Source organism: Sciurus vulgaris (genome assembly GCF_902686455.1).
Source record: "Sciurus vulgaris genome assembly, chromosome: 7".
In the NCBI taxonomy this organism is placed as follows: Eukaryota; Metazoa; Chordata; class Mammalia; order Rodentia; family Sciuridae; genus Sciurus; species Sciurus vulgaris.
This window is the reverse complement of record NC_136467.1, coordinates 45,911,800-45,983,888: the sequence shown is the minus strand read 5'-3', so window position 1 is coordinate 45,983,888 and position 72,089 is coordinate 45,911,800. Positions and strand designations below refer to the sequence as shown.

Genomic DNA, 72,089 nt, shown 5'->3' with positions numbered 1-72,089 from the left:
CGACCTTATTAAATCTAAGTCATCTCCCAAAGGCCCCACCTCTAAATATAGTAGTCCATTATTTTTCTACCCTCTTTATATCTCCTAATGGGAACTAAATTCCAACATAAGTTTCAGAGGGAAAAAAATACCCACATTCAAACCCTAGCTCCTTGATAAGATTTTATTCAACATTTTTTTTTTCATAATAATGGATGTATTTCTCATCAGTAGTAAACTAGGTCAGTCGTGGAATACAGGGACAAAATGGGAATTTCTTCTTTCACAGGAAAAAAAAATAAAGATCTGTATTTCTGAAATAATTGTTTTAGTGAATTTAAGTTTAAATTGGTAAGGTTTAGGCATAAATTAAAGTTTTTAAATAAAATATTTTGGTCGAGATGAATTTTGGTTGATGGGTAAACTTGCTAATGACTGTCGACTGAAGTTTTCCTCAATTATTTTTATTTGTTCTTATATAAGATGTCAGAGAAACAAGGCTTCCTACTTTTCTCTTGTAAAGAGGATTTACTTTGGAAAGTGTTTTCTCAAATTAACTGCTTGAACAGTAAGATTTCTCAAACATATGAATAGAACATAAAGCCCGAGCCATAATTTTTGTTGGGGTGCACATGTTTGAAGGTGGAATGGAAATAAAACCTTGTGTTCACCAAGCAAAATTTTAAAGAAGATGCTTTGAGGTAAACCTCCAGTGGCGACCTTTGTTCTCAGGTCTGAATCACTAAAGGGTTAGAATAGAAGTTTTTCTTTCTTCTATTTTTTTTTTTTTTTCTGTGTTCTAGGTCACCTAAAGTTGTAAGTTCACGTACAATAAATGGGAAAAAAAAAAAGAAGATGACTTGTAGAAAATAACCAATGTATGAGTGACCTCTGATTCACCTTGTTTTTGCACATGGCCTTGATAGGTGATCCTTGGGTCTTTGTGCAGAACTGGGTTAACAGACAAGTAAGAGAGAGGAGCAGAAGTTACATACACTTGCCTGATTTAAACTGGATAGAGCAAAATGTTTCTTCAGGATGAGAAAGACCAGATCCAGGAAAAGAAGGAAGTAGAGAGAGAAGAGATTAGGCAAGAGCTATGTTTGGGGGAAGTATTTTTAGGGATTTGTGGAGCAGAGATGAAAAGGAGAGCTCTTTCATGGTGTGAATCATTGAGAGAAGGATGCAGTAAGGGGTACCTTGGAGTTTGGCAGTACATTGTGAATGTGATGACTCGATCATTTTTGAAAGATCATAGTAAAGAATTTAATTACTTTTGCTTTATTTTTAGATGTTGGATTGGGGAACTTTTTAAATGGGATACTGTGGGACAACTATTCCTGAAGCGGGTGAGCTGACAAATGCCCCGGTCTTAGTCCAGTTAGCATTACTGACTGTCCCTAAGTGTGTTTGATACTTCCACCTTCAAAAAAGTTGTTAAGTACATCGGATTATGCCAATAAACCCAAATTTAACAGGACTGAGGTGGGAGTGTAGGGGAAGCACAAAGAGAAGGTGAAAGAAGGCATCTTTAGTTTTCTGTCTTTCCTTATACCTGAATCTGTTGTCTTTAACATATCCTTGATTCCTGAGTACAGCAAAAAGGCAAGAGGATAATATATTTCTGCCTAATTAACACATGACTGATGAGATATTTCTACTGTCAGGAAAACAGATTCAGCTGAGAAGAGCGCAGCTGTATAAGTGGCAGAACTGAGAAGTGACTGGGAGTGGGAAGCAATTCAGACTGTTGTCTTCTGTTTTTACCTCTGTCTGACTCTGAGGCTGGTTAGGCACTAAGGCAAAAATAGAAAAGATGGTGATGTCGTAGAGGCTGGTCGTCAGTGCCTTCAGGGGTAAGCACTCCTATGTTTCATTCCTTCCCCTAGTATTCTTCTTTTCCTCCCCTTGTTTATCCGAGTCTGTCCTGCTCACACTTTCTACCAAGTGGCTGCATTCATTGCTTCCCCAACACTGCACACACACGCACACACACACACTGTCTCTCTCTCTCTCTCTCTCCCTTCCCTTTCTTTATCATTCTCTCCTTATCACCTCCCTATGATCCCTAAATGCCACCAACATCATAAACACCTCATGGTGTTTATCAGGTTGATATTTACCAAGAATTGGTGTGCACCATTTGAAAATGGAGAACACAGAATGGATAGTTCCATTTCTTCACTTTTGCTTTTAGCACAGCTAAGGGTCCGTACTAGTTGTTCCTTACTGAGATAAGAGTTTGCCATATTCTATGGGACAAAAGGACATGGTGCTAAGTCCCAACCCAGTCATTGGCACTGCTGAGGAATATTATTACAGGGAATTCCTCGCCATTTGTCTGACAGCATTTGTACGAAGGATTGATCTGAAGGCACCATCCATAGGACGGTCAGTGACCTTGAGTGGACCTGGCAAGAGAACTCCATGCAACAGGAACACTGCTCTGGATGGTGTCTGACAGACTAAGCAGTGTCACTTGAGAGTTTGAATGTAGAGGGATTTGAAGAGGTAGAAGCCATGAGGCAGTGTAGCGGGTAGACATGGAGGGAGAAAGTAGCAGATCTCAGGGCGAAAGGCTGTGGAAGCAGAGGCAGAGCGAAGCTGGTAGAGTCACAGAAGTTTCCAGAAGATGAGCATGGTTGCTTCCTTCTGAGGGTTCAGCTGCTTTTCTATCTGGGAGGCCTGGCACTGTTCATGGTTTAATACTCTACTATTACCATGGTGAACTTCCTTTTCCTTTTCTCCATTTTCTACCAGTTATGTAGCCAATCCTGTTCCTCAATTTGCTTCAGAATTTCCTGGTGTACCTATTTATTTCATATTCCTACCCTATTAGAGCCTCTATAGTTCAAACCCGAGTCAGCATTGTAATAAATACCCAATTAATTCTTTTGCAAAGTTTGCAAAACTTGAGATCCAGTGGGAGAGAGAGTTAACTTATTGGATTCTTGGACATCTTTCTTTAATGACAGGTTTAAAATAGAATGTTTTTCATTTTAAGTGTGTGCATAAGGGGAAGAAACATCCATGATTAAAACTATTTTATGTGAAATGTATTAGTTACTTTTTTTTCTTATTGTCAAAATAAATATTTGGAAATGTGCCTAAATTCTTAACCAGAGAATCATCACATTGTTTGTTAATTTTAGTATTATCTACTTATATTTACATTGATCAATTTACCATTGTCAAGAAAATGCTTCCCTTATTTATTAACTAATTAGACCTGTTCAAAGGAGTAATATTTTTCTGAAAAAAGTCAAATTTCCTCCAATCCCTTCCATACCATAAAAAAAATCAGAAAAGATGGAATCTGCTTATATTACTTTAGGCTTTTAAGAAGAACTTTCTGATGGTCTTGCAGGCATATATAGTTTATCAGTTTTTATTCCAAACTAGTTCCAAGACAGGAACAGGGTCAGCTTCCAGGTTCTGACTTCATTGACAGATGTTAGTTTGGTTCTACAAGGCAAGACACTATGAATTGAAGGCACCTGGGGATCTTTTGGGGGATTGAGAACATGAAGGTAATTAGTATTAGTTGCTGTAAGATTGTAGCATTAAATATTTAATCTGGGCTAAATTACCACAGAGCCATTGGAAGGACACAGCTTTTTGATATAGCTGTGTCCTACAGAGGGATAAAAAAGTCCACCTGATACTAGAAAGTCCCTCTGGTAGCAGCACTTTTTGATGTCTGTATCCTTCTTTCTGACCACATTATATTTAATCTGTGACCACTGAGTATTTTTTAAACCTGCGTTTTAAGGCACTTGTTGGTCAATAGACTGTTTAGAAAGATTTTCTGATTCATTTTGTATATACCTAAAAAACAATATTTATGTTATTACTTCTTATGAAAATAATTGAAATTTTGTAACAGAAAATTTAGAAAAATATATCTTAGTAATGTCCGAAAAATATTTTAAGGCCTTTTGAAATTTCATTTTACTGAATTCATTTTGCTAAGCATCTAGAATCGTTTATAATAGTGTTTCATGGTTGCTAGGCAAGCACTCTACTATGGAGTTACATCCTTAACCCCTTAATCTGAATTTTTTACTGTTTTTTGATAAGGAAATAATTTTTTTGATGAATGCACTTTTAAAGAGAAAAGTAATAAGAAAATACCACACAAGTCAGACCCTGAATATAACATAAATAATTGCCTGAGAGCACCTTCTCATCTTTCTGTTTCTCTCCTAATTCTTTTTGCTTCCAAGATACTGGGGTGGTGGGCCAGTCTCAGTTCTGCTGCTAATAATTAGCCCTTTACATGAATTTCATCTCAACTTCTTCCAGAATGGCCTCTGTTTTGGTGTAACACCTTGAACTGTACAATTGCCTTGACTGCTAAAGCAAGTCAGACAACTACAAAGGGGCCTTAAAAGATATGAACAAACAAAACTTTACCAATTTCCAAGATGTATTTTTTGTTTGTTCGTTTTTTATGTCATTGACTAGTTGAGCAGTTAAAATGGTTTGTACATGTAATCATTCCTAATTTTGTTTAGAGTCATTTCTTTATAAAGGTCTGATTATTAAAGAATAAATACTGGGTTAGGGATTTAGCTCAGTGGTAGAGCACTTGCCTACCATGGGAAAGCCCCTCAGCCCAATCCCCAACGGAAAAAAAGAATAAATCCAACATTCTGTGTAAGCAGATTTTGTGTAGTTTATAGTTATTTGACCAAAGAAAGATAAATACTAACAGAATCTTGAAGAGATATTTGCAAACTCATGTTCACTGAAGATAGAATAGCCAAGAAGAGCAAGTACCCTAAATAGCCATCCATGAATAAATGGATAAAGAAAATGAAATGTATATGCAATAGAATATTATTCAGCTTTAAAAAGGAAGAGAATCCTGTCATATGCTCCAATGTGGATAAATCAAAGGATGCAACTAACATGAGGCACCTAAAGTAGTCAAACAAGAAGTGGAATGTTGGTTCCCAGGAGCCAGGGGAGTGGGAAATGAGAAGTGGTCAATAGTTTTAGAGATGTAGTTTTGCAGGATCAGAAGGTTCCAGAGAGCTGTTGCATACAATGTAAAAATATTTAATGCTTTTGAACTATACACCTAAAAATGGTTAAGATGGTAAATTTTATGTTTACACTTTTTAATACAATTCGTCAGTAACAAAATAAATATTATATAATGCCTACTTAGTTCAATTAGTTAGAGCAAGCAATAAAGGTTAATCCTAACTTTAAATTTAATTTTAATTTAAAACCAAATGTCAGTTGTCTTTTTTTGAGTCAGTTAGTTATCCCTCTGTCGTATGTTCTGCTATAGTAAGCAGTTAGGTTGGCTGTTTTCTGAATGTTTGCTACTGATACTGTGCTGAAAGTTTGAATTGCCTGTCTTTATAATAAACAGCTGTATAGATATTAAGGATAGTGCATTTGCTATATACTCTACAATTAGTGTTTTATAACATTATGAAAGCACAACTATTTAATCGTTTTAAGTGTAAAGACTGAGAAAAGAAAAACATACAAATAAATCCTCCATTCCCCTTTCATTAAAAAAAAATTGAAATGATTTTTTACAATAAAAAGGGTATTATATTTATAAACACTGAAGCTGGTGGATTAAAATGGAATTTTAGTTGTAATTAAATATTTCACTTAAACAGTGTATTAGTGTTTAATGGGGAAAGTTCATCAACAGATTGACCATTTTACAATTACACATCCATTTTCTCTTATCAGGCACTGCCCTGTAATTAAGAGATTAAGTGTGTAGGCTTTTCGTTCACAAATCTAGTATAGTTCTTGGAAACAGGAGAGAGAGATATTGGGTTAAATGTTTAAAAACTTTTGCCAATGACTAATTCATGGCTGATGTGAAATAAAAAAGGTTTTAATTCAAGTTTGAAAGGGTCTAGTTACAGAACTGCTTTGGAGGGAGAGTACCAAATTCAAGGTAGCGTATCTAATGGCCAGCTTTACTGGCATAGCTATTTTATTTTGTACCAGTATTACTCTGATTGACTGATCTTTTGTCCTTTACATAAATGAAACAGATTTTAAAAAATGTATTGAGCAAATTTATTACGTAGAGAAATGTCCAGCTCAATTTCTATAGGTGACATTAATTTACAGTTCATTGCATTATATTCTCAATGGATTATTGGGAGACTTGCACCAAAAGTTTTTGCTCAGATTTAGATCATTCTCTTAGCTTAGGGATCTGACTCCATAGAAATTCAACAATTCAGGTTTCCCCCCACCCTTAAAATCTTACTCATGTAGTGTATTTCTTCAATTAACTCAGTTGTATATCACCTATCTTCAATCCAGGCTAAATTACTGCTGTTTCTAAATCATTGTGTCATTAATTTTATTCTACTATTCGCTTTGGATAATCAAAATGCACTTAAAGTAGAATTAAGCAAAATGAAAGGTTAAGAGAAAAAAATTGCAAGTGGAAGTCTATTATAATATAGCTCTTTGTTAAGGATTTGGGTACACTGTGGTCATATTGTATTACTCTCAATGTAAAAACTGATTTTACAGGTTTCCTATTTATATAGGCTCACACCTGTCTCCCAACTCTAGTATTTTCAAGGAATTCCACAGTCTTGAAAAATAATAGTTTTATAGTAAAGGCAAACATAAAGTAAATATATTGGGACAATACTTTGCTTTTTACTTTCTTTTTCTTCTTTCTTCCCTTCCTTTCTTCCTTTTCTGTTCATTTGTGGTACTGGGGATTGAACCCAGGGCCCAGAACATGCTAGGAAAAGGCTCTACCACTAAGTACATCTCCAGCCCTTTTTTGTATTTTATTTAGAGACAGGGTCTCAGGAGTTGCTTAGTGCTTCACTTTTGCTGAGGCTGGCTTTGAACTCTCCATCCTTCTGCCTCAGCCACCTGAGCCTCTGGGATTACAGATGTGCACCACTGCATTCAGCAATAAATTCTTATATTTGTTTCGATTTGCCTAATAGAAAATTTGTTGCTGACTGTGTAGAATCTCCTTATCGTGCTGGTGCCACTTACTGGCAGAGAACAAGGATTCAAATGAAATTAAGATACAAAAGTTAGGGAGTGAAAATAGTCACAAGAGGTAAACTCTTATTTTGAGAAACATTTTTATTTGTGAAAATAGTTTTTCCAATAAGCTATTTACCAGTAAGCAAACAAGCACACCCATATATTGAACTATTTAGGCCTTGACACTCCTTCCTTCAGCCAGATGGCTCGCAATGGATGACTTTTCTTATCTCCCAAGTTGCAGAGAGGATCAATCTATCAGGAGGCAAGTTTCTTAACTTCCTATTTCCTCCTCCACCCCTTTTCTACTAATGTGGCTTTATTGAGACCAGGGCACGGCTTACTTCATCCATTTTAGAGAAATTGTTTTTCTCACTGTCAGGAGTTTACTCCTCCTTTGCTCTCTTGACTGTATTCTTCTCTGTGTCTTTGAGTATTCTGTACCACTAGTCCCTCTCTCCTGCACCTTTGTCTTCTCAAAATTCCCTCTTCAGTATGTAGACATGCTGAAGACTCTATTAAGCCAAACCAAGGTGAAAACACATTCACAAAACCACATTCCTACAGAAACCTCCATGAACTCTACAGCCCTTTGTACCTACTAGTTCATTTTTCTAATTCATTTATAACTGAAATCCTCCCAAGAAGACAATTCCTATCTCTACCTCTTTATCCCTTTTTTGTAACTAAACTCAACTGCAGTCCACTCCTATCATTTAACTTGTTGGATTAAAAATTGCAGAAAGTTGTTTTGAACTGGGATCCTGCACTGAATCCCACAGACCAGACTAAAAATTAAAAAGGAATCATTCCTGCTAAAGTTCACCAAGCTTCTTAGTTGACCTTCTGAGAAATCAATAGTCAAATTTTAATAACAGCCCAACAGATCAGTTTTAATTGTTATGATAACGTACCCTCTGCTTTAATCTTCACACAAAATAGGGCAAGCTGATGTTAACCAACCAGCTTAGAAGGAAGCCATCTTTGGAAGGACCAATTGATTTTTTTGTGGTGCTGGAGATTGAACCCAGGGCCTTGGGCTTACAAGGCAAGCACTCTACGAATTGAGCCATATCTCCAACCCAGGCCAACCCAGTTTTAAATTTTATTTCTACTTTCTTCAAGCCCTTATCTGTCCAGAGTAACATTAGAGTACTCATTCTATGGAAGAAACTATTTTCAAGAATAAAAAATAAAGTCAATTAAGATCTTTAAGTTGTATAAGTACTGCACTCTAACCAATTGTGCCACTGGAGCACCTAATAAGCAAGCGCTCTGCACACTGAGCTATTTGCCCAGCTAAAGCAATCCTTAGCAGGAAGAGTGAAGCAGGGGATATCGCAATACCAGATCTTCAACTCTACTACAAAGCAATAGTAACAAAAACAGCATGGTATTGGCACCAAAATAGACAGGTAGATCTATGGTACAGAATAGAGGACATGAACACAAACCCAAATAAATACAATTTTCTCATACTAGACAAAGGTGCCAAAAATATGCAATGAAGAAAAGATAGCCTCCTCTTCAACAAATGGTGCTGGGAAAACTGGAAATCCATATGCAACAGAATGAAACTAAACCCCTATCTCTCACCCTGCACAAAAATCAACTCACAATGGATCAAGGACCCTGCATCTTATAGAAAAAAAGTAGGTCCAAATCTTCAACATGTCAGCTTAGGATCAGACTTCCTTAACAGGACTCCCATAGCCAAAAAATAAAAGCAAGAATCAATAACTGGGATAGAGTCAAACTAAATAGCTTTCTCTCAGCGAAGGAAACTATCAGCAGTGCAAAGACAGAACCTATAGAGTGGGAGAAAATCTTTGCCTCTCATAATTCAGACAGAGCACTAATTTCCAGAATCTATAAAGAACTCAAAAAACTCTACACCAAGAATACAAATAATCCAATCAACAAATGGGCTAAGGAAATGAACAGACACTTCACAGAAGAAGATGTACAAGCAATCAACAGATATATGAAAAAATGTTCAACATCTCTAGTAATAAGAGAAATGCAAATCAAAACTACCCTAAAATTCTATCTCACCCCAATTAGAATAGCGATTATCAAGAATACTAGCAACAATAGGTGTTGGCGAGGATGTGGAGAAAAAGGTACACTCATACATTGCTGGTGGGGCTGCAAATTAGTGCAGCCACTCTGGAAAGCAGTGTGGGGATTCCTCAGAAAACTTGGAATGGAACCACCATTTGACCCAGCTATCCCACTCCTTGGCCTATACCCAAAGGTCTTAAAATCAGCATACTACAGAGATACAGCCACAACAATGTTCATAGCTGCTCAATTCACAATAGCCAGATTGTGGAACCAACCTAGATATCCTTCAATTGATGAATGGATAATGAAACTATTGTATATATATACAATGGAATATTACTCAGCCATAAAGAAGAATAAAATTATGGCATTTGCAGGCAAATGGATGAAATTGGAGACTATCATGCTAAGTGAGATAAGCCAATCTCAAAAAACCAAAGGACAAATGATCTCACTGATAAATGGATGATGATACATAATGGGGGTTGGAGGGGGGCAAGAATGGAGGAAGGAGGGACTGTATAGAGGGATAAGAGGGGTGGGAGGGGTGGGGGGAAGAAAAGAAACAATGAATCAAAAACTTACCCTAGGTAAATGTATGATTACACAAATGGTATGCCTCTACTTCATGTACAAACAGAGTAACAAGATGTATCCCATTTGTTTACAATAAAAATGAATCAAAAAAATTATCTAGAGAGAAAAAATCTTTAAGTCGTAATAATTTTGTCCTTTGGCACACTACGATTTCTCTTTTCTAATCACCAAGGTCCTCTTTGCTAAAGCTGATACCTTCCAGCCTTTTTCTAATTGCACCTTTCTCCGTGTTCAGCATCATTGGTTGTTCAGTCTGATGGAACAATTCTCACCACTTCTTTTCCATTGCATTGGTTTTCCTTGGTTTCAAGGTTATCTCTTTGGGTTCCTTCATCCTTCATCCTTTTCCTTTCTTTTGACATTGGTACTCTCTGGTGGTCTAGTAGGTGCTCAAACCTCTTTTTTGGAATCTGCCATTTGCTGTGAAAGGTCTGATCTATTTGATCACTTCGACTATGACTTGCCTGTCAGTGAGACTCAGACCCACATTTATGTCCTGAATGTATCTCCTGGACTTTTATCCTTGGCTATGTCACAGACACCTCAAACTCAGCTTGTTCAAGATTGGATCCTCTGCTCCATCTGATCTTCTGCATGATCCCTTGTTCAGTGGACCAGCAGATAGCCTCTTATTCAAGACAAACTGGGACACAGTTTTGGTGTCCATTCTCCCTTTCACGTATGTCTAATTAGTTGCAAAGTCCTGTCAATTTTATATATTTAATAACTTCTGAATTCATCCCCTTCTCTCATCACTGGCTGAATTTAGAAATGGACACCCTACTACTCTTTCTAAATCCAGGCCTGATCGCATACATCCACGTTGCACCTTAAAAAATAGTAACTTTTATAAAACACAATTTAGATTATGTCATTCAGTCTCCAGTTTGACACTTATAGTAGCTTTTCATCTTTAGGAAAAAAAGTTCTAATTCATTAGCATGGTTGAGAAGGTTCTAATTTGGTCCCTACCTGACTCACCAAATTCATCTCTTCCTACACTCTGCCATTTATTTTTTGACGCCTTCACTCAAATTGTGTTAATTCACTCTCAGTCTGTGGAAAGGACCAAGTGCTCTCCTGCCTCTGTATCTTGGTAAATCCTATTACTGCTCTTTGGTACGTTTTTCCTGTTCCTTTCACATCTGTGCATCTTTCAAAACTCAGCCTGGGCACCGGCTCCTCAGAGAAGTCTAACAGTTTGATTTTGTTGCCTGTCTTGTGAGTTTATTTTAGATCCTGTGCTTAGATCACAGTGTTTTTTCATTTATATTGAAATCATTTCCCTCCTTGAGCTCCTGAAGGGCAGGAAACGTTATCTCTGATTTCTCAGTGACTGGAAACATAGTAACTGATAGTGAGTTAGTTCTCAATAAATGGAAAAAGAATGAATGAAGATGGACAGAAAATTAGCTGGTGGGTGAGAGGCAAAGAACTGACATCTTGTTTTATTTCACATTTAGATTTTGGAAAACCTCTCAATTTTGTTATCTAGACAATAGAATAAATTGTATGATGATTTCTGTTTTTCCTTCTGACAGTAAATATATATCTGAAGTATAGGATTTTGGGATCAGAATATACTTTGGAAATTAAGGCTGTGTCTACTAGCCACACATATTTTGGATTTATAATATATAAGTATATCAACATTATTAAAAGAGAAGGTGCAAGATCCTCTGATAATTGCTCTTCAAACAATATTGCTTATTAAAGTATTTTCAGTGGTATAATGTATATAAAAGGTGATCCATTGTAATGCACCTTTTACTAAGATATTCTCCTGGAGAAATTAACATTTTCCTGGCTTTACTGTAATCTGTATTGTTTTTCAAATTATACTATTCTATCAATTCTGAATTATCAAAGAGCAAATTAAGAACTGCTACAACTCCATAATTACAAAATCCAAAGGAAGAAAGTATTATCCTTTTGTTTTCTGACATTATTTACCAAGTTTATCAACCATAGACAAATGCATTTCTGTTGTATTTTTTAAAAATTCAAATCAAAACTACTCTAAGATTTCATCTCACTCCAATCAGAATGGTAATTATCAATACAAGCAACAATAAATGTTGGCAAGGATGTGAGGAAAAAGGTACACTCATACATTACTGGTGGGAATGCAAATATGTGCAACCATTATGGAAAGCAGTATGGAGATTCCTCAGAAAACTTGGAGTGGAACCACCATTTGACCCAGCTATCCCAAGTCCTCAGTTTATACTCAAAGGACTTAAAATGAGCATGCTACAGTGTCACAATTTTAAATTTGTTCTAATTAGTTATACATGACAGTGAATACATTTTGACACATGTATATATATCCACATATATCCATATATGTGTCAAAATGTATATATATATATGGAGTATATATATATGGAGTATATATATATATATATATATATATATATATGGAGTATAACTTCTCATTCTTCTCATTGTACATGATGTAGAATCACACCTGTAGTATAGTCATATATACACATAGGGTAATAATGTCCAATGCATTTTACTATCCTTCCTACCCCTGTATCCCCTCCTGTCCCTTCACTCTCCTCTGCCTAATTCAGAGGATCTTTATTCTTCCCTGCCCACCCCCTTATTGTGAATTAGCATTTGAATATCAGGGAAAACATTAGGTCTTTGATTTTTGGGGATTGCTTATTTTGCTTAGCATGATATTCTCCAGCTCCATTCATTTACCTGCAAATTCCACAATTTCATTCTTAAGGCTGAGTAATATTCCATTGCATATATATATATATACCATATTTTCTTTATCTATTCATCGTTTAAGGGGCATTTAGGTTGTTTCTGTAGTGTGGTTATTGTGAATTGAGTTGCTATAAATATTGATGTGACTGCTTCATTGTAGTATGCTGATTTTAAGTCCTTAGCTGGTTCAAAGGGTGGTTCCATTCCAAGTTTTCTGAGGAATCTCCATACTGTTTTCCATAATGGTTGCACCAATTTGCAGTCCCACCAGCAATGTATGGGTGTGCCTTTTTCTCCACATCCTTGCTATCTGTTGCAATTTTAATGTCATTCCTACCTTGTCAAAAGTAAACTATTTTAGTCACTAAAATGTTTTGTCTATTGACTGTGACATGAACTTGACTTTTGCCTCTGTTACTTGTAATCATGCATAAAGCAGTCAGTTATTTTGATAACCTGAAATTATTAGGGGCCTAAACATGTATTGGGTGCTCCAAGTGTATGCATTCACATAACAGTTCTGCAGACATTTTTGGACCTCTGTGGATTAGTAAAACAAAACAAAAAAAATTCTTATAATTCAAAGTGAACTTGAAAACCAGTTAAATGGTGTTTAACAACACTTTCATTTTAAAAAGTCAAAAGGAAACAAGTAACAAAAATATAAACAAAAATATAAGCAAACCAAAAAATCAAAGACCTAATGTTTTCCCTGATATTCAAATTTAAAAATATAAACTGCAAGACCAGCAAGTCCTCTAAAGTCTAACCCAAGCACTCCTCTTGTGTTTGAGAATTTCCACCTGCAATCTGGTTCATTGGCTCTTGTCTTACCTGCTTAGTCTGAATTCTAGCATCTTATAAGTTCCCTCTTGCCAAGAATTTCTTGATAACCTGAAATTATTAGGGGCCTAAACATGTATTGGGTGCTCCAAGTGTATGCATTCACATAACAGTTCTGCAGACATTTTTGGACCTCTGTGGATTAGTAAAACAAAACAAAAAAAATTCTTATAATTCAAAGTGAACTTGAAAACCAGTTAAATGGTGTTTAACAACACTTTCATTTTAAAAAGTCAAAAGGAAACAAGTAACAAAAATATAAACAAAAATATAAGCAAACCAAAAAATCAAAGACCTAATGTTTTCCCTGATATTCAAATGCTAATTCACAATAAGGGAATAGGCAGGAAAGAATAAAGATACTTTGAATTAGGCAGAGGACAGTGAAGGGACAGGAGGGATTATAGGGGTAGGAAGGATAGTAAAATGAATTGGACATTATTACCCTATGTGTATATATGACTACACTACAGGTGTGATTCTACATCATGTACAATGAGAAGAATGAGAAGTTATACTCCATAAATATATATGATGTGTCAAAATGTATTCACTGTCATGTGTAACTAATTAGAACAAATTTAAAAATATAAACTGCAAGACCAGCAAGTCCTCTAAAGTCTAACCCAAGCACTCCTCTTGTGGTTGAGAATTTCCACCTGCAATCTGGTTCATTGGCTCTTGTCTTACCTGCTTAGTCTGAATTCTAGCATCTTATAAGTTCCCTCTTGCCAAGAATTTCTAGAAGTCCTCACAGGCGTTCACATAAAAGTGAGTTTCATCAGTTGCTGAGTGGCCTCGCTCTCTCTCCTATCTCCTCCCCTGTCCCATTTTCTCCTCCTACTTCACCTGTACTTCCAGGATATGTTTTCTCTGAGCCCATCTGGGGAAATACTCTCTCTTGATTTTGGTTGTGAGAAAGTTGCCAAAGTACACGGTTTTGTGTTCTAATGTTTTATGTGATTTTAGGGCAACTAGTTCTTAAACCATTTTAGATTGGGCTAGGAACAAATCTGTACTGTTCATTTTAACTATTACCAACTAAAATGCAAGACTTTCAGTGCATCAATAAATTCTTGCATGGAGAAATCACATCTGACATGGGTGTGGATTTATACAGTTAGTGTTTAAGGCAAAATCAGTATTACTTCTGAATATGCTTTAACTTATCTAAAAAGGATAGTGTATGTTGTTTTGAGGATATACTCTGCTGAATATTCCACTCTGTTCTTTAGACTCCAAATATTCATATAATTTGATCTGTGGTCATGAAAATAAAATGAGATGATAATGCATGAATGTATTTATCTCAGGCCCCACTCATAAAGATGATGCTCAAAACATATCTGCTTGACTCAGGCTAAATCTTGCTTGGTCAGATAAATGTACTCACTGTTTCTGAAAATGGACCACCTGCTTCCTGTTTTCCCATGCTCTTTTCCTCTTTGAGCAGCTGCTACTTTCATGGCCACTGAAGTGAGGCACAACTTCCTCAAGGGTTAAGATGTTCTGTTGGCCTGTCAGGTAAGTGTGGATGTGATGAGCTGGCCGGACTCAGCCCAGCCCACACTCCTCTGTATGTTTCTCCTCCAACTCAACCTTCTAGCTCATTCTCACTCCTGCTCTGGGCTCTGAACCGCCTCTCTTGAGTAATAAGCTCTCCAGAAATCTTAACCTTTCCTCTGACTCTTCTCCAGTTCTTTTCCTCACCTTACACTTATGTATAAGGATTTTTTTTTTTAAATTTGATATAGTTTTTTTGTTTGTGTCTTTGCTTCACAGTCCATGTTCTTCAGGTGGGGTGAGTATCCTGGCTTCTCAGAGTCACACCCACATCATTGCTCCTCATAGCTACAGTGAACATGTGTTGAGCACTCCTATTGAGCCAGGCAGTGTGCCAATCATTTTGAATAGACTGCTTCACTGAGAACTCGTGAAAACCACATGAGGTAGGAGCTAACATTATTATATCTTTGTGAGGTTTACAGAGGCCAAAATACTTTTGTCATCTATATCATGTGAATAGAAAAATGCCTAACTAGTTGAATTGTCGTGAGGTATAAATGTAGGGAAAGTGCTCACTACTACCATCCAAGGCGTTTCCACTATTGTTGCCAAAGGGCCCCTGTGAGAAGATAGGGAACCTGGGATTTAAACCCTGGCAGTCTGACTTTAGAATACACATCTTTCATCATTATGCCTGACCAGGTGACACTCTTCTGACCTCTCATTCAGGAACGTATCCCTAGGTGCACAGCCTTTGTATTTTTTAGTATTAGGCTCTTCCTTGGTCTTATTTCTTTTGCTTTGTCTGCTGCAACTTCTTTCTTCTCTCTTGTTCACTTCTTTGTCACAACACACCCTGTGTCTCTCACTTCCTCTGAAATCTGACTCATCCATTTCTCTCTCCCACTGCAGCCCTGTAACCTGACGCCATTACCCTCCCTAAGATCCAGCTCTATGAAAGCACAATTCCATTATCTATCACCTATCCTTCCCTTTTTGCCCAGCTTAGATTTTTATGATTCAAATATAATTTTGTCCTTGTGAATGGGCTCACTTCTCTTAGTCACCTCCCTGACACTCACTTTCACCTGGAAGAACTTGAGCGCTGTTTAAGCTCCATTCTCTGTCTTCTTTGCGCCTACATCTGAACAATTGTGTATGGCTAGAGAAAAATCAATACCCAGACTGCCTGATTGTTACATTAAATGAATTCATCATCCTATTTAAGTTCCTTAAATAGGCCTTGGCACTGCCTGACAGTGTTTCCCTAGGAAACTTAGCCATTCTCAAGAGAACTATTGTATACTTTCATTCTTCCCTTCCCATCTTGCATACTCTCTGACAACCTCATTTCTCACGTCATTAAAAGAATGATAGTGTGGTCCTGAGATGGGAACTCCTTCAACTTTTGATTGTTGGGCTGGTAAAGTCACCTCTGCATTAGGTCCCTTCTGTCTTAGCTTTCTGTTTGGGAAGAGGAAGTGTCCTTGTCAACAACCAGCCCTTCCATGTGTGCTCTGGATATGAGTCCTCACTGACTTTGCAAGGATTTTTCTGAAAGTGGGATCCTTCCTTTGGCTTTCAGCAGTGTTGCAGGATGGTGTATGCTAACAGTCTCCCACACCTGCATACACTTTATTACTTTCCAGACATCTCAGTTCTGCAGTGATCAGCTATCCCAATCTCCATCGCCTCTTCCTCACCCCACATTCACTTTATTCCCACCTTATCAGCCTATTCTCATTTGGCATCTACCCCACTCCTCTACTGAATGTGTGTTTGCTGAGGTTACCAGGGAGCTCCATGCGGTCAAACCCAATGGATGCTATCCAGTCTTCAGTGAACTTGCTCACAGGATGGCTGCAGCTTTTCACTCAGAATCACATTTCTTCAGAGAGACCTTTTGTGTTGACTCCTTCTGAAATAGTCCTTCCCTTTCCCTTTGAGGCACTATGGCATCTCTCTGCTTTATTTTCTTCACATAACCTATTCTGTGAGTCTATCTTGTTCATTTACTTGTTGACTTGTTCACTGTGTGTCTCATGCCTCCACCTAGAACAATGCCTGGCACATTGCAGGCTCAATGAGGATTTGTTGAGTGACAGACAAGATGCTATAGTTGGAAACATCTCTCCTCTACGACAGCTACGCTTTTGTTAACTGGAGGAATCTGGTCTGCCTGACTCTAAAATCAGCATGAGTTCACTCCCCAAAAGCTGCCTCCTCCCTCCATCAAGGAGGTGGTGGGCTTGCTGATGAGCTCTTTTTATTCTTGGTCAGCTCCAAGCCCCATGTAGGGCCAGCTTTATTTTGGGTCTGGGATTCCTCTCTTTCTCCTCTTTTCTTTCCATGCACCTATACCACTTGGGCGACACATTTCTAGTCTTCTTTTTCAAAGTGAGCCTGAGTTATAAAATCTCCTTCTTCCTAAACATGAATTACAGGTTGCTGGTTTGGTGGTGTCTGGTGGGCATCTCTGAACCAGTTTAAGAATGTAACAGCCTTACACTGCTCTACAGTGTACAAAACATCCTTGTTTTGGGGCCAGCTGGCTAAGGTCCAGATTTTGTCTCTATTTTTCTGAAATCTTAAGTATCTGGGTCACACTTATTTGCAGATTTGACTTTTGTTGGCTAGTCACTAAACTATTATCATTATCCTATGAAACATACTGACAATGAAAATTAGTGTTCTCTCAGGGAAGACCAGCTTGTGTGTTTTTTGGGAGTGTGTGTCTGGCTAGTCTGACAGGTAAAGCATCAACAGTGCCAAAAAGAATATCTAACTTAAAGTCACTAACTGCCAGCCAGTATTATTCTGCATTTTTCGGTCGTTAAAACAAACATGAAAACAAAACAGAACAAAAGTCTGCAAAGGCATTATAATTGAGGAACATTTTGAATTATAATTTCATAATATGTATTCTTTGAGTGGTCATAAATTTTATTTAATCACAATTTAATGGTAATGAAAATATACCTGTATACACAGAGGCATAAAAATCTTGAGACCTGGACTAAGTAGGAGTGTGTACTGCAAATGTAATACATAAAAAAGGGCCGGGACTTATTATCCAATTTCAGCCCATAGTCTGACCATGCCCAATAGCAATACCTAAGTGATTGTTTAACTTATCATCCAAACTGGGGCACTATTAATAATTATGCAGGGATAGCAGGAATAAATTGGGATTGTTCTGGAAAAGTGGAAACATGGTCATTCTCACTGTAACGAGGCCTAATGACTGTGGAACCAACCCCCTCTCACCCTGGTTCTTCTCTGAGTCAGACAAAGGCTCTGGCCCTTGTAGCTGTGTCTCAGTGCAGCACTTGGTCCACAGACTTATAGTGGACAGGAATCACTGTTGGTCACCAACAAGAGACTTACTTGTGTACTTACACAAGTACAGTTTAGTCATCTCCTCAAAAGTTTTTGGTAACAGGGGCCATATCCTTTTTGGTCTTTTCCACCCCATTTTCCTCAAAATAAAGCAGATCCTCACTAGTTCACCTTAGGACAGAAGGAAGGGAGAGAGTCTTGAGTGAACACTCTTCCCCCACCCAACCTCCGTTCAGTTCAACCCCTGTTCTGCTATGGCAAGTGAAAGTCAAGTCTGCTTTAGAGACTATTTTATCTGCAACACAATTACAAGTATCTTAGAGGGAGATTATTACACATGTGCCCAAAGCAAACTGATAATCACTTTGATAATGCTTCTATTCTGATATGTGTTTTTAAAAGGCTAAGGTACCAGATGACTCTCCCTCTTTCTGGGCAGTTCTTGTGAACTGATCCTACTTATGCCACTTTAATTGAGACCCTGAGGCTGGCCTTGGGGAAGGGCATCAGAACTGATTTCTGTAATGGCTTTAGTTGTGAGCCATCAACCGTGAGAAAAAAGCTATGAATGCTGAAAGTGTGAGGCGCGTTTGGAAGTGAAGAATCTTCCTTGGTGGCTCACAGAATTTATCTTCTCGTTTCATATGGCTCGTACGTATGAAGTGCTGTATTTCATGGGTAGTCTGGTTTTGAAGATCATTAGTCACCACCTCCCTTGCTGGCAGCCTCTGGCTGAGGTTCACCTATTTCTAAGCATCTCCAATGGTAGTGAAGTTGTTAGCTGGTTTTGGACAGCTCTGACTCTTCTTTCTTTCATGGACTGAAATCTGTCACACTGTTGAGCAACCATTCTGATTTGCCTGGGACTGTGCATCCTGGGACCTCCCGTGGTCCTGAGTGGGCAGCTCACTAACTCTAATTTCTTCTGTTGACCCTGTTTTTCATCATGGGCTATGCAAAGATGTGCTGATTTTTTTTTTTCTTCCAAATGATATCCACTTTGACACATTTAAGGCACACTTTCCTCCTGCTTCATTCATTCTCACATGACAGCTTTCTATTGTGTAATGTCCCCTGGTCAGTTTAGGAGAGGAACTTCCTGTTCTTCTTTACATGTTTCTATAGAGAAAGGTGATTTTACTTCTCTCTCCATGGGGAGCAGGGTGGGTGTGAATCCTTTCTCTCTCAGCCCACTGAGAAGAAGAATTGCAGCTAACTTAATTACTGGGAACCCCACATCCTTGATTCTTTGGGTCGAGGTTCTCCTAGTGAGAGTTCATTGACTTTGAAGGTGATAGACAGGCCCTGCCCTGTCTCTTTCATTGCGTACTTTACCCTCATAGATCCCCACAAAGGGCTTTTTCTTCCTCTTTCCTGCTTCCAGACACTGAGTGCACTTCCAGGCAGAAGAAACCTGCCTTCTAGAGGCAGTTCCATGTTTTGATTTTAACTTTCAGTTCCCCTGCTTCCTGGGAACATAGGTCAGGTCGCCCATGCCCTGTAAACCTGGTTATATTTATTTAAGACTGGGTGGATAAGAAGAAGGCTCATCACTTTCTCCATTTTCCTAGAGAGTCCAACACATTGAAGGTACTCTTGTCCTAACAATACATTCAGTTCTTTGAGTTCTCTTTTGGCTTAATTCCTGCAATCTTTTCTTCATCCTTTGTAGTAGTGATAGCAAGGAGGAGTGAATCTTTGAAACTTAAAGTCCACTAACATGGTTTTTAAGGCATTATTGACTATATTCTAGATTCCTAGTTTTCTTACTGCTAACTAAAAATCCATGTAAGGTTCACATTTCCCCCACATTTCAGTTGTTTGCACTGAAGTCCAAAGTTTTGATGACCCCTGTACCTGCCATTTACTTCTCAACTCATTGTGCTGAGGCTCCTGGCTCCTACAACTCCAGTGTTACTGATGACCTTTATTTACCACCACCTGTGTGTGAATGATTCTCAAGTCTTTGCCCACTCCTAGACCTCTCCCATAAGTTCCATATTCATGTGACCCTTTTGCCTGTATAGTAGCTCACTCTATATATTCTACTTGCACCTCAAATTCAGAATGGTCCAGATTAAATTCTTTATCTTGGCATAAGTTTCTGATTTTACTCCCTTTGTATTTCCTGTTTCGGACCCTGGTACCACCATTCACAGTTTCTTCAACCAGAAATCTGAGTACTCTTTTTCATTCTGCTCTTTTCCTTTCTCTTTCTTAGATTGATATTTTGATCCCATTGCCTATTTTTGACACTCCCTGTTGCTCTTCATCCATATTGTCACTGCTTTCTCTGGTCTTTTCTCATTGGCATTCCTTTTTTTTTTTTTTTTTTTTTTTTTGCGGTACTGGGGATGGAACTCAGGGCCTTGTGCTTGCAAGGCAAGTACTCTACCAGCTGAGCTATCTCCCCAGGCCTCATTGGCATTACTTTAGTAGCTTCTGAACTTTCCTCTCTGCCTCCAGTCTACCCACTCTCCACCCTGTTACCTGAGTAACCATTCTAAAAAGCATGTTCCATGCCATGCCCCTCTTCTTAAAGCCTCCAATGAGCTCTGGTCAGATGCCCTCCATGTGTTGTCGCCCAACTCTGCCTTGGCCTTATTGCCTGCTACCCTTCCTGCCCTCTGCACCCTCAGCCTCCCCATTCTCAACTACCTGCACATTGGAGAGTGTGCAGTGCTGTTTACTGTCCCTGCAAGTTTCATACACCGCTTCCTCTGCCTGGGACTCCCTTTTTCCAGGAAACTTCAGCTCACTTGACCTTCAGAGTCATTTGAGGAGACATTCTGTTGAAGTCTTCCCTGAAACTCATGCCTAAATGGATGACCATTGCAGCTTGACACTGAGATGACTCAAAAGAAGGTGGGGTACAGAAATTTCTGTAGAAAGTCATTTTATATCTTAACCATTTAATAATAAAAATGAATTATCAATGTTCTAAATCTTTATATTATAAAAAATGTGCATATATACTTATTTATATATATTTATTTATATATATATATATATATATATAAAATTGTATATAAATGTGCGCATCTCCTGGTTCACTTTCAAAGGAGAAGTTGCCAGTTGCCTGTTGTGGTCATAGAGGATTCTTCTTGGTTTGCTCAGGAAGCATCTGGTTTAGTGAGATTGAGCAAGAGAATGCCCCACTGACACTGTAACCTTACAAATGATTTGTTAGATGGAATTATTGAACATAAACTAATTGAACTAGGTAATAGCTGCCAAAAATAATGATTTTACCTTTAGAATTATTGGTCATAATCTATTTTTTCTAACACTTAGACAGCTGAACCAATTAATTGTATATTGCTTCTATTAGTTCATAACAATAAAACTATGTCATTAGCATAGGGAGGAATATTTTTCTTTCTCTCTATAGGAGAAGAATATGCTTCCAAATGTTCTAATGGGGTTTTACTTTATTAATACATAAGTTTTTAAAAAGATTTTGTGATTTGATCTAGGAAGATTTCTACAGATTCTAACTCTCATGGTGATGGTAAAGAGTGTTTGTGTGGGGACATACAGCTTGGGGACATACAGCTTAATTTACAGCATCTGTTCCAGAGAGTTAAAGGTCAAGGACATCAACCATGTCTCATTGTTATGGTTTGGATCTGAAACGTTCTCTGAAAAACTCACGTTTTGAAAGCATGATCCTTAATACAAGGTTCAAAGGTGGGAGTTTTAGGCAGTGATTAAGACTTTGACCTCATCATCAGATTAATCAACTTGATGGATTAATCCATTGATAGCTGAATGAACTAGTGGTAATTGTAGGCAGGTGGGATGCGGCTGGAGGAAGTAGGTCACTGGGAGCATGGCCTTGGACTGTATTCCTCGTTCCTTCTCTACTTCTTTGCTGCAATGAGCTGAACAACCTTCCTCTACCATGTCCATCTGCTGTGGTATTCTGCCTCACCTCAGGTCCAGATCAATGGAGTCAGCTGACCAAGGACTGAACCTCTGAAACCATGAATCCCAAATAAACTTTTCCTCCTTTAACTTGTTCTTGCCATGTATTTTATTCACAGCAATGAAAAACAGATGAAAACACTTATTCATACCAAAATATGTACTTGTGCAGAGTCAGAAGGAACCAGAATAAATACTTGTTGAACTTTTGTTTTGACAAATATTTCCACAAGATGATTAGAGTTTAGCAGTGTGTGCAATAAGATAGTGAAGGATGAAGATGATCAGCCTTACTCATGCTCTTTTAGCCTAAAAAATTAGACTAGTAATAAGGTTATACACAAATGCCACTATAGTTCTGAAGAAGCAAGCATTGTTTATTTTTAGAAATTGGACAAATATACCAGCCCTTATCACATTTAGACTTAATAAAGATTAAGTTCTCAAGAATTGAAAACCATTAGTGAGAACAAACATATCTATCTCTTTTTGTTTGTTTTTTTGCTTTTATTGTGTTTTTGAGGTGGGGTCTTTCTATGTTGCCCAAGCTGAACTCAAATTCCAGGGATCAAGAGATCTTCCTGACTCAGAACCTTGATACCTGAGAATATAGGTGCACACCATGGTGCCTGGATCAAGTCCATTTCTTGAGGATGATTTTTAAACAGAAAAATAAGTCTTCTAGGTACTAGTTAGAATCTGTGCTTCTGCAGTCTTTACCACATTTATGCCATAGGTGAATTTGTCCTAGATCCATACCTAGATATTTGATATTTGATTAAGTGACTAAACATCAAAAAAAGTTGCATCAAAGAATATTCAAAAAATTCTTATCAAAGTGTATTTCATTAATATGCAAGATGTTTAAGTGAAAAAGCTTAAGAAAAGCATAAATACTATGATCTTAATTTCAAAAGATATGTGTATGTATGCCTACAAAAAGTTGCAGAAACATTTGCAAGATAATTTGTTTATTTATTTCGAAAAGTTAAAGTGAGGGAGAATGGCCAAAGGCATTTGACCATGCTTCCAAATCCATCCTAAGGAATATAGTAAGTAGACAGAAGCAAACTGTATGTAGCCTCTAAAGCATGTGGCCCTTCGGGGATGTGTATATGAATGAATATATTCCCAGTCTTCTCTCATGCAATGTCAGTTTCTGTTTTTGACCATTTTTGGTGAGGACTTTTCTGTTTGACGCTACTGATCCTACAAGAATGGCACCAGTAGAGACAGCCATCTGCCACACTGACCCTGGCAGAGCATGGTACTCTGTGGGTGATTAGTCTGTACAGAAGAGTTTTCAACTGTACTGCAATTGTTTGCTTCCCCTCTGTATAGTTTGCTCATTCTTTCTAGATGAGTGTGAATCTGGAGAAGCACAGAACTTCTGACTTCTTCATGGAAGTCCTCTGTGCAGAAACCTGTATCATTTCTCCTGGAGGAAGAGATTAAGTTTGGTTTGGGGAGGTGAACTAATGTGTTTCCTTATTACTGCCGCTGTCATGTGCTATGTGGGCATTTGAAGGGAAGAGTGACTATTCCTGACATCACTGTAAGCGTGTGTGTGTGTGTGTGTGTGTGTGTGTGTGTGTGTGTGGTGTATTTGGGATATGGGTGCACTCAGATGTATAAAGAGGATGAGGTAACTTGGTCCAGAATCAAAGACTTGAGCTGTGTGGGTTAACCATGTCCTCATTTAACTGGGATAGAAAATGGCAAACTTTTTTTGTTTTTGGTGGTGGGCCCTGGTGATGGGCTTATATCCCAGGTCTAGTCCTACTAGGCTAGTGGGGAGTGAAGGAGTGGGCTTATGTGTCTGTCCAGTTTCCCTTATGGGAAACTCTTGCTAACAGGGTTAGAGAGAAAAACTACTGGGTTCTAGTCTAGTATTCTTAGCAGATATTCATGAAGAAAAAAAAAAAAATGGGGAAACACACATTTGGCTGGCAGGAAGTTCCCTTTCTTTGCTGATTCTGACAAAGCATGATACTTACTGCACTTTTATACTGAGCTTTGATGCTTTGCCTCATTTCAGCTATTCACAGAGAGGCTGATTTTTATAAGAATATGAAAATGTGTTCTTGGGGTCGAGCTTTCCTTTTTCTTCTTTAAGATTTCTAGAAAAGACTTAAAAGGTTAAACAATTATGACAAGACCCTGTCACAAAAGGCATAATACTAATTAGAGTAAATAAGGGAGTCTTTGTGAAAACACCATGATGCATATACAGTGGTTTCTACATGAATCAAATTGCATGCTTTCAAAACACAATTGATATTCTTAGGTGGGATGATGATTTGGTCCCGTCAATACACTGAATGGACTAGTGCCAGACTGTAAGGAGTAATGATTAAATCAAAAGAAATGACACCAGCAGAGGAGTACAAATAATCCATATTAGAATACCAGCACGAACTTGAGTTTGGGAATTATTTATAACCTTGAAATTCATAAGGCATTGCCAGGGAGCACATGTGAGCACATGCAGATGATTTATCCCAGAATCTAATAGAAACTTTGCGTTTTAAGAGTTTAGGTAAATGGTAATTCTTAGGTGGAATTGTGTATCTCTGTTAGAAAGATTATGATAATTTGCCTGGTCTTTGAAATATTATGAATAAAAAAGAGCAAAAATCACAAATGGAGACCCTCTTTATTTCCTTTTCACTTTTTCTTAGCATTTTTTTTTTAAAGGAACTATTTCAGAAAGCAAAGTGGATACAATTTATGAATAGAGTGTGTTGCAGGAGAATCTTTCTTTTTGAGTTTAAGGTTCTCGTGGGAAGGAATGCAAAATTCTTCTAGCTATTGAAAAGCATTGGAGTGTGATGGCAGCGCTTAAATAATGTCCTGTTTTTAGTCAGGGAGGGGGTTTGATATGTCCCTCATGTACCACGGTGAAAACACATACACAAATACTTACATGACATTGGACTGTCTTCCTCTGAATGTTTTTGTTCTGTCAATTGTGTGAAGGGAAAAAAACATCCTATAACTCATAAAAATCACATTTCTCCATTTCAAGTACAGGTTTTGTTCCAGAGACATATTCTAAGTGGAGAATAGGACAAAATATGTTTTACGGTCCCATTCATCTTTAAAATCACCTCTCAGCACTGTTAACTTGCGACCGGACAATTGCTTGGCACGTAACCCATGCAGACACCAACCTTGACAGAATTGGAAGAGATCCTTCTCCAAGGATGAAGTGTTCTTGAAAAATTCATTGGAAGCATTAGATACAAATCTACTTTTGTTCCCGTCTCATGCATGCCAACCTCCTTCCTCACCCATTTTTATGTATTACAAATGGGTTTGCTTGTTTCATGTTCCCTGCTCTATTTCCACAATTATCCCTCTCCTGTGACTTAGGTCAGCCAGCAGGAGATGGAAGCATCCCACACACATGTCTCCTCACTGAATTTTTCTTGGTTATTTTAGATGGGGCTTACATGTCATCAGCAATAACCTACATAATTCTTCAAATGTCATACACTCTTAGAGAAAAATAAAAAGCCTTGATTTAGGTTAGTTTTCTCTCCTTGCTGAGAAAAACACATTCTCTGAGCATGGATTATAGTTAATAAAGAATAGCATTTATTCCAGCTCAACTCAAGGTCTTATGTATGCTCATGAGATCGAAGGAATGAGTTGCTTAGTTGGGGAGACTTTGAGTTGCCAGTCTGAATTCTTAAATCCTGGCAGACAGCCTTCTCAACACATACTCACACATATACTTGCATGCACATGCACACACACACACACACACACACACACACACACACACAGACAGACACACTATACTTAACAATAGTTCTATATGTGAGAAGACTGGGGGTTTAGTTCTGGAAACTTCCTTAGACACATGTTACCTTAGAGGTTCCCACTTAACCTCCCTCCTAAGAAAACAGACATAGGACTCTCTCTCTTCCCCATAGCCTGTGTCCAGCAGCGTTCTGGGTCAGTCTCCTTTGCTTGCTGTCAGGGTTGGGCCTGTTCTCACTCTCCGCTTCAGACCTCAGCTTCAGATTCTGTTTTTCTACCTGTCCCTGTCCCTTGGTGTCATGGATCTTCCCTTGCTTTGTGGTATGTCCATGTCTAGTATTACTGCCCCACTTTGATTATAGGTGCTGCCTTTGTTTTTGGCAGCATGGGATTTCACTTTTTCTTGCCCCTCATCCAGCAGGTGGCTAACTGTCCTCACCCATAGCCAGCCATGGTCTGATCAGAGCTAAGGGAAGGGGTTACTATAGAGAAAATGAAATGCTTTTTCTTTCCCCTCCTTTACTCCAGTCATGGCCATGAACCTCATTTAGAATCCTAGCAATTTGTGGGTACCTACCTGGAGGGAAGAGATTTAAAGGGAAGTGTTCCCACTCTTTCACCTACGACCCATTTTAAGCCCAGTTCCCATGACTCTCTAGAATAGAATGCCTCACAGTGATATTCATGCATCCATCTTTTATCCACTCAAATGTGCCCTTGTGTCATCTTTCTCTCAGGGACAATTAGAGAAATAGCGAATTAAGGTGATGCTCCTTACCTGCCTTCCATGGCTATCTCTGGGTTGTTCCTCAACAGTGAGGACACAGGAACCAAGTTATCATCTCCAAAGTGAACTGACATCAAGAAAGGGTCTCAGAAAAGACTGTTCACTGGAAATGTGCTCCTGGGCACACAGACATTGGTAGATCTTCTGGCAGTTTACATGGAATCCCATCATGTTCTCTTCAGGCACAGGGTTTGTGGAGATCAGGAGTCAGACCAACCAGCACAGAAGGCATGTTTACTACAATAGTAGTCTTTTAAGCTTCTCAACATCTTAATGTTAAGAAGCTAGATTTTAGCATTCCATTGCTTCAAAGATTATCTTCTGCAATGTTATAATAAGCTTTTGTACATATTGGATGAACTTCAGCATAAATAATGACAGTAGGATCATCACTCCGATAGAGGTTTTAACTTGGAATCCAAGAATTGTTCAATTATTACACAATTCAGATAGGTATTGAATCTGTTCAGTTTTGCAGCATGAGAAACAAAACCAAACCATTAAATGACTTCCTAAAGAGTTCCACCAGTAACAATTTTAGCCAAGGTAAGAATACATTTAATGTTATCATCTAAGATTTCAGATTGATTTTGCTTTGAAAAGAACTTTCAAAGAGTAATTGAAGCATCTAGTAATAGCATCTCCATGCAGTGTTAGCAAATGTTGGGATTTAGTGTAAGAAGCATGATTAACGTAATGCAAATTCTGTTTTCTCTAGTAGTAGGGATAGCTTAACAGTATTGAAACTGCAGGAAAAATAAGAATCTATGTAGCTGACAAAGGACAACCCCCTGGGAAGAAGGTTGACATGTTATCATCTCTGCTTTAGCAATGACCCTTTAAATCGGTTATAATTAGGTGTGCCACACCCAGGCTGATTCATTTAAAAAATGTTGAAAACATAGACATTTTAGTGATTAAATATTAATTTATTGAGTACTTATTATATTCCAGGGAATGTGCCAGCCCCCAGAGATAGAGCAATGGACAAAAAGACATCTGTGCTCATGAACCTGAAATCAACACACCTGGGTGAATCAAAGTTGAGAATCAAAATAAAGTCCATTGATTTGCTTCAAATACCAAATCCATCCTTCCTCCCACCCTCCCTCCCTTCCTTCCTTTCTTTCTTCCTCCTTTCCTTCCTTGCTTCCTCCCTCCCTCCCTTCCTCACTCACTATTTTCTTCCTTCTAATGCACTCCTGATTCTATACCCAAACGTTGGCTCCAACCATTTGGGGATCACACCATATCTGATGCTTTTCCAGACTCTCCTCCAGACATTTGGAGTCTTCGACACCTCACCATTTCAGTTTTCTCTTCCTTTAGCTTCTGCTTCCCCTGTCCATTCAGTGTAGGATTTCATGCTGGTGATCCTGGCCCCAAGAAACCTGCCCATTTCTAGCTCTCCATGCCCTGTCTGTCTTACAGTCCTCAACATCTTCTGTGGTGTTGCCTGTGTTGTGATGGTTTCTGTGACCACAGAGTCTGCTTGGAAGTGATGTATTTCTATCCGCATGGGTTCAGGTGGTGAATTACATGGAAAGATTTGGGAGGAATGTAGCAGAAAGTCTGTCATGATAGAGATTAAAATATGATAAGGCAGAATGCAAAATGAAAATAAATTGGAAGAACATTTGAGAAATGCTTGATTTGCTGTCCTGCCAGTTCCTTTTCTTAGAATTGAGAAGGGGAACTGCAACTCTGAACCAATTTCTAATGAATAAAGGAAAATTAATTGCTGGCTGAAGCAAAAGTGAATATGTGACAGTAAATGATAGTTTGAGGAAAGAACCCTAACTTCAAGGGAGAGGTAGATTTTTCAGAAATCTCAAACCCAAGGCTCTAGAAGGGTGAGTGGCATGAGTGGCTCTCCAAAACAAAACAAAACAAAACAAAACAAAACAAAACAAAATTCTGGCATTCCTGTGAGAAACAGCTCTTATGAGTGATAAAAGTTAGTCATCTAAAGAAATAAGGAGCTCATGAGTGAATGCATATTTGAAAAGGATATGCTCCAAGTATTGGAACCAGCTGATAAAAGCCCCTTTTGGAATCTCAAGTATTAATAATGAGTAGCTGTTTTATCTCACCTAGTCTTTCCTACTCACCTTTGTTTGCTTTATTTGCTTTTGTTGCTTCCTCTGGCTTGTGATCTCCTGCCTATGAATTCACCCACATGTTTAAATTAATTTCTCTCTGACTTTCTTCTCATCACTATATTTGTTTCTTGGAGTTTCTCTGGTTTGGATGTGAGGTGTCCCCCAAAAGCTTATGTGAGGTGTCCCCAAAAAGAAGAAGTGATTGGGTTATGGCATTAACCTAATCAGAGAATTAATACCTGATGGGATTAACTGAGTGGTAACTGGAGGCTGGTGGGGTGTGACTGGAGGAAGTGGTTCATTGAGAGAGTGACAAAATATGACTATTGTATCTGGAGAGTAGAGTCTCTCTCTCTCTCTCTCTCTCTTTCTCTCTCTCTCTCTCTCCCCCTCCTCCCTCCCTCCCTCCCTCCCTCTCCCTTTCTCTCCTTCCCTCTCCCTCCCTCTCTTCTCCTCTCCTTCCCCAAACCCATCTCCTTTCTGATCATGATGTGAGATGCTTTCCTTGGCCATAATCTTCTGCCATGATGTTCAGCCTCACCTTGAGCCCTGAGGAATGGAGCCAGTCTCCTAAGGACTAAGACCTCTGAAATCATGAGCCCTTAAATATACTTTTCCTCCTCTAAAGTTGTTCTGGTTGGGTCTTTAAGCCACAACAGCAAAAGAGTTGACTAAAACAGATTTCAACCTGTATTTGCATATGGTCTCCTTCTTCCTCCTAGTCCTGGTATACATCTGGTCCTATACTTTCCCCTTGTTGCTTTCTTCTTCCTGTTTTCTAGGCTTCCTTCCCCCTTATGATGGCCAGAAAGCCTCCATGGAAAGACCATGCTAAAGATTGGGGATAAAAAAACCCCAAAGTGTTCTATTGTGATGCTTCCTTCCTATTCACCTCATCTCCCCTATCCCAGGTTCTTCGCATTAGCAGAACGATTACTTGAAAATTGGAAGCTAAATTCAAGAGTGAATTCATTCACTTTACAAAGTACAGAGGGATCAGAGTTCTTTTAAGTAGCATCTTCTCAAGTGTTTGTTTACAGATCATTAAATATTTAACTTAGTGAGAAACTAAAAGCTGAAATGTTCCAAACCACTGCTGATTAAATAGCAATCTGGAATTAAGATAAGGCAAATCTGAAATTAAAATAACAACACATTTTAAAAGTTCACATTATCAGATAAGAAGTTGAAATACTTGACTCTTTAGGGACATGAGGCAACCCCAGGTCTTGCTTTTTTTTTTTTTTTTTCACTTTTTCTTTTTTTTTATTATTTATTTACTTTTTAATTTTTTACAGACTGCATTTTGATTCATTGTACACAAATGGGGTACATCATTTTGTTTCCATGGTTGTACACAATGTAGATTCATACCCTTTGTGTAATCACACATGTACATAGGGTAATGATGTCTGTCTCATCCCACCATTTTTCATACCCCCTCCCTCTCATTTCCTTCTACATAACCCAAAGTTCCTCCATTCTTCTTGCTTTTTCTGGCAACTGAGACTTGATGTTCAGCTTTCCATTGCTTCTGATACCTGTTTTGCTTCTTTTACTTGGATGTCCTCTGGGCATACGATAGTCCATTTCCATCTTGGATCCCTTCCTCTGTGTCTTCCCCCTTCTCTCTTGACAAGAATACAAAAGATTGAAGGAGGAACTCAATACCAAGGGCACATACTCCTAAAGGAACTAAAAATATAAGAACATAATCAGCAAGTTTAAATCTCATAGTGATAAAAATGCTAAAGATAATAGAAAAGGACATATGAAACTGTATTTTGAACCAAGGAATCAGGAGGGGATAAAGGCTTGATAAAACAGGGGTGGTCATGTGAGGATAAATAACAAAAATCCCACTCAACTTTGATTTCATCTTTGTCTTCACCATCAGGGAGAATGATCTTCAAACTAGAAAGACCAGAAGAATGCAGTTAAAAATCAACAGAAATCCTAAATAAAGGGAACAACAGAGAGAAAACACTTGGTTGCCTTAGAGTGTTCAGGTTTCAGTGTAAATTGAATTCTCACAGAATTTCAGTGTTTGCCGGTATAATAAGGAAACTACTTGTGTTAGTCTGTTTTCCCTGTAAAATTTGTTACATTACTGAAATGAATACCTGAGATAATCAACTTAAAAAGAAGAAAGGTTTATTTTGGCTCAGTTTTAGAAATTTGGCCCACAGTTGACTGGCTAAGTTGCTTTTGGGCCTGTGGCCAAGCAGAACATCATGTCAGGAGCTTGTGGAACAGGAAGCATACTCACTTCATGACTGGAATGAAAGAGAGGAAGTGGAGGTGCCAGGCTCCCAATATCTTCTTTAAGGTCATACCTCCATATGACCAGAAGACTTCCAACTAGGCCCCATCTCCTGAAAGTTCCACTACCTCCAATAGTGCCATGGGCTGTGGTGCAAGTCTTTAACACACTGGATTTTTGCAATTTTGAAGGATTGATAAAGAGACATACAAAAAGTCTGGGATAGATTAATATTGTAATTATTAGGAGAGAAAGTAGATTTTAAATACTGAAGACTGGTGAATTTGAATTCGAGATTCAGAAAGGGAAATGATGACTCTTAGTATTACCATGGATTTAGAAAGCAATTAATTTTTTTTCATTTTGAGTATTTAACTTCTTAATAAAAGTTACTAGACAATATGCCATCATTCTCCTTATTGATTCATACATTCAGTAAATACAGACATATTAAGTGCTTACCTACCTCTGAAAGATTTGGGCACGTGGGATAATCAGACACTAATTCTGACCTCAATAACTCCTAGCCCATGTGAGGACATACAGAATGGAGAAGAAGGAGCAATTGTGGGTAGATGGTGGGTTTGGTGTTTGGGTATGATGATTTTGAAGTGCTATGGGTCTTCCAAGTTGGGGATACCTCGTTGTCATTTGGAGAGTTCTAGAACTCCAGGCAGAGCTCTTGTCTGAAAATATTGGTCAATAGAAGGTAAATCTATGGTCAGGAGTGGGAAAAAATATCCATGAATTATGTAGAAGGCGTTAAGAACAGGTACTGGGAGAGGGGCCAGTTAATGGAACCCAGGCAGAACCAGCAGGAAGCTGAGAGAAGGACTCCAAAAGGGTATTATGTGGAAATCAAAGAAGGGGAGACTGTCATGAAGGAAAGAAAACAGAGATTAGAAGGATGAGAATGGCAGAGTCCACTGCTTTCAGATTTAGAGCAGGATCTTAGCAGGGGCAGTTTAGTGGAGTAATGGGTACTGAAGTCAATTGCAGCAAACTAAAGAGTCACTGAGATGTGAGAAAGTAGGGGCAGTGAAAAGAGATTTTTTTTTTTTAAATGGGCTTGGCTATAAAGGTTAGAATGGTAGTATAGGGTAGAAGGAGGAAACTTTTTTATGATAATAGAGATTTTGGCCTTTTCTAATACATAAGTAAATACAGTTTCCATTTACTGCATACTTAAGCATTGTGCTGAGTACTTTTCCTGTATTATCTCATTTAATCTTCATTACCATCCATGATGGCAAATATTATCTTTCCCAGTTTATAGATTAAATATTAAAGCTTAGAGGTAGTAAGTCTTATGACCTGAGTTCACAGATAAAAAGGGGCACAGACTCCTCTGGCTATAGATCCCTATTTCTATTTGATATGTTCAGCAGTGGTTCTCAAGCTTTTAGTGTGTATGGGAATCACCTGGGGGACTTGTGAAAACAGATTGCTGTGCACCAGCCTCAGGATCAGAAATGCCAGAGAGGGGCCTGAGAACTCTGCATGTCTAACTAGTTCCAGGTGATGCTGACACTGCTAGTCTGGGGACCTACTCTGAGAACCAGTGGGACTTATTCAAAATGCAAATTCTTGGGTTCCAGTAATCTGCATTTTAGTAAGCCTCCCAGGAGATTCTGAGACATGCTAAAGCTTGAGAACCACTGTGCTAATGTAAGGAAGAAGCTGGTGGAAATGGGGAGGTGGAAGACAAACGAGATGGTAAGGGTAAAGAATTAATGACACTGGTATTAAAGACCAGGAACTGGTAGTCCTCATATCCAGAGGAGTTGAGAAATGCTGGAATTCATAGCACGAGTGGATCTTGAAAGAAGGAATAAATCCAATTTGGAGGAGGGAAGAGGAGGTGAGCAGATGTAAGCTTGCAAGAGAGGATGAAAGAGTGGAAGATGGAGGGCAGTGTTTTGGCTTTCAATATTGGGGATTTTAGTGACATTTGACGGCCGAACCTCTTTTGATGCCTTCTTAGACAGGTGAAGCAATAGGGACTTGCTGAGAGTGCACTGAGTGGCTTTGAAGCTGGCTGTCTCCCAGAGGAACTTTTTAGGGATGTGCCACGGGGTTCTGTCGACTTTTAATCAACCCATAGGAAAGCATAGGAAGCACACCTATCAAATCTGAAGATGACATGAAGCTGGGAGCAACAACTAATTACTTGGATGACAGTGAAAATTCCAAAAGATACTGACAGGCTGGTCTGATCGGCCAAAAGAAACAAGATGAAATTTAATAGGTATATATAAATATAACTTCCTGCATTCAATGTTGCCAGTAGAGGGGGAATTTCAGGAACCTGAAGCTGGTGGCTCACATAGCTCTGCACTATCTTCACCTAAAGGCTGCCTGGCTTAACCTTAAATGTGGGTTCAATAACAGAACTGTTGTCTTGTGCCATATGCCAGATTGTTTCCTTGTAACCCCCTCTGGTAACATGCTTCTACTTTTGTCTCTGAGTATAAGCTTCTGACTCAGGTTTTCTATTTCTCTGGGATCAGGATTGCCCTTTACTCTTGTAAGCCCACGCTGAGCCACCATCCTGTCCTGCATCCGAGTGCCACATCTGTCTAGAGTTTCAGCAGCTGGTGATGCTGACATTCCATATTCACCACACTTCTCAGTGTGTTCCCTCTCTATGATGCATTGTGACTGTTATCAGGACTGCCTGGGGTCCTATTGCCACTGCGTATATTTCTGATATCAACAGCTTGTTTGATGCCAGTTCCTGCTTTCTGCTGTTGGGTCTGCTTTAATGTGGCAGGAAATAAATGACTGTAGAGATTTTTAATGGAGTTGCATTTTGAATGAGTGAGAGCATTAGTTTCAATTTGTGTGTAATCCCTTGCAAAACAAAACCTTGCACTCATATTGCACTGAAAAATTATGAAGTACTCTGATTTTTTTCCATTTAAATTTGTTCATAATCCTACAGATAGATTTTGGTACCTTCATTTTACATCTGAAGAAATTGAAATTCAGGATGGTGAAATAAGTTGCCTAAAGCTGCACAGTTACTTATTGGTAGAACTGGGGTGAACACCCAGACCTTCTGATGCTAGCTGTCACATCATAGCTGCACCTGTTAGACAGCTGTATGGTTTTCTCTCAAGTTTTGGTAGGGTATCAAGAAGATAATGACTCCAGTACATTAAAGTAATGCATGATTTTGAGAAGAGATATTAAATGTAATATGTCAACTTTGCATTATTAAACACATCTGCAACTACATCACTATTTAAACCTTTTAAGATACTTAAATAGATTTTTGTCTTAAGGAAATATAAGAACTGCATCTCATCCAGTGTTGAGACATCACTCCTGCTTCTACCATTCTTGTTTGAGCCCTCCTTGGTACCAGCTCAGATTTCTGTATCAGTGGTTGATGGGTGCATCTGATTGATTCTCTCTAGCTCTAGATCATTTTGTATCACACCATGAAGTGACTCTTAAACATTACTTTTATTATTGCCACATCTTTGATAAAAGGCTTTTATTGCCTTCTTCCTGCCTGCTGCGTTAAGTGTAACCTTCATGTCTGGCTTTTGTTACCCTTCATAATGTGACCATTTCCGATCTGGCCAACCTATTTCTCAGCACAGACCAGTCTCCTCCCTTCATTTTATCCATGTTGGTTACTCCTTGTGCTTCCTGATATCCCCAGATCTAATCAACTTGTTCATACATTTTCATAATGTATTTTAGGTAGTACGGTATATATTTGAGTAAATAACGTTATAGTAAATAACATTATAGCAGCTGATTTATCTAGAGAAAGCTTTTGCTACTTTTACTATTTCACTTTTTGTTACTACAATAAAATACCCAAGGCAAGATAGTTTACAAAGAAAAAAGGTTTTTCCAGTTCACTGTTTTGGAGACTCTTAAGTCTAAGATGTGCCAATGCTATTGGTTTGGTCTCTGATGAGGACCTCATAATGGATGACATGGAATGGTAGGAGTGTATGTGGGAAGAACAGATCCTATTTTGAGTAGGACGAAGGGTGGGACCAGGCTTGCTCTTTCACATCTCAGTAACTAACCAAAGATTACACCAGAACTATCTTAATTTATTCTGAGGGCACAGCCTGCAAAGATCTTACGGACTTCCTACTAGACTCTGCCTCTTAAATGTCCACACCAAACTCCCAACATTGTCACCTGAAGGATCAAGCTGCCAACACATGAACGCTTAGGGGATGCACTCTAACCACTGCACAATTTAAAGCAAATGACAGTAGTGGAGAGTCAGGTTCTCAAGCATGAACTGGTACACTTTCCTTAAAAAAGCTCGGATCGGGAGATTAAGAACAACTGTGGTGTTAATAATAGTAATAATAATAGTAATAACTGGTACACTTTCCTTAAAAAAGCACACATTGGGAGATTAAAACCAATTGTGGTAATAATAATAATAGTAGTAATAAGCAAGTGATGTAGAAGAGAATATTGTTTATGAAAATTGTGACTTTTCAGAGTCACTATATTCAAGATCTGGACTTTACAGAGTCTCTATTCTATATCTAGAAGGAACTTGAATGACCAGTATGACAGCAAACTGTGGGGATTCCTAACTAAAGATCACAAGGGGTGGAGAACAACTGAGCTGAGCGCATGTGCACAGAATTTCTTACAGGGAGGGAGAAAGACCCTGATTGACTGACATTTGAAACCCATTTCTCAGAAGAACAGGGAATTCAAAATGGAAACAATATGCAGTTTCCTTCTCTGCCTGGGGGTGCTGAGTCCACAACCTGATCTCTAGTACTGCATATACTAACTTACTTATTAAAGGAATCTTTTCAGATGTAATTAATTTAAGGTCCTGAGATGGTGAGATTACCCTGGATCATCTAGGTGGACCTCAAATTCAATTCTGTATCAGTGGTTGATGGGTGCATCTGATTGATTCTCTCTAGCTCTAGATCATTTTGTATCACACCATGAAGTGACTCTTAAACATTACTTTTATTATTGCCACATCTTTGATAAAAGGCTTTTATTGCCTTCTTCCTGCCTGCTGCATTAAGTGTACCCTTATAAAAGGCATACAAAAGAGATGATAACGTGATGTTGGAGGCACAAGTCCATATACCTACAAGTTAAGGAATGTTGATAGCTACCAGCAGCTGGAAGATGCAAGGAAGGAAATCTTCCCTTGAACTGTTGGAGGGAGCATGCCCCTGCTGACACCTTGGTTTTGGACTTTCAGCCCCAGAACTGTGAGTGATACAACTATGTTGTGTTAGCCCTCCAGATTAGTACTAATTTGTTACAGCAGCCACAGGAAACTAATGCAGTGCCCAAATCCATCTCATTAGAGAGCTGCCTCCCACGATGACCCTGAGTAAATGCTCTGTTTTTCTTTTTATTGCACACAAGAGTAATTGCTCTTAACTTATTTGAAGACTGACATAGAATTAAATAGTTTTGAAACAAAAGGAGATCTTAGAGACATTCCAGTTGCTTTACATGTGAGGAAATGAAGGTCTTCTGCTTGAGGTTGATAAACAAGGTCCTAATCAACCAAATATAAGAACCAAATCTCTGTACTTCCAGGTCACTGCCCTTTCTTATACCCCATGCTGCCTCTTTGAAGGGGCAAAGGATGGGTCTCATATATTTTTGTTGCATGTATTCATCTATTAATTATGCACTGACAAAAACTATGAATTTTCTTTTCAGTAGTACAGATATGACAAAAGCATGTTTTTAAATTTATAATGTATTTTTATGTATATATGTGTGGGGAGAGGGGATGTTAAGACATAATAAAGCACAGATGATAACAAAAATAGATTTTAAAAATATAATGAAGGGGCATATAAATTCCACGTGTAGTTGCTCACATAAAGCAGGTACTCAGATGATTGTTTGTTAATGGTTTTTGATTATGTTCTTTCTTTCTAAGAAATAAATCCTGAGGAAACTCCAAGTTCATTTTCAACTCTATTAAGCTGTATTCTTCAGCTCCAGGGGTCCAATATTTCCCTGGTGAATGACTACGGTTTCTTAAGAATGTCCTCTTTAAAACAATGTTTATGTTACATCTTAAAAATGTAGCACTGGCATTTTAAAGTTCAAAGACAGCTGTAGTCTTTCTGGACCCATCCATTATACCAACAATGACTAAATTCACCATGTGGAAATTATGCCACATGCATGTTGATAAGAATAATATTCTTAACCAGATTGCAAATCAATTAGCAATATTCTGAATCATATGTTCCTAGGCTTTGTACTTAAATTTAAATTTTCTCTAGTGATTAAATATCCTCTCACACATTTTACATCTTAGTTATTCTTAACAAACTTTTGTTATGCTGGTGTCTTGCTAACTGAACAAAATATTCCAGCTTTCTTAACACCAGTTCTAACAAAGTTGTCAGTTAGCCTACTTATTCTTGTCATTAACACCCTCCACAGCTTTTTTTTTCTTTTAGAAAAGAGTTATTATCTCTAATAACATTCAAAAAGAATTCCAGTTTAGTCCACAAAAAGTCATTAAAATTACTTGGACAAGAAAACTAATTGTATTTCTTTTGTAGACAGTTAATGAACATAAGAACACCAAAGATACAGACAAGGGCTGTGAACGTAACTCCGAATGCCTAAATGAAAATCAAATATCAAGTTAATTTCCAATTATCCACGCGTTTGCCAGCTTTTGAGTAGATTGCATTTAGTGAACTTTTAAGATGTTCTGTTAAAAAAATCTTTGTATTTTGCAGACTGTGAGTACCATGAGAACCAATCATTGATTTTTATTTGTGTGACTATAATAAGTTACTTAATCTTTTCATGCCTCAGTTTCCTAATCTGTGAAATTGGGCTAACTATAGTTGGTGTATCAGAGGTGATAGTGGAGACTACACAATATCTGTGTGTAGAGGAAATAGAGCATCGGCACTTGGTTTGGACTCTTTGCTGGTATTCCTACTGCCTTCCCAGAACTGGAGCATAAGAGATGCTGAAGACATGTTTGTAAATGAGCATAGATGGTGACAGACACAGGAGAAGCCACCCAGGAGACCCCACAGAAGATGGCTACTACACATTTATCAATTTGATGTCTCTTTTACACTAACACAGCCAATATATTTTCTTTCTTTGCCATCATCTGGGTTTTAGAACCTGGATAGCTGGGAACAGAGCAGGAAAGTTTTAACTTTGCAGACTCCTATCCATTCTTGGGACAAATTGTCAAGGAGATAAAATATATTTGAATACCCTCCTACCTACTGGTGCCCCTGTAAGTGTTGCTATGAGACTGTTAATGGGCTGGGATTGAAATAAAAAATGCTAACAGTTATTGAGTGTGCATAATGTGCCAGGCACTAGATTAAGTGTTTTGCTTGGCTTATTTCATTTAATCTTCACAAGAAACAAAGGAGATAAGCACTATTATTTTGGCTACTTTATAAAGGAAAAGCAGACTTAGAGAATCTGACTTGCTCAGGATCATACATTTGGAAGAAGCCCGCAGCCCGGCCCCCTCCGGCGGGAAGCGCCTTTCCAGACTAGCTTCTCGGAGCAGACCACCCAGTGAGAGCCTTGCCACACAGAGCCAGCCACAAGTCCCCAAGCCAGCGGTGACCTCCGGCCCACAAGCAGCCTCTGGGACCAGGGCAAGGCAGCCAGAGACCTCTCCAGGCGGACCTGCCCCCCGGGCCCTGGCCCCAGGCTTTTTCCATGGGGCGATCCAAGATGGCAGACTAGAGGGTGACTGCATCTCCAGACGCTCCAGAACCCAGGATTCAAGAAGGGGAGGCATTGAGAGACTCGGACTAAAATAGAGCCTCGGGGTGAGTCTCCCCCACCTGGCGAAGCGGTGAAGCGCTGCCCGGGCGGCAGGCCCGGATTCGAGTGGCTTATTAGAGTAAGGTAGAGCAGCTAGCATCCTCCCCAGGCAGCCCTGCCCACTCCGGTGGTGGGCTCCTCCCACAAGGCCAGATTCTCCAGCTTCTCGGAGCAGGCCCCCCAGTGAGAGCCTTTCTGCACAGAACCAAGCTTCAAGTCCCTGAACCAGGGCTGCGAGTTCCTGCCCACAGGTTGCTTCAGGGACCAGGACAGGGCAGCCAGGGACTTCCCCAAGCAGCCCACAGCCCGGCCCCCTTCAGCGGGAAGCGCCTTTCCAGGCTAGCTTCTTGGAGCAGACCCCCCAATGAGAGCCTTTCCACACAGAGCCAGCTCCAAGTCCTGGAAACAGTAGAGGACTAGGGGCAGCTTACCTTGGAAGCACTGCATTATCAAGTTACTCCAAGATTTCAGGCTACTGAAGGCAGGAAGGTGATACACTGGAAATCTACAGGGACAATATAAGCCAATAGAAGAATTCTGAAATATCACAAAGTCTCACTGACACATGACCAATATGAGAAAACAAGGGAAGAAAATGTCCCAAACAAACCTAGATACTATATCAATAAAACCCAATGACAGCACAGCAGAAGGAATGTCAGAAAGGGAGTTCAGAATGTACATAATTAAAACAATCAGGGAAGCAAACGAGGAGATGAAAGAGCAAATGCAGGCATTAAATGATCGCACCAATCAACAATTAAAGGAGCAAATACGGAAGCAAGAGATCATTTCAATAAAGAGTTAGAGATATTGAAAACAAACCAAACAGAAATCCTTGAAATGAAGGAAACAATAAACCAAGTTAAAAACTCCATAGAAAGCATAACCAATAGGATAGAACACCTCGAAGACAGAACTTCAAATATTGAGGACAAAATATTTAATCTTGAAAACAAAGTTGACCAAACAGAAAAGATGGTAAGAAATCATGAACAGAATCTACAAGAATTATGGGATATCATGAAAAGGCCAAATTTAAGAATTATTGGGATTGAGGAAGGCTTAGAGAAACAAACCAAAGGAATGAACAATCTATTCAATGAAATAAGATCAGAAAATTTTCCAAATCTGAAGAATGAAATGGAAAACCAAGAACAAGAGGCTTATAGGACTCCAAATACACAAAATTACAACAGACCCACACCAAGGCACATTATTATGAAAATACCTAACATACAAAATAAAGAAAGAATTTTAAAGGCCGCGAGAGAAAAGAATCAAATTACATTCAGGGGGAAACCAATACAGATATCAGCAGATTTTTCAATCCAGACCCTAAAAGCTAGAAGGGCCTGGAACAACATTTACCAAGCCCTGAAAGAAAACGGATGCCAACCAAGAATCTTATACCCAACAAAACTTACTTTCAGATTTGACGATGAAATAAAATCCTTCCATGAAAAACAAAAGTGAAAGGAATTTACAAAAAGAAAGCTGGCATTAGAGAACATTCTCAGCAAAATATTCCATGAGGAAGAGATGAAAAACAACGATGCAAATCAGCAACGGGAGGGACTAGCCTAAAGGAATAGCCAAATAAAGGGGAAACCAAATCATGTCAAAAAACAAAAATGAGTCAAATAACTGGGAATACAAATCATATCACAATAATAACCCTGAATGTTAATGGCCTGAACTCATCAATCAAAAGACATAGACTGGCAGAATAGATTAAAAAGAAAAATCCAACAATTTGCTGCCTGCAAGAGACTCATCTCATAGAAAGAGATACCCATAGACTAAAGGTGAAAGGATGGGGAAAAACATACCATGCACACGGACACAGCAAAAAAGATGGAGTATCCATCCTCATTTCAGATAATGTGGACTTCAAGTCAAAACTAGTCAGAGAGGATAAAGAAGGACATTACATACTGCGTAAGGGAAGCATAAATCAGCAAGACATAACAATCATAAATATCTATGCCCCGAATATTGGCTCATCCATGTACGTCAAACAAATCCTTCTCAATTCCAGAAATCAAATAGACCACAACACAATAATACTAGGCGATTTTAACACACCTCTGTCACCACTGGATATATCTTCCAAACAAAAATTGAATAAAGAAACCATAGATCTCAATAACACAATCAACAATTTAGACTTAACCGACTTATATAGAATATACCATCCAACAAAGAACGAATACACCTTCTTCTAAGCAGCACATGGATCCTTCTCTAAAATAGACCATGTCTTATGCCACAAAGCTACTGTTAGCAAATACAAGAAGATAGAGATACTACCTTGTACTCTATCAGATCATAATGGATTGAAATTAGAAATAAATGACAGAATAAAAAACAGAAACTTCTCCAATACCTGGAGACTAAATAATACACTATTATATGATGAATGGATAACAGAAGACATCAGGAGGGAAATTAAAAAATTCTTAGAAGTAAATGAGAACAAAGACACATATCAAAATCTCTGGGACACTATGAAAGCAGTACTTAGAGGAAGATTTATTTCATGGGGTGCATTCAACAAAAGAAGTAGAAATCAACAAATAAACGACTTAACACTACAGCTCAAAGCCCTAGAAAAAGAAGAGCAGACCAACACCAAAAGTAGTAGAAGACAGGAAATAGTTAAAATCAGAGCCGAAATCAATGAAATTGAAACAAAAGAAACAATCGGAAAAATTAACAGAATAAATAGTTGATTCCTTGAAAAAATAAACAAAATTGATAGACCCTTAGCCACACTAACAAAGAGAAAGAGCGAGAAAACTCAAAATACTAAAATTCGGAATGACAAGGAAATATCACAACAGACACGAGTGAAATACAAAACATAATTAGAAGCTCTTTTGAAAATCTATACTCCAACAAAACAGAAAACCTCGAAGACATCAACAAGTTTCTAGAGACACGAATTACCTAAACTGAATGAGGAGGACATACACAACTTAAATAAATCAGTTTCAAGCAATGAAATAGAAGAGGTCATCAAAAGCCTACCAACAAAGAAAAGTCCGGGACCAGATGGGTTCTCAGCCGAGTTCTACAAAGCCTTTAAAGAAGAGCTCATTCCAATACTTCTCAAAGTATTCCATAAAATAGAAGAGGAGGGAACCCTCCCAAACTCATTCTATGAAGCCAATATCACCCTGATACCTAAACCAGACAGAGACACATCAAGGAAAGAAAATTTCAGACCAATATCCTTAATGAACATTGATGCAAAAATTCTCAACAAAATTTTAGCAAATCACATACAAAAATATATTAAAAAGATAGTGCACCACGATCAAGTGAATTTTATCCCAGGGATGCAAGGTTGGTTCAACATCCAGAAATCAATAAATGTCATTCATCATATCAACAGACTAAAAGTTAAGAATCACATGATTATTTCAATAGATGCAGAAAAAGCATTTGATAAACTACAGCATCCCTTCATGCTCAAAACACTAGAGAAAATTGGGGTAATGGGAACTTTCTTTAACATTGTAAAGGCCATCTACGCTAAGCCCATGGTCAATATCATTCTAAATGGTGAAAAACTGAAAGCATTCCCCCTAAAAACTGGGACAAGACAGGGATGCCCTCTTTCACCACTTCTATTCAACATTGTTCTTGAGACTCTAGCCAGAGCAATTAGACAAACCAAAGAAATTAAAGGGATACAAATTGGAAAAGAAGAACTCAAACTATCCCTGTTCGCTGATGACATGATTATATATTTAGAGGAACCTGGAAATTCCACCAGAAAACTCTTAGAATTCATAAGTGAATTCAGTAAAGTAGCAGGTTACAAGATCAATGCTCATAAATCCAATGCATTTTTATACATGTGATGAATCTTCAGAAAGAGAAATTAGGAAAACTACCCCATTCACAATAGCATCGAAAAAAATAAAATACTTGGGAATCAATCTCACAAAAGAGGTGAAAGACCTCTACAATGAGAGCTACAGAACACTAAAGAAAGAAATTAAAGAACACCTTAGAAGATGGAAAGATCTCCCATGTTCTTGGATAGGCAGAATTAATATAGTCAAAATGGCCATACTACCAAAAGTGCTATACAGATTCAATGCAATTCCAATTAAAATCCCAATGGTGTACCTTATAGAAATAGAGCAAGCAATTATGAAATTCATCTGGAAGAATAAGAAACCCAGAATAGCTAAAGCAATCCTCAGTAGAAAGAGCGAAGCAGGGGGTATCGCAATACCAGATCTTCAACTCTATTACAAAGCAATAGTAACAAAAACGGCATGGTATTGGTACCAAAATAGAAAGGTAGATCAATGGTACAGAATAGAGGACACAGACACAAACCCAAATAAATACAATTTTCTCATACTAGACAAAGGTGCCAAAAATATGCAATGGAGAAAAGATAGCCTCTTCAACAAATGGTGCTGGGAAAACTGGAAATCCATATGCAACACAATGAATCTAAATCCCTATCTCTCACCCTGCACAAAACTCAACTCAAAATGGATTAAGGACCTCAGAATCAGACCAGAGACCCTGCATCTTATAGAAGAAAAAGTAGGTCCAAACCTTCAACTTGTTGGCTTAGGATCAGACTTCCTTAACAGGACTCTCATAGCACAAGAAATAAAAGCAAGAATCAACAACTGGGATAGATTCAAACTAAAAAGCTTTCTCTCAGCCAAGGAAACTATCAGTAATGTGAGGAGAGAACCTACAGAGTGGGAGAATATCTTTGCCACTCATACTTCAGATAGAGCTCTAATTTCCAGAATCTATAAAGAACTCAAAAAACTCTACACCAAGAATACAAATAATCCAATCAACAAATGGGCTAAGGAAATGAACAGACACTTCACAGAAGAAGATGTACAAGCAATCAACAGATATATGAAAAAATGTTCAACATCTCTAGTAATAAGAGAAATGCAAATCAAAAGTACCCTAAGATTTCATCTCACTCCAATTAGAATAGCGATTATCATGAACACAAGCAACAATAGGTGTTGGCGAGGATGTGGAGAAAAAGGTACACTCATACATTGCTGGTGGGGTTGCAAATTAGTGCAGCCACTCTGGAAAGCAGTATGGAGATTCCTCAGAAAGCTTGGAATGGAACCACCATTTGATCCAGCTATCCCACTCCTTGGCCTATACCCAAAGGACTTAAAATGAGCATACTACAGAGATACAGCCACATCAATGTTCACAGCTGCTCAATTCACTATAGCCAGATTGTGGAACCAACCTAGATGCCCTTCAGTTGATGAATGGATAAAGAAACTGTGGCATATATATACAATGAAATATTACTCCGCCATGAAGAATGATAAAATTATGGCATTTGCAGGCAAATGGATGAAATTGGAGACTATCATGCTAAGTGAGATAAGCCAATCTCAAAAAGCTAAAGGATGAATGATCTCGCTGATAAGCGGATGAGGACATATAAGGGGGTGTAGGAGGGGTTAGTGTTAGGGTTAGGTTTAGGGTTAGGGATAAGGAGGGTGGTAAGAATGGAGGAAGGATGGACTGTATAGAGGGAAAAGAGGGGTGGGAGTGGTGGGGGGAAGGGGAAAAATAACGGAATGAATCAAACAACATTGCCCTATGTAAATTTATTATTTTTAATTAAAATTAAAAAAAAGATCATACATTTGTAATTGGCAATGGATGATCTTGAACCCTGTGGGTTACTGTAATTTATGTTTTTGTTTACTGTATATCACACTCATTGATGGCAGTTCATGATCTGACAATCAAGGAAATTTTCTTTTTAGATTTAAGAGATGAGGAGGTACTTGGAGGTTAACAGATGTTCAGGGATAGTAGTAAATAAACTTAGGATCACTGTTTTCATTTCACTTAGTGTGGCTAAAATACTTTCTTTCTGGTGGCGATGGTGACTGGGGATTGAACTCTGGGAACTCAACCACTGAGCAACATCCCCAGCTCTATTTTGTATTTTATTTGGAGACTGAGTCTCACTGAGTTGCTTAGTGCTTTATTTTTACTGAGACTGGCTTTGAACTCAGCAATCTTCCTGCCTCAGCCTCCTGAGTCACTGGGATTACAGGTGTTCACCGCTGTACCCGGCAAGTTTTTGCTCTTGAGAAAAAAATTGAGATGGATGAGTCTCCAAGGGAATATTGGATTTGATGACTCTATTGTTTTCTGTGTATGATTAAAATGCACTTATTACAGTTTAGAAGACTGATACCAGAAGTTCAGGGGAAATATAATAAATATAGTCTGTGGAAAGTGAAATCTAGGTCTTTAGTATCTTTTAGTGCAGCATATCTACTCCTTCTTTCTGTAGTTATTTGGAGGAAAAGAAGAGATGGGATCTAGGTAGGCTTTATGCACTGGCCTGAAATGGGGCCAGTGGCAAGGTCATTATATAGGAAAAGTTGCAGAAAAAACAAACCGAAGACTAGTTATAAAAGAGAAATTTGTAGAAGGCAATGCTCCAGATGAGACAGCTAGAACATTCAGGTAAGTCATAAAAGTCATTAATTTTAGGACATTGGGTAATTATTTAGGCAGTCAAGATTTGGGCAGCAGATCATAGAAAGAAGGACAACCAAATGAGGTGAGTACAACATTAGAAACTGGATAGAAGATGACAGCTAAGAAGTAATGAAGCCAGTAGAATTTAAGCAACTGCATATGATTGTGAATAAAAACTAGAATTATGTTGCTATGGCAGGGCAGAGCCCAACACTTGAGGCATCTACTGATTAAGATGCATACAGAAAGAGGCTAAGAAACTAAGCAAAAGTGATTGAAAGTAGAGAGGAACTTTATGTAAACTTATGTGCTAGAGGGACGAAAATTGGACTTCAGAGATTGGCGAGGAAAAGTCCTAAGAAACAACTCTAGATATTAAACTTGTTTCACACAGACTTTACAATAACTGAGATTATACTTAATAAAATAAATAAGCAAATAGAGAATTTTACAAGAGATTTGGAATTGTTAAAGTTAAATGGAAATTCTTTCAAAATTATATTTTTTCAATTAAAAAAATTAAGACAGTGTCTCCCTAAGTTACCTAACAAGGCTTTATCCTACAATTCTCTCGCCTCAGTCATCTGAATAGCTGGAATTACAAGCATGTGTCACTGTGCCTGGCTCAAAAGGAAATTTTAGGCAAGAAAATGAAGTGATAAAAGTACTGGAATTAACTCAGATGAATGCAAAAGCAGATTGGATGTAGCTGAAGACAGAATCAATAAACTAGAAGATGATCAATTTATCAATTTAGATTGAAAGGTTAAAAGTAAAAATGATGAAAAGTCTAGAAAAGTATGTAAGAGATTTATGGGTCATGGCTTAACATATGTATAATTGGAGTCCCAGAAGGATAGTAAGAGATTTGAGTGGAAACAATATCTACTTCAATGAAAGAAGCATTGTAGATTCAATGAAAACTCAATCAAGATTCTAGGAAAATATATTTCCTAGAAATTGATAAAATTCAATCCTAATTTTGTATGGAAATGCAGAAAGTCAAGAATAGTCAAGGTGCTAGTCCATTTTTCTAACTGAAAAAGAAAAAAATTGGGAGACATTCTTCCAGATATTAATATTTCCTTTAAAGTTACAATAATTAAGATTGTGTTGTATTAAGTCCAGAAACAGACATGTCAATAAATGTTCATCTGATATATGACAATGGTGATACAATAGTGAAGAAAGAAAGGAATTCTCATTTCAATGAATGGGATGTTTCAGTTAGGTATCTATGTGGAAAAGGTGAATCTGTCCCCTATATTACATCACATGTAAATATAAAATTCAGATGAACCATGTATCTCTGTATAAAAGGTAAAAAAATAAACTCACAGAAGAAAACACAGGAAAATATATCTGGAATTCATGTTTTACAAAGACTTACATCCTCAGTATAAAGCCAACTCCAAAACTGGGAAGAAGATGATAGACAACTCACTTAGAAATGTGAATAGACTTAAATATGCATTTGAAAAAATAGGATATCCAAATGACCAATAATGGACAAATTGATTGTGGAATATTTATAAAATGTGGTAGAATATACTTATTGGAAATAAAAGAATTACTCCTACATACAATATTGATGAATTTCACATAGTGAAGAAATCAGAAGAATCCAGACAAAATGAAGTACATACTGTTTAATTCATTTATCTAAAATTCAAAAATAGGCAAAAGCCATTGATAATAATTGATATCAGAATAGCAGTTCCTTTGGAGAGGGAGAGAACTGATGGGGAGAGAACAGAAGGCAGGATTCTGAGGCACTGCTAATATTTCATTTCTTAGTCTGGGTGGTAGTTACATATACACATTCAATTTGTGAAAATTAATTGAGCTGGATCCATGATTTTTTTTGTGCTTTTCTCTCTATACCTAACACTTTGATTTTAAAAACAAAATTATAAACACCCAAATACAAAGTTTCAGTTACATTAGATCCTGATAATATTGGGGGCAATTTGAGAATTTGCATATTGTCTGGATATCAAATGTTTTAAAAGTATTTATTAGTTTTGGAGGTGAAATGGTTTCATGATTATGAAGAACGTTCTTATTTTTAGCACAGGTAAGTTGAAGTGCTTGAGTAAAGTGTCCTAATGTTGGCAACGTACATTTAAATGGTTCAGTGAAACAAATAGTTGCACATAGAAATATATACTTTACCTGCCTACATACTGAGCAAATATGAGAAAATGTTAATGATAATGTTTCAAGTTACAATTGTCAAATATGGGAAGGAGGGATATAATGTGCCAATCTTTCAATATTTCTGTATGCTTAAAAACATTTATCATAATGAATTGGGGGTGGGAATCCTAAAGCTTTCCTGTTAGTATTTAGCTGCATGTGTCTGGAGTTTGGGACAAAAAACATACCAAGTCAGAATGAGGTGTAATGTTGGTTTGCCTTTCCTCCAAATCTTCATCAGCTCATTTAGTATTCCCTAGAGTCAGGAGAGCAGGCCCAGATCAGCTGCTGCCTCACTTGGTCACTCACTGGACCAGATGTCAGGATGCCTTTGGAGGACTCCTCACTGGGTGACCTTTCCCTGTTCTTCTTGTCTTCTCCTTAGGCACTGCCTTCTTCAACTCCGTTTGTCTTCAAGCAGCTCAACTCCATTGTTTCAAACAAGAAAAAAGAGGAGAAACAGGAAATCAAATAAATATATCACCACAATTCACTGGAGGAGGATCTAATTGAGCAAAATTAAAACAATTCCTCTGTAGCCAGCACCACAGCAGGACCTGGCTCACCAACACATGCCAAACACTTTCTGCATGTAAATATTTTCAAATTGCCTTGTTAAAGGAAAGAGGAAATCTAGTCAGAGTAATACATTGTCCAGCTGCATTAGATCAAGAGAATAAAAGGTCCAAGATGCTATTCTGTAAAGGAGAGAATATCCCTGTTATTCATAGAGAGCAGCATGAGATTACATGCATGGGGGAGACAAGTACAGACAGGCCATCCCTGGAAAATAAATGGGGCACTTCCAAGTGCAGACAGGAAAAATCAGCCCCATGAGAAAGTGGGCTAGAGAAAAAGGAGAGGATTCTGGTCAGATATCTTGTAACAGAGAGCTATAGGTTCACCCTGTAAATGCAAGACTATTTAGTAGTCCCAATTTCCTCCATCGACATTACAGAGGAACACTAGGGAAAAAAACTTGTCCAGCAAAAACAATGTTTGGGTCTGTCCCTCACTCTGATGGCCTAGGTTTGTCATTGGGGCTTCACTGCTTCTTAGCAGAGTGACCTTGGGCAAGTCACTTAACTTCCTATGTCTCTAGTTCCTTATAAAATGGATAAGAATAGTATGTACCTTATGAGTTTATAAACTGTCAAATTGTCCATATGTGAAAAAGCCTTAGAGTGATGCCTGGCACACGCTCAACATTGTCTTTTGTAAATTCTGATGGGGGTGGCAGTGATGAAGAGGAGGAAGAGGAAGGACTGCAGGAGGGCTTTACAGGCATTGTCTTCTCTTCTGCTTTATTTGACCATCTGTGTTCCTGAAACCATCATGTCAGCCTCAGACCTGAACTCTTGGAGTCTTTGACTTTCTGTTTTCCCTAAGATTTCCACACTCAACCAATTAGTTGATACAGTTCTGTGGATGTGACCTTCTCTGTTTATGCATTTCTTACCCTCTTTCATTAACAAAATATTCATTGTGAGTTTGCTTCTTCCCTGAAAAACTGACAGGGACTTCTTGGCCCTACTGTTCCCTTAGTCTCCTCCACTCCATGAGGTCTTTAGTGCTGTCAGTTTGCATAATGTAAAAACCTGTTCAAAACCCTTCAGTGACTACTCATTGCCTGTCAACTAGCATGAAGCCTTTAACCTAGCCTGTTTTAGTCCTTTTTTTTTTTTTTTCTTCTGTGACCAAATACCTGACAAGAACAATTTTCGGAGGAAAAGTTTATTTTGGGGCTCAGTTTCAGAAGTCCCAGTCCACAGATGACCAACTATATTCCTCAGGCCTGAGGTGAGGCAGAACATGGTAGAATAATGTGGTGGAGGAAGGTGACTCAGGACTTGGCCACCATGAAACAGAACAAGAGTCTCCCCTCACCACAGACATGCTATATGTACCCCAGAGGCAGACTTTCAAAGATCCACCTCCTCCAGCTACACCCTATCTGCCTATGGTTACCCCCCAGTTAATCCCTAGTAGGGGATTAATTCACTGATTGGGTTAAGGCTCTTATAACCCAATAATTTCACCTCTAAACCCTGTTGAATTGTCTCACATATGAACTTTATGGGGTCACCTAATACATAAATCATAACACAGCCCTTAGAGCCTTGGGAATTTCTGATTCATCATTTTTATTTATTGATATACACTGAATACTATATTCAAACTAAGTTTCTGAACATTACCTGAAACCTTGCCAGTTTCAGATTGTGCTACTTTTAGCTGTGGTCTTGGGCATTAACCAGAGTTTCAGTTTCCTCTTTTCTGAAATGAAAGCAGTAATAGACTGCACGGTGCTGTGCGGTTGTGAAGATCATGAGGGCTATGGTGATGTGTACAGGATTCAGCACAGTGCCTGGCATGAAGTAAGTTCACAGAAAATGTCCGTTAGGATGAGTGCTATAGTTTATGCTGATCTTTTACAAAAACTTCATTTCTCTTTCCTTTGGACAAAACATAAGCCATTCTTCAAGTCTGAAGTCTCTTCTCAAATGCTGCCCATTCATAGTCTTTTTTTTTTTAACTCCACCCAATTAGATGTCTTCTCTTCCTCCTCTGTCCACTCACATGATCCCTTTTCCTTTTAGATTGCATTACTACATGGCCTGTAATTATTATTGCTCTTGAAAAAGCAAGCATCCTCCTGCGATCATCCTTACTTAAAAATGACAATAAAAATTCTTAGATAATAAATCCCTTGAAGGTAAGAATGGCTGTTTTCCTCATCTTTGTGTCAATGTACAGCACCTAGTGGGCCCACTGGAAGCTCCTTAGTGCCTCTTTAATTGATAACATATGTTTAATGGATAAAATAAATATTCAGTTTAATTACAAGCCTACTTTTCTGGATTACCTGTCATAAGCCCCAGGAATCCTGCATTTGGAAAGAATAACCATATAATTTGGTGTTAGATATTTCTTAAAGTCCCCAGTCTCTGTAAGTGACTACTTAATAGGAAAGCTTAACCTTAGAACAATAAAAATTATGGTACCCAGGATTCCTAGGAAAAAGTTTCATGTTTGATATATCACCATTATGAAGTCTAGATCAAAGCAATTCACAGGAGAACTTTGTCTACACTCCTTTACACATATCAACAGAGGTGGTAGAATGAATCACACCATAATTATTTTCAGTGTTCAGTGTACTATTCTTAGTCTGATCTTATTTTTCTTTCTTCCCTGACAGGTAACATTGCCAAGCTTGCTGTTATTTTTCCTTCTATTCTTCTGCACCCACCCGTTTTTCACTTGCTTGTGGGGTGGTGTTGGGAAATATAGGGACTGAAGATGATCTCTTCTCATAAGAAGACTCCAAACTAGGTTACCTTATTTCTTCTTCCTCACCTGCTCCCTTCTAAGGTAGCCACCTGTACCCTGTAGATGCAGAAAGCTGCTGATTCTAGGCTCCAGGTGAAAAGCAATATATTTCCTCGTGTTAAACTTGGATACTGGGGTCTTTGAAAACCCCTTTAGTAGACCAGACTATCACCAAGATTTTGTAAAACCAGAAAGGTGAGATAATGGGGAAAAATTGGTTTTCGGATTTATACTTTTGGTGATATTCCCTAGTGGCTATGGTCTCTATAGACTGCCGATTCAAGAATCCATGCCCTAAGCTGAGTAAGTGAGGACAAATCCTTCTCCACCTAAGGACTAGTGGGTAGAAACTCTTCATATGAGGGTCAAGGGGTTCCTTGTGCTCATTGCTGCTGCTAAAAGGCCAGGTCGCAGTGTCTTTTACCTTGGTGTGCTACAGACTCATGATTGAAAATTGTTGCCCTCTACAGGTAATAGAATTTCTTTAAAGACATCTCTCTAATGTATTTACTTTCCAGACAGCAAAATGCCAGGCTGCTAACAGATGAGTTGTTTGTACTTTAAAAGTTTACTGTTCCAGTTAGGACATTCTTGATGGCATTTTATATTCTCTTTGCCGTGCAGCCAGCTGATTCATGCTGTATTCTGAAGGTTATGAGTCTCCATGTGATGTTAAGAACTATATGTCTGAACCATTAAAGAAGAAGTGTATAAAATGCAGTGCTGCTCAGTGGAAGTATATGAACCAGAAGTATTTCATTTTATGCCACAGCTCTAGTTATATTTGTAGCTTTTGAGCACTGGCAGTCCTTCTACTTTCTTTCACTTTTGGAGTTATAGCTGTCCTCTCTGTCCAAACACACAGAGCAAGGTTGTTACCAGATAAGCTCTTTATATTTATTGTGTATATTCTAAATGCAACTTAAAAATGCCACTACTTACTGAGTTACTGCTATGTGTAAGCTCTTCTGCTAGATGTCAAGAGGCAGACGGCAACTGTTTAAGACATGGTCCCCGCTCTTTGGGAACTTATAAGTCCACCCATACTTAAAACATGCGGCAGAATGTGTTAGAGATTACTAGGAAAGTACAGAGCATTACAAAGGTTCAGAAAAATAGGGAAACATATGTGTTTGGGAGATCTGAAAAAAACTGCAAGAAAAAAATATCTTTTGAGATATGAACTGAAAGATGAGTAGGATTTGAACAGATGGAGTTTGTTTGGGATAAGGAATTCCAGGAAAAAGGAAAGCCACAGATTTAGCTACAAAATCTGGTAGTGGAAAGTGCAATGAAAGAACAGTGGATAGCCGTGCTGAGGCATTGGGGCTTGCAGAGGAGTAGAGGGACCACTCACCCTTATGGCTCCATTCTCCAGTCAGTGTATGATCATTGCTGGGGTCATCTCTGGGAATAGAGGCAGAAGTGTGCCCCCAGACCTCCAGGCCTCATGTGCCAGTTAGATGCTTCAAAGTCACTTGAAAGCCTCACACTGAATTTGGTACAAGTTTGGTCAGCTTGGATGCTGAATGATGAAGGGGAATAGAGTACTCTACCTCCTCCCTTACCCCAAATAGGAAAAGACCCTTCAATATTTTAAGCCACTGAGATGGTTCGGTTTTCTTAAGACATTGGTCTTACCTTAAAAGGCAGAAGCGGACCTGCCACATGCGTTTGAGAGACAGCATGATGCGGTGGGAACAACTCTGGACTGGGAGACATGGGTTTCATTTATGTATTTATTCACTTATTCACTCATTTGTTCATTCATTCATTTCATATTTATTGAGACTTTTACTGCCTGTCATAGCTTGAGCTAAATGCTGGAGATGCTCTGATTAATAATGCATAGTTCGTGGCCCTGTGGAGCTTACAGCTACAGGAGGAGAATGAAATACAACAGGCTGTGAGGCGGCACTTCAATACCTCATTTTCCAAAGTGCAGTCCTCAGACCGACAGCATCAGTGTCACTCAGCACCTCGTGAGAAGTGCAGGATTGCAGGTTCCACTCTCAAATCAGTGGAGTCGCAACCAGCGTTTTGGCAAGATACTAGGCAGATTTGCATGTGCAGTAAAGTTTGGAAAGCTCTGGCAAAATGAATGCTACAGCAGGGACACATGCTCAGGGGCAATAGGAACCAAAGGAAGACAGCCCAGACTGGAGAGTTTTCAGAAGGCCTGCTAGATGAGATGATGGCCAAGCTGACTTCTGGAAAGTGTGTCTTAGTCTGAATAATTGTTCAGTCAGGTAAGTCACTTAGGATGGTTTCCTTCTCTGTAAAAATTGGTATAATATTCAAGGTCGTTTTGAATTAATTTCATATTAATACTGATGGAAGCTTAGTTACTTGTTATGTCTCTCAGAAAGGGAATCTTGTCAAACAACCCTTTAAGATCATGTAAAAAGAGATAGCTGTTCAAAGATCTTGGATTTTCTATCTGTAACACGCTTATTAATGGGAACTTGGCATTATGAATTGTTTAACCCCAAAATCTACTTCAAAGAATTTTTCTAAGGATATTAAAAATGTGCACAAAGACTTTGCTACAAAATGCTTATTGTATTCTGTTTGTAATAACAAAATCTGTAGATGAGCTAAATGGCTAACAATTGTGGATTAGCTAATTTATGGTGGAAAATTAATGTGGTTATGTAAAATGTATTTATAAATTCATATTTTATATTGGATATCAAATGTAAAAAGGAAATTATCAAGTAGTATATTCACAGAGTTGCTGTTTTATTAAAAGAAAAAAAAAATCAAATGCCTACAAGAGGAGCTATGGGGAAGAGATCTACACTAAAGTGTTGATAGATTTTTTTTCTGATTGATGAAATTTAGGTCATTTTGATTTCTTTCATGTTTGCCCTTAATTCCTCAACATTTTCATACTAAATTGTATAATCAACTTTTTTGGGGGGGTACTGGGAATTGAACTCAGGGGTACTCAACCACTATCCCCATCATTCTTACTCTTTTGGCTGGTGTCTGACCCAGCAAGCAGAAATTCCATGTCATGAAGGAGAAGTCAGACTGACTGTGAAGCAATGAAGATTTAGGAAAGACAGATTGGAGGGGCCAAGAAGAATGGGATGGATGCATGAGATTGTCATGACCAGTTCTCAAAAGATGAAAAGGATCTTTGTGGAAACTGGGAATAGTATGAGCAAGGATACAACAACGAGGATTAACACAACATGAATATTATAACACAACACTTTTTGTATAATAAAATTGTTTCTGATTTCCCTAGTCCGTATTTTACAATTGTTTATTGAGGTATAAGTTACATATGTTAAAATTGACTATTTTTAGTGTATAGTTAAAAGACTTTATGTGCAGTCATGTATCTAATATCACAATCAAGATACATAACAGTATTGTGCAATAAAAAGACAATATGAACCACAAATGTAATTAAAAATTTCTAGTAGCCACATCAAAAAAAATAACAGGTGAAATTTATTTCAGTAATCGTTTTAGACAGGTTTTTCACTGATATGACTAAAAGACCTGACCAGACTAATTATAGAGGAAGAAAAGTTTATTTAGAGGTTCATGGTTTCAGAGGTCTTAGGCTATAGACAGCCAGCTCATTCCCCAGGGCTCCAGGTGAGGCAAACAACATGGTAGAAAAGTGTGGTGGAAGGAAACTGCTCACATGATGATCAGAGAGCAGAGAGAGACTCTACCTACAAATACAAAATATGTACCCAAAGCCATGTCCCTAATGCCCACCTCCTCCGGCCATACCCTACCTATCTTCAGTTACCACTCAGTTAATCCCATCAGGGGATTAATTCACTGATTGGGTTAAGGCTCTAATAATCCAATCATTTCTACTCTAAACCTTCTTGCATTGTCTCACACGTGAGCTTTTGGGGGATACCTCACATTCGAACCATAACAATAATATATTTGGTCTAATCCAATACATATGAATGTATCAATATGTTATCAAAATTAATTACTAACACTTTTACATTATTTTTTCCCATATGTCTTTGAAACTCGATGTATGTTTTTTACCTTCAGCACATCTGAATTCAGACCACTTGCCTGTCATGTGCGTGATAGTCACATGTGTCTGTGACTACTATATTAGTGCAGAAAGAAACCATTTCATTACACCCAAAAGTTAAGTTATCTTGTGCCCTTTTGTAATCAATTTTTTTTCCCTAATTCCACTTGACCCCTGACAACAACTGATGTTTTTTGTCTTTAAATATATTAGTCAAAGTTCTCTATGGAATTAGAACTAATAGTCTCTCCCTCTCTCTCTCTCTCTCTCTCTCTCTCTCTCACACACACATACACACACACACACAATTATAAAATCTCAAATAATTTATTCACATCTAAAAAAATAAATTCTCATAGTTTTGAATCAACAATGTCACCTCTGTGTATATACCCAGAAGATTTAAAATCAAGGTCTCAAAGAGCTATTTATACACCCATGTTAATAATAGCATCATTATTCACAATAGCCAAAAGGTGGAAAAAACTCAAGAGTCCATCAAGAGGTGAATGGACTTAAAAGAAAATTGTGGTATCTACATATACAATGGACTATTATTTCAGTCCTAAAAAAAAAAAAAAAGATAAAGAAAATTCTGACACATGCTGTAACACTGAAGTCATCATACTAAATGAAATAGACCAGTCACAGAAAGACAAGCACTGTATTATTGTACTTATATGAGATAACTAGTGTAGTTAAATACAAAAAGACAAGAGGTAGAAGGGTGGTTTCCAGGGGTTGGGTAGATGGGAATTTGGGAAGTTATGGTTTAATGGGCATAGTGTTTGCTATGTTCCAAGATCAAAAGAGTTCTGGAGATCAGTAGCAGGGGAATAGGAATATACTAAACACTACTGACCTGTATACTTATGAATAGTTAATATATTTATGTTTATGTATTACACCACAATTTTAAAATATCTTCAAAGCAACATCTAGATTAATGTTTGACAAAAGCCCAGGTCCCATGACCTAGCCAAGATGACACACAAAGGTAATCATCACACCAGAGTTTTCCCTTTTCTAGACTATCTGATGAATGGAATCATACAGCATATGGCCTTGAGACTGGCTCATCCATGTTGGATATTCAAGAACTTTATTCCTCTTTATTACTGAGTAGTATTCCATTGCATAGCTATACTGTGATTTCCTTATCTGGAAATAAGGACATTTGGATTGTTTCCAGTTTTCATCTATTATCATTAAGGTTGATAAGAGCATTCACTCATATGACTTTGTTCCTTGTTTATTTTGAATGAATATTATATAAATCATTTTATCATATAGAATGCTCAGGCTTCAAGTAAATGAGGAAACTTTAGATTATGTAGAAGGAAATGAGAGGGAGGGGGGTATGAAAAATGGTGGAATGAGACAGACATCATTACCCTATGTACATGTATGATTACACGAATGGTATGAATCTACATGGTGTACCACCATAGAAATGAAATGATGTACCCCATTTGTGTTCAATGAATCAAAATGCAGTATATAAAAAATTAACATCCCAGGGATGCAAGGTTGGTTCAACATCAGGAAATCAATAAACGTAATTCACCATATTAATAGACTTAAAGTCAAGACTCACATGATTATTTTTCAACTCTACTACAAAGCAATAGTAACAAAAACGGCATGGTATTGGTACCAAAATAGAAAGGTAGATCAATGGTACAGAATAGAGGACATGGACACAAACCCAAATAAATACAATTTTCTCATACTAGACAAAGGGGCCAAAATTATGCAATGGAGAAAAGATAGCCTCTTCAACAAATGGTGCTGGGAGAATTGGAAATCCATATGCAACAGAATGAAACTAAACCCATATCTCTCACCATGCACGAAACTAAACTCAAAATGGATTAAGGACCTCGGAATCAGACCAGAGACCCTGCAGATTATAGAAGAAAAAGTAGGTCCAAATCTTCACCTTGTTGGTCTAGGATCAGACTTCCTTAACAGGACTCCCATAGCACAAGAAATAAAAGCTAGAATCAACCACTGGGATAGATTCAAACTAAAAAGCTTTCTTTCAGCAAAGGAAACTATCAGCAATGCGAAGAAAGAGCCTACAGAGAGGGAGAATATCTTTGCCAATCATACTTCAGATAGAGCACTAATCTCCAGAATCTATAAAGAACTCAAAAAACTCTACTCCAAGAATTCAAATAATCCAGTCGACAAATGGGCTAAGGAAATGAATAGACTCTTCACAGAAGAAGATCTACAAGCAATCAACAAACATATGGAAAAATGTTCAACATCTCTAGTAATAAGAGAAATGCAAATCAAAACCACCCTAAGATTCCATCTCACCCCAATTAGAATGGCAATTACCAAGAATACGAGCAACAACAGGTGTTGGCGAGGATGTGGGGAGAATGGTACACTCATACATTGCTGGTGGGGCTGCAAATTAGTGCAGCCACTCTGGAAAGCAGTGTGGAGATTCCTTAGAAAACTTGGAATGGACCCTCCATTTGACCCAGCTATCCCACTCCTTGGCCTATACCCAAAGGACTTAAAATCAGCATACTACAGAGATACGCCACATCAATGTTCATAGCTGCTCAATTCACAATAGCCAGACTGTGGAACCAACCTAGATGCCCTTCAATTGATGAGTGGATAAAGAAACTGTGGTATATATATACAATGGAATATTACTCAGCCATAAAGAATGATAAAATTATGACATTTGCAGGCAAATGGATGAAATTGGAGAATATCATGCTAAGTGAGATAAGCCAATCTCAAAAAGCCAAAGGACGAATGATATCGCTAATAAGTGGAGGATGACACATAATGGGGAGGAGGGAAGGGTTAGTGTTAGGGTTAGAGTTAGGTTTAGGGAGGGGGCAAGTATGGAGGAAGGAACTACTGTATAGAGGGTAAAGAGGGGTGGGAGGGGTGGGGGAAGGGAAAAAAATAACAGAATGAATCAAACAACATTACTCTATGTAAATTTATGATTACACAAATGGAATGCCTGTACGCCATGTACAAACAGAGAAACAACATGTATCCCATTTGTTTACAATAAAAAAAATTAAAAGATAAATAAAAATAAAGAAATAAAAAGAAAAGCAACACCGAATTACATTAATGTATAATTTTATTAATGAGATCCAAAAGAAATATGACTCTTAGGGTGACTAATTCAGTTGATAAACAACATCATCAAAGACCCAGACTCTTTCTCTCTTTCCAGGCCTTCATTCTTCTGTGTGCTGGTTTTGTCCTCAAGCTAGTCTCACTCCTGGTTTCAATACTGCTATGAAAGTACCAAGCATTGTACCCAAATATAAGAATGTCAGAGATAGAAGACGGAGCTTGTTATAATTGGAATCTGGAATATCCCCAAAAGTTCTATGTGTTAACAACTTGGTCCTTAGCACATGGTACTTTTGGGAGGTGGTAGAACCTTTAAGAGATGGGCCTCTGTAGTGAACCTGAGGTCACTGAGGGCATGACCTTGAAGCAGATTATGGGAAGCTTCTCTCTCTGCTTCCAGGCTGCCATGAGGTGTTGCTTCACCACAGTCCCAAGCAGCCAAGTCAACTGACCATGGACCAAACACCCAAAAATAGTGAGCCAAAATAAACCTTTCCCTTTGTAAAGTTGACTATCCCAGGTAGTTTGTTATAGAAATGAAGAACAGAGAACATTTTTCTTCATTTTTTTTTCCTTGAAAGTCAAGGAACCTTTTCCAGAAGTCTCCCAATGGATTTTGCCTCACTACTCAGACCTCAGAATTGAGTCAAAAGCCAGAAGTGCATCAAATGACTACAATTGATGACAAGAACAGTGGGAAACCATGGCTGTCTTGGTGCATTCAGAACCCACCTTTTGAGATGAGACTTGTATAATTCCTCCTGAAACACACAATGTGCAGAGACCAGTGGACATCTGAACAAAGCCGTGCTTTGGAGGCAGAATAAATCCACATCATGCTACTTTCATACTGATTCTACTGCTTCTAGTTCATGCCCTGCTTAACAAAATATTTTCAAATCTATCATTCCATTTTCACCCAAAAGTTAACAAAAACAGAAGAAAATCCCCAATCTCGTCCTTTAGACTAGATAAATAAAATTGCACTTGTTCCTCTTTCAAGACTCAGTTCTAAATTCTTTCAAGCATTTATTCAACTGCAATCTGTTAGGCCTTTATTCTGTGTAAAGTTTTGCAGGGAAAATAGGGAAGGATAAAATTAATATTCTTGTTCTTATTGTTTTACAATCTAGTTTAGGAGACAAATGAAAAGTGATAAGTTAAATAACCACTGAAGGTATAAACAGTAGTTCTACGTAACTGTGCAGAGCTGGCACCAGCAGGACGATGATTAATGGTTAAATGACAGTAAGTACTGTAGCAGTTCAGAGGAGGACAAGATACCTGCGGGCTGGAATGAGCTGAGAAAGCTTTCCAGAAGAGGAGGGATTATCGATGGACCTTGACAGCTAGGATTTGCACAGGCAGACAGGAGCAAGGGAGGGCCCCAGCTGCAGTATCAGGAGCTATTCGAACAGGGTGATAGAGTAGCATAATGTTTGCTTGTATCCAGGATGTAATCCAGCAGTCTGTTCAAATAGATTTTTTCTTTCACTGACCCATTAGATAAATATTTTCTGGGTGCCTATTAGGTCTCCAGCAGTGTCCTAGGCAAAGGGAATTCTGTGGGAAACCAAACCAGTAAACATTTCTGTCCTCGTAGAAGCTGTGTTTCAGTGGAGGGCAGACAGGCACATAAATAAGAAAAATATATCCAAAGTCAAGTATCATAGAAAAGAATTTAGGAAAAGAGTGATGCACTGTGGGGGGGGGGGGTATTGTGGTTACAGGGATGAGTCTAGACCTGGGAGTTTGCACTGGTTTTCTGATGTATTCGCAAGGATACAAGGCAGGGTGAGATTGGCCTTAAGAATTTCGAGGCAGGTGATGGTGTTGTGGCTGTGAATGTGAAGGAGAGGATGGGGAGGGGTCTTTCTAGGAACAGGCAGACATCATTGCCCACCCTGTTCCTGCCAATGCTGAGGGGGAGCCTGAGGAAGAAGGATCAGCTTTATCCTGAGCTCATGAGATGCCTGGACCTCTTTACTACTGCCACCCAGGAAGGGAAGTCGAAAATAGAAGGAGTTATGAGTGGAAAAACAGGTTGGAGCCATGTCATGGAGGGCCTAAGTATCCAGGTAAGGAGATTAGATGTGGCTTTAGGGACCTAGGAGACGGCTCAAGTCTTCTTGGTTTGTGTGTCTGTTTGTCAGCATGATAAAAGCAAAATGTAGAGTGTGTCCTCTCAAGTATCCCTTAAAGAGAATTTAAAAAATTTGAATTTCCTGATGTGTTACAGAAGAAAATCTAAAACAGGTAAGCAAAAATTGGGCCTAAAATGCTTAAATTCAATAAATTAATACTTTTTCAGACAGTAATACAATTGTGCCATTCATAAGGTGTTACAAAATTTATTAAAAAATAATTTAGTTTAGAGTGTGCTTTCAATAGCAGCTTTAGTCATGGGAATGTGATTCAGAGTTGTATGACAGGTGCATCTCTGCATCTCTGTAGGTTGCCTTATTGGCTATAACAACCCCCTACTTTTGGCGAACCTTTAACTCCTGCTGATTTTCTGGTTGCTCGTTGTTGAGTCTTTTATTATTCTCTGTCTTCTGCTGTCCTTTTGATTTTATTCTGTTTGTTTGTTTGCTTGTTTAATGACTTCTGACTAACTCCATTGCAGTTATGACCCTTATGTTTTAACTGTATCCCAGTTTCCTGGTTCTGGCTCCTTGCCTGGTTTCCTTGACCTGCTGCCATTCCCAACCTGGCATGACAGATGGTCATAGGCTAATGGCAAGGGCACTCCATCAGAGCCTTGGCACTGCAGTCACTTAAGGCAGCAGAGAGGAAAACATGAATAGGCAGTATGATGCTTTCCATGGCTCCTGTACAGTGCCAAATCTTGGCCAGACCGTTTGTCTACCTAAATGGATCGCTGTAAAAGAGACTTTGTGTAAACAAAATCTCCCTTTGGGTCACATGGCTCAATGTTTTGATTCAGCACACAAGGTCAGTTGTATACAAATGAGTGCTGGGTACCGTGGGGGATACAAAGAAGACATGACACTGTTATTGCCTTCAAGGAGATTATCCTTCAAGGAGGGAGATGCTAATGTAAGCAGCAAATGATGAGTCCAGATGGGCAAAGTCCTGTGGCAGACATCCAAATCCAGCCTTGGGAAGCACACAGACTAAGCCAGGAGCTTGGCCATGTGAAGGATTCATAAATGGTATTAGATTGTAGATCAAGTCTGATATGTGTGTTTCTGGGTCTTGAGAACCCTGTGCATGACAATCAGTTCCTGCTAATTGCTTTGAATTCTTTAGCAGACTCGTGATTTCAACTTTACATACAATCACTACAATAAGGAATTTATTCCTTGGATAGGATTAAAAAGTGAGACAGATTTATAGTAGAAGAGATGACAATGTAAAAAGGGTAGGGAAAAAAATGGCTCATTATGATAAAATTATGGGTTATATTAATCAATAAATGCAAATTTCCAAGGTCGAACAGTATGTGGACTATTTTGATCATTCCATTATCATGGACCCATGGTGCCAAATTCAATAATTATTTGTCGTTCAACCATTTTAGGTAGTAACTTTCTTTACCTGAAATAAAAAATTTCTGTCCTTTATATATTACTTGTGGCCAAGATTTATCAGAAAAAATTTTCAAACTGTTTTGAAGTTACAGAAAAGATTTTTCCCCCCTTTGGAAATACAGTGTGTGAATTACTTGAAGTGTTCCAACTGATATTTTTAAAGATTATTTAAAAATAACTACATTATCAAGACAAACCACCTTACCCTTTTGATAAAACAAAAAATAATGACTATTTCAATACTGCAGGAAATGTACAGGAAGATTTACTTTGTTAAAGCATAGTTTGCATTTTCCTGATGAATACATGTTCTGGGCAATGCTGTACCTATGAATTCATGCAGATAGGCCTAAGTACATAGATGAGGGCCTTGTGCTAACCTGTTGTACTTCTGGAGTTCTCATATAGAAAAAAATCATGCTGATTCCTATCGAGAGGGTCAGTATGACTTGCCTATATAGATCAAGGTGTGCAGCACATGGAGCTTTATTTTTTTTTTCTAAAGCTATAATTTCCATTTCAAGTTCCTATTTTTCTGGGGTGTTATAGATTTTAACGTTATCCATCTTGGGGTTCTTCCCATTTTCTTTGAGGTTAAGACTCTGGGGCTTTTCACTCTGTCAAGATATTGGAAGATAGCTTGTCTACTTCTAAATGTTCATCTGTAGAGATACCAGATGTCCCTTCTTCTTGTTCTGAATTATCCTAAGGAACCGATTAACATTTTAAAATCTCTTAAGGCACTAAATAATGTTGTGTTCATTCTTTTACAAATTTCATTAAGTTTTTATCCAAACATCCTGTATATATGAATTATTTCTATGAAACAAAAGTGAAACACAAAAGTGCAATTTGAGTTTTACTTTATTCTTTGATATACCTGATGAAGATATCCTAAATTCTCTATGGAAGTACATATATAGAGATATAAATAAATAAATAAATAAAACTCAGATATTTGGTGACTTTATAAAACTCAATTGTTTATAAACTCATTTCCTCCAGAAAAGATTTCAGGAACCTGATAGAAATGAAACTAATACATCATTATAAAATAAAGAGACATAAATAAATCATGTAATATGTTTATGGAAAAGGGCTAAAACTGGATTGCCAATTTTGAGTTTCTTAGTGGCCCAAGCAAAGAGATCACAGTTTATTGAAGAATTCATGTTTCATACAATATGTTTAGGGCTATGCAATTGCCCCAAAACTGGAGCCTCAGAGTTTCTGGCATATCTTCCTCCACTGGGACCTTATGATTTTATGGGTGATGTCCTTAATGCCATCCTTAAAAGTGATAAGATGCTAACAAGTGCAGTTCATGAAAGTGATTTAAAAAGGGACCAAAGCAATGTTTTGATGTGCAGAGTTCTTTGCTGGTGTGGCTCAAACCAGGGATGATATTTGAAATACAAAGACGAATAGAAGTCAAATTGGCATTCAGTTAAGTTGAACATTTCTATTTGTGATTGAATGAAAGCCAGGGCTAGAAATCCACTGAGGCACACAAACCCAGGCATAATCTTGGTGTTTAGAGGTCCTACCATCATTAATTGGAATCTAGTTGCGGACAGTTTTAGTGTAAAACATGACCTTCTGATCTTGGAGTTGAGAGCAGAGCAATTTTGGAACCCAGGACTAGCAGAATGAAACACACTTGTCACCTGTGTGATTTGTGATGTGGCTTTCAGACAGAGCTATTATCAGCAGGTGCCATCTGGTTGCTGCCTATTTTTACTGGTTATTTTTGCAGTGAGGTGCTGAGCTCACTTGTTTCTGTGTTGCTGAAAGGGGGTGTATATGGTAAATAAGTAAATGTCATGCATTTGAAAAGGAAGAAATTTTAAAAATTGTTATTGACTTCTAAAGTCTAAATTTAAATTTTAGTGGCTCTAGACAAGTAAGTGTCCATATGTTCTAGTTCACTGTAGTCACCCCCCAAACCCCCCAAGGTAAGCTCTGTAGGGGCTGTGGGAATGCCTCCAGTTTCATACACAATTTCTTGCAACCTATTTGTACTGGTACATTGGGAACCTGGGGATTGAAGTCCTTGCTGGCATATTGATACTTATGAACTACAAAAACTTACTTATGTGTCTGTCTATGCTTCATTTTCCAAGCTTCCTGAGATCAATAAGGATTTATTTATTTTAGATGCATACTTCAATTTTTTTTTTTTTTTTTTTTTTTTTTTTTTTGGTGGTGCTGGGTATTGAACCCAGGGCCTGTGCTCGATAGGCAAGCACTCTGTGAACTGAGCTATATCCCCAGCCCTGAGCTATATCTCCAACCCCCAAAGTTTTAAATTTTTAATATTTAGTTTTTTGTTTAAATACAAGAAAATGCAGAGAATAACTTTTTGTGTATATTTGCCACTGAGCATCAACAAAAGTGACATTCTGTCACATTTTCTTCCATTCTTTTTGTTGGGAGAGTAAGACTTGAAGTGTAATTTTTATCTAGTTATAGATCTTAGGTGTGCTATGTGATGGATTTTGATAATTGTACAAACCCATTTAACAATCACCCAAAACATGGTATATGTAACAGTTCCATGATTCCACAAGATTTCCTCATTTCACTTTCTTATCCATCCCCCGCATCTTGAAAGACAACAATTTTGTGATTTTTGTGGTTTTGTCTGTTTTTGAATTTTCTATAGATTAAATCATCCAGTATATATTCTTTTTTTTTAAGGAACTGGTGTTTATTTTCCATAACCTTATTTCCATTTTGCTTGACAAGTGTCTGCAGAACAGCTCAAGACCACTCAGTGGTTGCTCCTATCCACTCAGTAGCCTGAGCAGTGGGAGCTGCAGACCAGTGTTCAGTGGCCGGCTGGGCACTCCAGTCTTCAGTAAGGAACTGCTGGATAGGCAGAGGGCACCTGCACACCTTCAGACCCATCTGCAACCTCAGGTTGAGTATCAGTGAACTCAGGAGCTGGAGAAGTCCATTCACCCTGAAATTCCTCTTGGTCTATTCTTTTGTACCTAGCTTTTTGAGATTCATCCAAGTTGATGCATATTACACTAATTTGTTTCTTTTCATTTTTGAACAGTATCTCATTGCATTTACATTTGTTCATTCTCCTTGTTGATGTGGACTTTGGGTTGGTCCTCGTTAAGCTGTTGTGAAAATTCTTGTACACATCATCTAGTGTATGTGTGTGTGTATGTATGTATATATCCATACATGTATTACATATTTGTTGGTAGTAGTTTTGGTGTGAATACTTCAACATGGAAATACTGGGTCAGGTGACAGGTGCATATTAAGTTTTATAGGAAAATGTCAACAGTTTTTCAAAGTTGTTGTAACATTTTACAGTCCCACAAGTAAAGTGTGGGAGTTCTAGTTGGTTCACATCCTCCTCAACATTTGCTATTGTCAGTCTTTTCAATTATAGCCATTCTAGTGGTTTTAATTTGCATTTTTCTTATGACTAAACATGTCAAGTACCTTTCATGTGCTTAAGTGTATTTGTAAATCTTCTCTTTCAAGAGGTCTGTCCAGGTCTTTTGTTCCTCTTTGTCGATATTTTTGATTTGATTGTATTTTTATTATAAAGTTGTAGGAGTTCTTTATATTCTGGGTACAAATCCTTTGCCAGATAAATGCACTGCAAATATTTTTTTCCCATTCTGTGACTTGATATTTTTATTTTTGTCTATAATGACTTGTGAAGACATTCTCCAATGTTTTCTTTTAGGAACTTTAAAGTTTTAGCTCTTACTTTCAGTTCTATGATTCATCTTGAATTAATTTAGTGTATGTCTTCAGGGTTCTTATTTTGTCCTCTCATCTGGATATCTAGTGATCACAGAACCATTTACTGAGATTTTGCACTATTTAAGTGTGGTCTATTTCCAAATTCTCTGTTCTGTTACATTGACCTATTTGTCTATCCCTTATGCCAATGAGATAGCACCCTTTCTTGGCTATTGTATTTTTTTTTTTTAAGTCTTGATGTTACATAGTCCTATTCATACAGGTTTGCTTTTTCTAAATTGTTTTGACTATCCAGGAGGAATACTGTATTTCTCTGTCCATTTTAGAGTAGGCTTGTAAAGTTCTATAGAAGTCTATTTGGATTATGGTTAGCATTATATTGAATCTATAAATCCATTAGGGAGAATTGACCTCTCAATAATGTTGACTCTTTCAAACCACTACCATCACATATATCTCCTTCTGTGTTTAAATCTTTTAATTTTTTTCTCAATTTTTGTCTTGTTGTTGTTATCAATGGAAAGTTTTGCTTTTGATGGTATTATCTATAGAATCATTATTTAAATCTCTCCATCCAATTGCTTACTGCCAATGTATAGACATACAACTGATTCTTTCTATTGACCTGCTCTTTTAGGATCTTGTCAAATTCATTTAGCACTTGTGGATGGAGTTTCATAGATTTCTAGGCTTTTTGTTTACAAGGTGCCAATTTCATCTGAAATTAAAGGCAGCTTTACAAAATCCTTTTTAATCTTTATATATTTCATTTATTTTATTTGTTTTATTGTATAGATGGTAACATTTTATTATATTTGTTCTGGGTCTTTTTTTCTTCTTCATTGACTCAGTCCCTCTTGCACCTTCCTCCACATCCACATTATCTTTTCCATGGTCTCATTCTAGTCCTAAAACTCCCTTCATTCTTAAGATGTTCACATCCCCATTTCTCTTTAGGTTAGTCATATTCTCACTTATAATCAATTAGCATTTTCAGGTATTCATGTTGACAAAGCTCAATGAGGTGACCTTTTATCTCTGACTAATAGGAAAAAATTAAAACACCCCATTTTGTGGGTAGGCCTACATACACCTCACAGTCAGGAAATAACAAAATTCTAAGTGGGTAGTAAATTCTAAAGCAGGAAATTTAGTATAAAATTATCTGAATAAGTGAATTGCAAATAAATTCAAAAGTGACTATTTATTACTCAGAAGTGCCAGGCTATTTCTAAGGGCACCTTGACACTACCTAATTGTGGAGATTTAAAAGTCCTATAAATTACTAGTCATCAAGATAATGGTTTTATTTGGTTCATTTAAAACGATAAATTGATATAAAAATTTTATTCATTGCAGCAGATGCTCCTTCATATTATAGCCATTATAAGGAAGATCTCTCCATTCCAGCAAAAAATTACAAAACTGATCATTGCCTACAACTTGTGAGTATAATTTTACCTTAAAATTTATAATTGACTGAATTAGTCAATTCATGTATGCAGTGATATTTTCTTTAAATTAATTCAAATTTCTTAGTAAGACCATAAAATGATAAATTGAAATCATTTCACTAATATGTACTTCATGGAACAAATAGAAATTTCTTTGACAAGAAGAGAATACTGATAAAATGCCCCAAACTCATTTATTTTATGACTCTATCCATCTACTTATTTATCTATGACAGTTCATAGATAAATTATAAAACAAAATTAATTAGTATTAGTACAAATATACCAAGACCCCATCTTTAGATCCAATTAATTTTAGTTCTTAAAATTACTGGATGACAATGAAAAATTTGTGACAAGGGAAAATGCATTCTATATCTTAGTTTCTGGTATTATTCACTTTCCAATTATGTTGGTAATCTTAGTGTTTGAGGGGCTGTGGCATTTGCGTAGGTTTTCATTACCCATGTCACAGTAGACGCATCTGTGATGCTTCTGAATATCTTACTGTTCCAGCCACACCTTCTGCTTCCTTGTGAGATTTGTGCCATCCGCTCATATCAACCACTCTCCATTCTGGTCACTGTCACCACTGTATTAGTGTGCTACCGCTGCATAACAAATTACCACAAGCACTGACTTAAAACAGCATTCATTTATTAGCACCGTTCTGTAGGTCACAGTTCACATGGGCTCAGTGGGATTCTCCACACAGGGTCTGCCACAAGGTCAGGGTTAGAGTGTTGCTCAGGGAAAATGATCCATCTCAATTTGTTGTTGACAGATTCAGTTCTCTGTCATTGTAGGAATGACATCCCTGTTGCCTTGCTGGTTGTTGGAAGGGGGCTGATCTTACCTCACGGAGGCTGTATGCAGATCCTTTCCATGTGTTCCTTCAAGGCAGCAACAATTCCTCGCACTGAATGCCCACTGTGCTCTGTTTATTTTCTTTCTTTTTCTTTCCTTCCCTTTTTTTTTCCTTTTGGTATTGGGGATTGAACCCAGGGGCACTTAACCACTGAGCCACATCCCTGGCCCTTTTTAACTTTTTTCTTTTTAATTTTGAGATAGGGTCTCACTAAGTTGCTTAGGGCCTTGCTAAATTGCTGAGGCTGAGGTTGGCCTTAAACTTGGGATCCTCTTTCCTTGGCCTCCAGAACAGCTGGGATTACAGGTGCACACTACCACCATGCCTAGGTTATTCTTTGGGAACTTGAATGTCACTTTTGCTGAACATCCTGACTCTTCTTTTGGGTAATAGATGCCCAATGAGCAACTGGAATGGATGAAAAGGCTTGGCATCTCTGTCTCCATATCGTATCATTTTCCTTTGTTGCCTTAATCTTTGGGTTTGATTCTACTCAGTTTTGTATGCAGACCTGTTGAACATTTGAGAAATATTTGTCTGATACTGTAATAAAGGGTCAGCTTGACCTAGACTTGCCAAGTCCCTCTCTGTTTTTCTTTCTCTCTCTCCCCTGCTTCAAGGCTAAAGAAACCTACATTATCATTAAGTACTCAAGGAAGTTGTCCTAAACAGGACACAAACCTAAGTTCCTGGAAATCTCCACTTATTTCCAAAAAAGACATGAATATTCTTCCCCTGTCTTAGCTTGTCTGTCTCCCTCATTACTTCTAACCCATAACTGCAACCTCCCGCCCCCCTCAAGCCCCATGGACTGTGAAGCCGAACTGTGAGCAAAGCTCCCCTTCTGCATTCTTTAGCCACTGAATAAAACCTTCCATTCTCCTCCACATTCGTCTCTCAGACATTAGTGTTTTTGTGGGGAACTTCAAAATCTGGGTTCAGTAATGAGGGAAGAGTCCTAAAAACCTCTTATGAGGCTCCACCTACCAAAGCTGTTGCATTGAGGATTAAGTTTCCTACATATGAACTTTGGGGACACATTCAAACCATAGCAGAGCCTACCAAAAAGGGGTCAGCAGAGAAAAGTACCTGGAGCACAGGGGTGAAAGGAAGAGGTTAAAGAGGCAGGAGATGAGGGCAGTAGGCGAAGGGGAGGTAGGCAGGAAGAAATGCAGACCTGCAGGCCAGCTCATTCCCGCATTTCTTCCTCTTTCCTCTGCTCATACTTTCTGGATTCTCTCTCTCTTTCTCTCTCTATTATGTTGTCAGCACATTGTAACTTCAGCCAGCTAGAGTGGGTAGAAACATCTTTGCATTTTACTTTATTCTAAAGGACTTTTCATGTATTTATTCTTTATGTAAGTATTCTTCAGTGCTTAGGGCAGTTTTCTTCAGTACTTAGGACAGTTTTCTTCAGTACTTAATGATAATGTTAATTTATAGAAAGGAAATAAAAGCATAATAAATGGTGAAAAAAGATCTTGTTCACAACTAGGGTCAAACAACTGTCTAGACTTGTAGGCCTGGGACTTTACCAAGAACTTCTTGAATAATGATTGGTAGCTAACACTACCAATCAGTATAATCAGTATAGGTGTTATTTGTACTTTGCTTTGTGAAGTTATAGTTGAGCTAACCACTGTTAAGGTCCTAGTTTATTCCAGTACAAGGATGAACTTTCTTCCATACCATCCTGCTCTTGTTCCTATAGAGCTTCAAAGTGGAAGTTCCTTACGTGTTGAAGAGGTGTATTGACAGAATGCGCTCTGTGGAGCTGACTTTGTTGGGGTCAGTTTCTTGGGGTGTCCATGAAATAAGATTCAAAGATTTTTCTATGCTCATTAGAGCAAAATGAGGTACCATCATGCCATGGCAATGTCCCACAAGGCCTTGCCTACAAGGCACTCAGTTGTCCAGTCTATTAGTGAACTTGAAGAGCTGCTTCAGATGCCCTGGTCAATTAATGTCTTTAAGGGCTTTGATTTTTTTTCCCTCTGAGCAATACTTATGGGAAAACCCAGACACCCCCATGTGGCTCATGCTCACTGCTTCAGTGCTTTGCTCCCACCAGAAGTTTGCTCCATGCTTCTTGCCTGCCCTGGCAGGTGGGCTAGGGTAAAAGCATGAATCTCATTCCTGCCTGGCACTCAGCAGCACTGTCAGAGATAATCGTATATCATCAATTCCCTGAACATTCCCTGGAGACTGATGCCTTTCTGTAAAGCCCCAATTTACATGGTGTGATTGCAAATTAAAAAGATGAATTTTGTTCTGGCTTTTGAAATAATTCTTGAGAGAAAATGTTTGAAACAAAACTTTTCAAATGGCCAAATGGTCTGTGGTCTACTTACTCCTAGATATTAATCTCTGCCTACAGTGCTGTACGGCTCTTTGCCTTGTGAAAAGAAATTCCATTCTTTTGAATTTAGTTCATTCATGTGGAGTCAACCTCATAAGACTATTATTGCCGTCTTTTTTTTTTTTCCCTGACAAAAAAGAATAAAAAAGGAAAGGCATTGGCAACTCATTCCATGGCCCAGTTCATAGAAAGGGAGACAAATGATCTTTTCTTAATCTTTAAAAATATACAAAGCTCTACTAAAATAGGACTTCATATTATGGTTTGTAGTTATTAACTTAGGAGGTAATGGGAAACTACTTACTCATGATAAAAGCTTCCTATGTTAACTCCACCTACTGCATAATGTCTTGGCACGACGTGCAGAATTCTCTTTGTTATATAGTTAGTGATTGGCAACTTTTCCCTTATGCATTCCAATTTTTAGGAAAAGATAACTCCATGAGTTCTAAGATTGCAAGCTCATGCTCTCCTCAAAATAGTGAACAGAGTGGTAAAATAGATGCTATTTTTAGATTGCCTGTTAATCTTCTATTTTATTATGTGCCACACATACATTATTCAGAACATTTTCGTAAAACATGAACCTGAGTAAATACTATGATTCTTTACCACTAACCTAATTTCTAGGAAAAAATGTATGATTAAAAAAAGGTTTGGCATAAAGCTCTTTTGCATTTATTCTTTATATTCCTGGATCCTCACTTCCAATTTATACAAACCTAAATTTCATTTAAACCCTGTTCCTCACTGACATGGGAATTGAGAGGAAGGGAGAAATGAGTGTAACTGATGGGGTTGTGTGTCTCATCTTTTTGAGATTCCCAAAGCTTCCGGACCTGGGAGAAGGGAGTGAATGCTGAGGAGAGGAAATTAGCCTTTACATAGGAATTGATTTGAATTATGAAGCTGGAAAACAGGGATTTGTCTTAATGAATATTTAACGATGGCAACGTAAAATTCGTGTAAAATGTCAAATCCTTTCCTTTGGCATTCTCAGTTTCTAAGGAGGACAAGACCTCTGTGTCATGACACAATTCTTGCCTTCTTCCCTTGAATTGTGGGCTTTCTACAGTGAGCTACTTAGGAGATATGTATTGATTGGTAGCATCCACAATGTGACTGATTGTTTTATGTCTGTGAAACAATGTTAGTTATAAAATTTCCAACCAAAGTGCTGGAGATCCCCACTTTGATTTGAGAGCAGAGAAAGAATTGGTGAATTGATTTCCATAATAATTAGAGTGGTTTAAGTAGTGAAGTAGGGTTTTTATTATTTTTTCATTTGTTGTTCTTTTAGTTTTAAGAATGTTTAAGTATATGCTACAAATTAGGATAGACTTAGAGAAATATTGGTACATTCACTTAAAAAGTAGAATATACAGTTCTGAATGCCTTTAGTATAGAAGAATAGATCCACAAGATCCAGAAGTCATGGAATAATAAACCCTGTTTTTACTTTTAATATATGGAAGGCATATTTCACTTTGCTTATTATATAAAGTAAATGGAAGGAGGAAACATTGAGAATACTGTGAAATCTTGTGTTTCTGGCTCAGGATATGTTTAGAATGCTGATTGCCATTCACATTTTATGTCTATGAAACAATATGAGTTTTATAAAATTACTAAGTTTATGAGAGGATTAAGCAGGTTTTACTTTTATAGTTGCAACGTGTTTAAATGCATTTGCATCAAATGGTAGATATAATTTCTCTTTGTAATTGAAATTTAAATCCCAGCATAAATATAGTGCTTAGAAAACTATTTTATGAGCCTTTCTTTTATAAGAATCTTGCATGGAAAGAAGGTTACACAGCTGGAGATTGTTTAGAGACAATTAAGACTTATTGGCTTTTCAGCTCATGATAAAAACAGGGCTCTGAGACTTTTGGCATCTTGCAATTGTTACCCAGGTGAATTTCTTTTACAATACTAAGCTTTTTACTATTTTTTGAAAACATGTAGCATCAGAGACTTAAGGGATGATCTATTGAGTTAAAGCCCATGGTGAATGCAAAGCATACATTTGTCTTTAATATGATTCATTGAGGGTGAACCTGAGACTCTAGTCATCTTTTAAGACTATTACTCATCTCTTTTCCTGAGGAAAATATTGAAGTATTCTGTTAGTTTTTAGCATTCTCTTCCTTCTACATCTAGCTCCTCTGAAATGGTACTAAAGTTTAG

The 72,089-nt window shown here is 37.9% G+C and overlaps 1 long non-coding RNA gene across 2 annotated transcripts; it reads left to right on the top strand.

Annotated features, from left to right (window-relative positions):
* Positions 1-14,532: 14,532 nt before the first annotated feature.
* On the top strand, positions 14,533-66,646 carry LOC306666155. Of its 2 annotated transcripts, none has more exons than XR_013765218.1 (3): positions 14,533-14,742; positions 20,808-20,928; positions 66,578-66,646. It is a non-coding gene; the product is annotated as an uncharacterized lncRNA (long non-coding RNA). The 2 variants fall into 2 exon arrangements; XR_013765219.1 differs by lacking the exon at positions 66,578-66,646 and adding an exon at positions 27,500-27,577.
* Positions 66,647-72,089: the final 5,443 nt, after the last annotated feature.